This window comes from Hakea prostrata, chromosome 4, assembly GCF_041222555.1.
Source record: "Hakea prostrata isolate BN-2017 chromosome 4, UWA_Hpros_2, whole genome shotgun sequence".
NCBI lineage: Eukaryota > Viridiplantae > Streptophyta > Magnoliopsida > Proteales > Proteaceae > Hakea > Hakea prostrata.
In genome coordinates this window covers 20,985,152-21,057,240 of record NC_142603.1, presented here as the reverse complement: position 1 = coordinate 21,057,240, position 72,089 = coordinate 20,985,152, and the positions used below count along the sequence as shown (strand labels likewise).

Genomic DNA, 72,089 nt, shown 5'->3' with positions numbered 1-72,089 from the left:
ACTCTTTCAATAAACATATGCCTAAGCTTCATGTCTATTGCCAATTATCTTTTTCGTCAGCAAATCCTTACAAAGTCAATAGGAAGGGATAAAGGGACTCAACAATTCAAAGACTTGGTTAGGTGACCACTAGATAAGGGGTTAGTAGTGAAGTCTGGGACATGGAGAACAAAGTCCAGTGAAATGGAAGATGTAAATTTGACATTAGCCTTGACCAAAAATGGAAGAAAATAAGCCATTAGCAATACTAATTTTACCCGACCTGAGTGAATGGAGTAGGAATCGTAACAGTAAGATGCGATTATGGCACCATAGTTAATGGCCTAAGGAGCATTGGATGGTGAAACAGAAGAAGCTTGCAATAAAGTAGTTGAAGAAGAGTGTGAGGTGTATATAAGAATGACCAAGACATTTCACGCGGTGGAGGGTAGTAATTTCTTCATTAGAAGAGGAATTGAGGTTAGGATGAAATTTAGACGAATCAGACTCAGTAGTCACCAAGTGAGTTTTGGCTCGCCCTTTCTTTCCACCTCAAGCTCTAGTTAATCCACCACACTCAACAGGGGATGTCCATGAAGGTCCCAACATCTGTATATGGCATGTCCCAGCTTTCCACAATGGTCACACTCGAATCTTGCACAATGACCATGGGTTTGCTCCTGAGCTCTCCAACCAACTCTATGAGAACTAGAGGTGAGAGCAGATCATTCCATAAGTGGAGTATTTGTAGACACTTGTAGTCTTCTCACTCTATAAATAACTGCACACTTCATCTTAGGATGGAAGGGGGTGAGCCCAAGGATTTATACTCAGATTGGTTCAAACTATGGGTTGAGTCATCCTTGAAAAATAGTAGTCCTATACATGATTTAAAGTATTCCACGTTACAATATGATACTAGCCGATACATATCCATGTTGGATACAATCAATATGGTACATATTTTTTTGCTAAAAGATTGATTGATTGAAGAAAAGTGAAAAAGTTATAGTACACCAAACTGAAAGAGAAAAGTATAATCCTACAGCTACCCCTCCAAAGGGACCAATAGAAGGAACATAAAATTACACCCTGAATCTAGGCAACCTAGCTGCATCCCTGTTGATTTCCATTGTCATCATCCTAGAACATCTCCTCACCTGATTAGACCTTGACTTTGCCTCTTTTTTTGCCAACCAATCAGAAAGTGAATTTGCCTTACAGAAAGAATGTGAGGTTTTCCAATCAATTCCATCCAAGTACACCTGAATATTTCACCACCGTTGTAATACTTTCCGTGGAATCTCATGATCCTGAAACACCAATACTGCAGCCATAAAGTCTGCCTCAATTCACAACCTTCTGCCCTCAGCTCCCTTGGTCGCTCCAAGCCACATCTGATAGCTTCTGCATCAGCCTCCAAATTCATAGATTCCCAGATAAATCTGGAAGGCATCCCTTACCCTTGAACGTGCATTCTAAACACACCCCCTGCTCCCCCATTGTCCGGATTTCCAATCGAACACCCATCCTCATTTAACTTCTGTCAGCCAAGTTTAGGAGGATTCAAGTGAACCTCTAAAGGATTTAGCCTCCTCTTACAAATCACCTTTAAACAAGCCTTTGACAAATCAGTAAATCAGCTTGGAATATCGGCCTAGACAGGACACAACTCACCACACACTTCAACACAAATCGTCTGCACCAAACTTACAGTTACAGGACATCTTCCAACCCTCTGGAACTGTTTCATGTTCCATACCGTTCAAATTTGATGAAGAGTTACTTTTAACAGCTTCTTCCAAGTTTTCTAGAAAGTAGTGTTTAGATTTATTTCTCCACCAGCAAATCCATTCCCCCAGCAAATTGACTGCTGCTCAAGTCAACCCAAACCACTCCAAGAAAGACTTCCAAATATGCGTAGAAAACCTGCAATCAACAAACAAATGCGGCATCAGCTCCTCCTCCAAGTGGAATAAGTCACACCAAGAGGGAAAGGCCAACCCACGTTTCTTATTACGCTCATCCACCGGAATCCTATGCTTGTCGATAAGATACATATTGATATGTCTCTCTTTTTCTTAAAGGACACATTGGATTGCACCAAAATGTATTGGCTAGTACAATACAATACTTGATACGAGACGATGTCTCTTAAAATCACTTTGACTGATGATACTCAATACTAATACTTCAAACCTTGGTCCCATACACCTTTGCTTTATCTTCAAGTTTGGTCAAACAAAGATCCCTGTAGTGATCCTATTACACCTGCAGTTCAATAACAGTATTATAATAGTCGCAAATAATTTGGCCGCACTGTTTCACAGTGATCATCTGTTGGAGCATTTAGTAGGCCTTTGCTGAATCACCCACTTGATCAGAAGTTCAGGAAGCACCATCCTAAATTTCTTTTGCTGTTCTCCATTCTCATAAATCTCATACCATCTCAGTTTTCATGGAGAAAATCGAGGTCATGACAGTGGAGTTCTCACTTTCCCACTTGAGGTATCCTGGATCACTAGTAGCTGGCGACAGAACCCATTATGTTCTAGGCTTTTCCCTGCTTTGCAAAGATAGTTTCACAAAATGAGACCAGTCCAGGAAATTGGTATTTTCCAGCTTTACCAGTGCTATTCGGGAGTGGAGGCTGTCAAGTGATGTCCCACTTCAGGTATCCTGGATCACTAGTAGCTGGCGACAGAACCCATTATGTTCTAGGCTTTTCCCTGCTTTGCAAAGATAGTTTCACAAAATGAGACCAGTCCAGGAAATTGGTATTTTCCAGCTTTACCAGTGCTATTCGGTTGTTGGAGTACTAATAGCAGTACCTTCCAAAGCAGTAGATAGGTCAGAATCAGACTTGTTGAACAAAGAGCTTTATAACAAACACATGGATGGGGGAGGATACTCAACCCAGCAAACCACAGCATTGCAGGAAACAGACAAACTGCAGTTGGTTGTAGCGAATAAAACAGTTGATGGGCTACAGAGCTGTCATTTGAACTCTAATCAAACAATACTTGAGAAAAAGTTTGCAAGGCTAAATCCATAACACTATAATTACTCACAAATATTAGGCTTTCATTCAAACCTTCATTCCCTTCAAATTTGGGAGATTACCTTCAAATTCACGGAACAGATCTCGGATCACTATTCGGATCGGATATGCGACTTCCTTCTTCTCCGAGATGACTTCTCTGACATGCACTAGAGCTCTCTGATGGCTAGAAAATAAAATATTGTGTTTTAGGGCGAAAATGACATCAAATAAGGGTCCACAAACCTAAAATCTTGAATCTGCCCTTCTTACTAGTGGAGCTCCAGGTGGATCGTGTGTGGTGGTCGCCCAGGGCAACCCCACACAATCGACCCTACCCCTGAATTCTCCCCAGAGAAGATCAAAATGGTCAAAAAGAACCAGAATAGAATCGGCAAGTACCTAAAAGCAATAGAATCAAGTGGTGCTACTCCCTATGCCCCTTCAACAACAATTGTATGAGTGCTTGAATGTTGAATGGAAACCAACAACAACAACAATAAGCCTTGTCCCAACTAAATGGGGTTGGCTACGTGGATTCTTGCCCAATCAGTTCTATTTGAGGCCATACTAAATACAAGGCCTAAGTTGTGCATACCCTTTCTCACCACTTCTCTGAAGGTTACCTTAGGTATGCTCTTAGCTCTTCTAGTTCCTTCAATTGGGATTGAGATTACATTACTTCTCCGTACAGGGGCATTTATAGGTCTTTGTTGAACATGGTCGTGTTGCCTCAAACCACTTTCTTGAACCTTATCACTTATAGGAGCAACTCCCAAACCAACTCTAGTATGATCATTCCTTACCTTATCCTTCCTAGTTTTGCCACTCATCCATCGTAGCATCCTCATTTCTGCTACACTAAGTTTATCTATATGATTTTAATAGCCCAACACTCTGCACCATACATCATAGCTGGTCGAACTATGGTCCTATAAAATTTTCCTTTAAGCTTTAATGGAATACGTTGATCACACAAGACCCCGGACGCACCTCTCAACTTCATCCTCCCTATTTTAATTTTTTGGAAAACATCATCCTCTATATCACCTTTTTTATTTATGATTGAACCTAGGTACCTGGAACAATCACTCTGAGGAATCTCCTTGTTGTCAACTTTCACCACCTCATCGTCTACTTGATCATGACTAAAGTTACACTAGGCAAAATATTTAGGGATGTGCAAGAAACAACAGAAGAAGCTCTCACGCTTGTAGAAATATCATTGAGCTGGTCTTTAGCTTAAAGCTTCAACAGCAACCCCTAGACACCCTCTTGTGATTAATTTTGAAGGAAACAACTCCAATGACTGTATTGGATACATATTTCACATTCTATTTGAACCCTCCACCTTTCTAGGTTCCTTAGAGAGGTGAGAATTGAAAGTTGAATTTAAATTGACTCCCAAACCAAGAACCTTGTTCTGATATCAAATAAGAGTTTAGGATAGGGTTAAGAAGAGAAACAATGGTTAGCTGTTAAGGAATGAGGAAGAAGAGATGAAGAGAGAACTGATTGTGAGAGATTGATGTCTCACATATTTCATTCACTAATAATGATTCAAATATTACACCAGATTCCCTAGGATGGTAAATGAAGTAAAAGATAAAAATGCTACTTAATATGTCTCATAACAAGACAGTGACAGAAATACCCTTTAGGATGTAAGCTCTAGGATTTTAAAAAAACATAGGTCAAGGTGGGGGGGGGGAGATGATGGTAGCAGACTTAAATTTTGCTGAGCATATGGCTCTAGATGTACTTGGATGTGGGTGCTGAATAAAGTGGCCATTCTTCAAAAAAAAAAAACTCACCTGATTGATTTGGCTAAGCCATGTTGCAATTAATTCAAAAAGAAGCAATGAGTGTGATGGCTAGTTTATCTGTAATAAAAAGTTTTTGTAGCTTGCTTGATTCTGTCCTGGCTGTCCAAGGGGGACGAGCTGTAACCAGGTCGTATCTGAAAACGCCAAGTGTGGAATTTCAACCGTTCATGGTGTTAATCCTTAAAATGCATGCCATGTACTAAGAAAAGCATGATTAAGAAAGTTCATGCATACATTTTAAGTAAACCATTTGCATGTAGATTTGTTACTTTGTTCAAATGTAATTTCTTTTCTGCATAACTAGCCTTCTATCATTCAGCTTCAAGATGCATGTTTTGTATAACTGAAATGGTACGCAACGTATGTGAGAATATATAAGGGGTTCGTACATCATTCCTTTGTTCTTTTGTTTGTTGTTTCTGTGGGGGTTGGGGGTTGGTTGGTTCTCCTACGAATGGGAAAATCTACCCCAGTTTGTCATGTTTCAGATGACCTCTGTCTGCATATCATGAGGAAAGATAATCTTCAGCATAGCTCTTTACCAAACTTCATTATTCATGCAGGTTTCATCAAGCTTGTTCAAGGTGCATCAGCAGTGATGAGAAATGCTAGATCAAGAAATAGCTCATTCTTTTTGACGGCTTGGGTCACTACTTATCCTTGTCTTTCATCTTCAAGGAGGGATTTACAACTTTTGGTGGCTTGGGTCTTTGCCAGCAGAAGCGGCTCATTCTTTTTAAGAGTTTCAATAAGCAGCACAATGATAAGATGTGTTGTATTCTCATCCCAGCCAACCTAGTCATTGCAAGTAAAACTTGCAATAAGCTCTTCAATCTGTATTCCTCTGGAAAAAAAAAGAAGGTAATTCAATTGTACTAATATAAATTTGTTCATTGATTAAAGTGGAGGCATTTTTTCCCTTTTTTCCTGGTAAAAGTGGAGCCACCTTGCCTCTGTTTCTCCCTTAGATTAAGAATTGATTCATTGAAGAAGAGGGTGGAAGAAATACAATGAGAACTAGAGAGTTTAGGGAGAGACACAGATGATAAGAATATTTAAAGTTTATTAATGGAGGAGATGAGAATATGTGCTGTCGTCATACTTAAATTGTTTGCTACTTCGTCCGTAAATTGCAGATTTCTACTAAGGTAGTTCATATATGAAATTCTGCTCTCTGTTAACCTCTGAATTTTTTTTATGGCAGTGTTAGATTTTTTCCACATTTTCGGATCTCACAATTATACATATTTCAGAGATTCAGCAGTTTTTGGACAAGAGTGGCCTGCATGCACTCCATGGTTGGTGTCCTTGTGTATTCCTCCATGACCTTGGGGTCCCTGTGTATTCCCTTCATGAGCTCTGTCCCTTCTGAATAAATTGTTTCTTGAACTCGACTAGAGTTTGGTGATCATCTAATAGTCTGAGCAGTTTTGAAGTCTTTAAAATGGCAAAATTCAAAAATAGAGAAATTGAAGGGGAGAAACGAGAGATGGATGACTCTGATTTCTAATTTTGGAGAACAGGGAATTTTTAGGAGGGTATCTTGGTCTATGTCATAAGATATAGAATAGGGCAATAATTTGCTTTTAATAAATAAGTACTACTAAAGGTATAGTTACCTTTTCTGTTAATGAACTCATGGTCTAACGGGAAAGAGGGTGATTGTTAACTGTATATTCATGTGAAGTTTCTGTGTTTTTTTGTTTCTGAAATTTTCTTCAAAAACCCAAAATGAATACTTTTAAGTATTTTTTAAAGATATTTTTGGACATTCAGTCAAAATCTTAGCCACCACTTCTCCTCAGGCATGTACAGCTAGGGTTCCTCTCAAAAGCCTATAGTGAGTAAAATCCTAGCCACCACCATCTTTAACGTGCAAGAAGGTGACAAAGGATTCTACCATATCCATAGCAGTGTTTGTAAGTTGATTATCTGTCTTACCATAGTTGCACAAGAAGGTGACAAGGACTTGACCTAATCCGCATAAATGTTTGAAGTTGATCATAACTCTTGTAAAACTTTGGCCAACATTTTATTAATCTCAAACTCTTTTCCAGTACTTCATATAAACCCATACTCTAAAAGACTTGTAATACAGGAACTCCACAAATTCACAACCGCGAGAGTCCTAGACGACTGAAAACAATGACTCTATTATGGCCGAATTCTTTATAAAAAGCATGTAACACATCATTTCAATATAGTGGAAACATCTCAAACTCTCTTTAGGCATAAGTTGTATTACTCAACCGAACCATGTAAAACCTTGATGTTGTCTCTCTCTCCTTGCTTCTTCTCAAAATCAATGCACTTCACTAACCCTAATTCAAGTATCTAATACTATTTTCAGTTGAGGAAAATATAGCATTCTTGTTTAAAAGTTGAAATTGCCTTGGTGAATTCTTATTTCTGAGTGACTTAAACCCCACAATTTTATTTTATTTTTAGAGTTGAGGTCTATCAGAACCAACTTATATCCATTTCAATAATATCCTCAAAGAACTACTATTATAATGATTTAGACATACATAATGCTTTGATCCTAGTCCCAAAGATATTTGAATTCTTGACATCATACTATGAAGTGTTGGTTTCCCACAAATTCTGAATCTTTGATTGGCCCTGTCAGATCTTGGGCAACAAATCCCTGGACTAATAAAAAATACTTATATGGACAAGAATAAAAATGTAAACAAGAAAGTGATAAAGAAGAGAAAATTACATACGCAGCCCCTTGGATTTGTAAATTATTACCTTACACTTTGATTCCCCCAGAAAAGTGAATTCTTACCTTTCCTTTGCCCCTTGACATTTTAAAATAGCCAAATTGCCCTCTATTTTTGTCCCTTTAATGGATTATAGCAAAATTTTTTTCTTTTTTATTTTATTTTATTAATATTTCTTCCTTCTCTCTCTTCTTCTTCTTCTTCTTCTTCTTTTTTTTTTAATCCATTATATATGATTAGGTGTGTTTTTATTTTTTCTTTTCCCCCTCTTTTATAGAAGTTTTTCTTTTAAAGTTTTTTATTTATATTTTCATTTTACCTTTGGTGGATTCTTATAAAAGAGGAGAAATTAGAAGGAAAAAAAAAATTCTAATTATGTTTAATGGATTCTGATATAAGATGGCGGAAGGAAAAATAAAAAAATACATTAATCAAATTTAATAAATTCTAAAAAATAAAAATAAAAAGTTCAAAACATTAATAAATACATCCAAGTATGAATTACTACAAAAATGGAGAAAACATTAATGAAAAACAATTACAAAAATCAACATAATTGATCAGAGATGTAAAGACGAAGGATAGTTAGGCCCTTTTAAGGCAAAAATCGGAGGTAAAAGTTCACATTTTCTGACATTAGAAGTAAAACTTTTGGGAGAAAAATAAAGAGTATCTAGAGAGTTATACAGGAGAAACAAAATTTTCCTCTTTATTCTATTATAAACGTCCCTTGCCAAACATAATTACTTTTAAATAGAAAAATATATGCCCTTGTTGAATTATAAGTGAGAGAAGAATTGAATAAAATATTTAAAAATTAGTCATAGTTGCTCTCACAGTCTCACCCTCCCCTGATAATATTAATAAAAGTAGAGACCTCTTGGAAGTAGAAACTGATCTAAAGGTAAAATAAGGTGGATTTTGCTTGGGAGTAGGCCGCCTAGGCGGAAGAAGGACAACAGACCACCCCCCCGGCACGGAAAGAAACCAGCAAAAACGCACAAGTGCCTCCAAAATAGCTTGAATAAACACCCGAAATGCGCGCCCCCCGATGTTCCACAAGCTACCGCCCCACGGCGGGCTCCCAACACCAGCCACGCACCGACGGAAGAAGGCAAGTCATGTGCTCCCGCCACCCTCCCGTGTTCTTTCTTTCTTTCTTTTCTTTTTCCATCTTGGAAGTAGAAACTGGATTTTGCTTGGGAGCAGTGCCTAAGCAGTGGACGGTTAGATTAAAAGATTCTTTTAAAAGTTGAATCTTAATCGTTAAAAACCCCACATGCAAAATTCTTCCACTTAAGTGAATCTATAGCTACAGGTTAACCCAAACATATGAACCGAACCAAATCGAACCGTTTTTCCTTTTCATTCCAAATCTTTTAGTCTTCGTTAAACACCACTATCTATTGCTGGTGTGATTCGCTTGCATCCTCTGGCGTTGCGGATGATGCTAGCATTACCGGTGCTGGGTGTGAAGATGATCATAAGGTGTCGTTCGAGATGTATTTGTACACCATGAGAGGTTGATCCAGTTCAACATGGTAGCCAAGGAGGCATACGAGATTGCGATGGTTTACCTGGCAGAGGATTCTCACTTCATTGAGGACCTGATCGGTGCCATTGGTGTGAATGAGCTTGGCACACTTGATGGTGATGATAGTGCCCGTCTTTAAGGATACCCCCCCGGCCGGGGCGCCCCCCCCCGGGGGGGGGGGGGCCCCGGGGGCCCCCGGGGTTGGGGGGGGGGGGGGGGGGGGGGCCGGCCGGGGGGGGGGCCCGGCCCCCCCCCCCCCCCGCCCCCCCCCCCCCCAAAAAAGGGGGGGGGGCCCCCCCCTCTCTTCCCCCCCCCCCCCCCCCCCCGCGGGGAACCCCCCCCCCCCCATCCTGCTCATGAAAATCTCAATGGATTCAATCTCATGGGTTTTTACCAGAAAAATAAAATACGAACAAGAGTGCTGGAGAAAAAGATATTAATAGATTTTGGCCATTGTTGTCCCAAAAAGTGTTTTTCAGCCGTGACGTATCTGCAGGTTTTTATTCGCTCGTATCAATTCAAATGCAATAATTCAAACTATAAGAAGAGCAGAGCTGGCAGTTCTCACGCACGCAATGGATTTCACTTATGACTCTTATTATAAGATACCGGTCTATGATTGTCTTGAATCTACCCCATTTGCTCATTGCTGACTAAGTGTGGTCAATCAAACATGTTCCACAGTCCATATCTGTTCCTGCTCATGAAAATTCAATGAATTCAATTCATGGGTTTTTACCAGAAAAATAAAATACGAACAAGAGTGCTGGAGCAAAAGAAATTAATAGATAGTGGCCACTGTGTCACAGTCAGCCGTGACGTATCTGCATTTTATTCCTCGTATCAATTCAAATGCAATAATTCAAACTATGATGGCACAAAATTTCATCTGGGTTTATGGAAAATGCAGGAATTTCTTGTATAATATACCCTTTGAATTCCCATTTGTTTTGAGCTTTATGCAACATATCCTTCATTACACATGCAAGGACTCCATTTACCTAATTGCAGTAACACATCAGACAACTAGCGTTGGCTTCTTCTTTACAGCTCCGAAATGGAGGCTCATATGTTTCCTCCAAATCTTGTTCTGAAACCCACGGAATTGATTCAAATAAAAATTCAGGATAGACAAAGAAAATACTAAGAATAGGAGAACTTACCACAGACTTTTCAATCACAGTTTCAGATAAAAATAGGGTTATTTGTTTTCAGTCACACTTAGCAAGATCAACAGATGGGTTCCCATGAGAATCCCGTCGCAGAAGCATCTATTCACTCCAGAAGTCGAAGCGTTGGCTTTGCATGCGGAATTGGAAGTTTGACCGCAATTTGCCTAAGATTGACAAACAGGCTCCGGTGGTGAAATCGGTGGTGATGCAAGTGTTTCCAGCGAAATTGGCTGGGCGAAGACGAAGGGGATTGTAATGAAAAGGAAAACAGATTCAGTTCGGTTCATATGTTTGGGTTACACTGAAAATTAGCTATAGATTCATTTAAATGGATGAATTTTGTATGTTTCGTATTTAACGGTCAAAATTCAACTATTTAAATAATCCTTTAATCTAACCGTCCGCTGCTGCTTGGAGCAGTGCCACGTAGGCACTGCTCTGTACTTTGTAAATTTTGAAATGGTAGGGGATTTGATAAAGGTGAGAGAGGGTGGCTTCCAAATTGCACACGAAGTGCACCAATTAAGGTATACAAGGAGCAACCTTCTTCCCATTGCACTTAGAAGTTAGAACCAGTCCGAGGTTTGCATTTCCTACCCTCGGTTGAAGTTCTATTGATGAGAAATTGAGAACTAAGATGGGTGCATGCCATTCTCAAAAAAGAGAAAGAAACAAATTAAGAGAAAATCGAGCAGACACTAGAGGGATGCTGATTGCATGGAACAAATTAACTCTAAGACCAAAAGTCAGCGAGGCCAAAGCAAACTTGGGGGACTGGAAAGGAACACCCACTTCAGAGGAAGGGGGAAGCCCCAAAGGCAGGCGGTTGCGGGAGATAGGAAATGCAGCAATGAAGCCTGGAAAAAACCAAATAAGAAGGATGAAGACGATGCAAATACTTCTGTTCATGCTAACAATTGTTGTAATGGGATTTTTGTTCAATGCATGCGAAAGCAAGCTGCCAAACCCATGAAGGAGAGAGAGTCTAGGGAAAATAAAATGTAAGAGAGAAAACGATTGCAAGTAAAATCGCAAATAAATTAGCCATCAAAACAATCATAACATTAAATATGGAAGCAAAAAGAAGGGACAAAAGGGCAATAGAAAGATAGAGAAAGAGCACTAGAGGGAAAGGAATATCAGCATTTAAGATAGCCAGCTCATGAGTATTACGTGTGCATGAAACACCCTTGAAAGCCAAGGCCTCAAGCTCTGTGATTTGGTGCTTCTAGCAACCATAAGGAGTAGCCTCTCTTTTAGTCTCTAAATGTTATGCAAATCAACGGCAACCTCTACTGGATCATACCATAACGCAGAAAAGTTGTGGCCTCTAGCTTTCGTAGCTCAGTTGGTTAGAGCACCCGTTTAGTAAGCGGGAGGTCTTGAGTTCAACTCTCAACGAAAGCATGTAAGTTCTCTTCCTTTTTTTTTGTGTGCTGCGGATAAAAGACAAATGATAAATCTAGTTGCTGCCAAGGTTCGACATGTCGGCCCGTGTCGGACCCTGGCAACACGGCGACTCTGGCAACATGTCGCCAAAAGTCGGGCGACTTTTGGTTGAGGTTCGATGATCAAGAATTTGAGGCCCATAAACACATTGGGAACATTATTTTTGGCCTAAAACATCACTTAATCTAAAGTTTTTGATTGACACATGTTTGGCTATATGCGGGCAAAACTGGAAGTTTGGAAAATCCATATAAACTAATGTAAACAATGCAAAGAGAACACAATGCGTAACAAGTGAATAGATGTACTAAAGTTTACAATTCATTATACAATTATGTTGAGTATGGTTCATGCCTCACATTTTGTTGTCGACAGACACGGGGTCCCGGCCCCCGGTGAGCGGGCGGGGGTCCGGGGAAGCCGCCTCGACGGGGGCACCGCCCCCGGAGCCTGTAGAGTTCCTACATCATTTTGGCAAAAATTGAACGAAAAATAGGTGAAAACCCGAATAAATCTTTATTAAATATGTGAATTGGGCGATATATCGCCGAAATGTCGACTTTTCAGTGATATATCGCCAAAATGTCGACATTTCGGAGATATTTCGTTGACTTTTTGCAGAATTCGTGTCGCTCGGGGGAGTCGTGTCGCCCCCCAACGACTTGGCGATATATCGCTCTGTGTCGGCGATATATCACCGACACATTGTACCATGGTTGCTGCCCAATTTTCTTGATAGGTTTCAAATGGGTCCCTTGGTTATCAAATCTCTAAATTCTGTTTTAAGAGATAGTGAAGTGTCAGATACTTGAGATGACAAATCTCCCATGCATCAAAATCCCAGGTGCCAAAACCCTCCTCTGACCACCATAGCTCTAACCTAAGCAAAAGTTGTTTTCCAATGGAAGAAAACATCAACCAATCCCACATACGTGAGGAGATAGAAGATTACATATTAAATAGTGTAATGTAATGGGAGTATGGGAAGTGGGAGCTAACCTTGGCCACAAGAAAAAATTTAGCATTAAATCACCCAACTCATTATGCTAGGAGAGTGGTAGATGGAAGCGTGAACTACATCCAACAACCCCTCCTCAACCCCATAAAGAATTTCTTTAGTTCACAAGTTTTGAGATAGATAAACAATTTATAGGGAATAGGAAGGGATCGCAACAGAAACATTCTTGATGCTTCTTCATATGCTTGCTTATGGATTCTAGAAGGGCTGTTGAGTATGGGTTATAGGATACATGCAAACCATCCAAAGTAATGGTAATATGGATTTTTCCTTTTCATCTGTTCTAAGGTTGAATTTTTGGTTCTTTTGGGTCTACTCATGAAGTTTGAAGGATGGGTGTTAATGATTTTGTATTAGGGAAGATAGAAATAGTAAAGGAAATCAGAGAAAACGAAAAGGTTGGAGGAAGAAATACTAGTTGTGTTCACTGTTGATGTTCTTGATTACCATAGCATTCTGGTTGCTTTGAATTTTGCTTTGTTTTGTGCTATGGATAATCCAAATGGGTATGATGTAAGTTGTTTGGAAAAAGAGAAAGCCCAACATCACAGTCATCAGCTTCTTTGAATTTTCTTGTGTACTGATGTTTTGGTATGTTTTCCTTGTCTTGGACCTGTATGGACATGATGTATTGATGGATTTGGAGGTAAGAGGAACAATCAATGTGGCAAAGGCATGTGCATAGACAGAGACCATATATAGAGAAGATTGACTTCTTTTTATTTTATAGAATAGAGTTTTATTAATTTAAAAGAATCCACTATTACAACCTAAACATATTAGTTCAAACAGTAAAGGCTGGTGGAGGTGAAGGGGGGGGGGGGAAGGTGATAGTTAGGAAGGCATCTTGCGAAAGGGCACTTTCCTTCGCCAGCACATCAGTTACCATATTAGCCTCAAGATAAATATGTTTGAATGTGAGAGAGGCAAATAGGGTCTTGTTCTAGAATGTTCGAAATGATAGGGAATATCTTCCACATTGCTTCATGTGGATGGTGTTGCAATATGTAGAATAGGGTTTGATTGTCTATTTCTACTTGAAGGTATGAGAAGTGAAAATCACGGGCCCACAACAAGGCTTGTCGCAGTGCCAGGGCTTCTATGGTGAGAATGTCATGAGAGTCAGTTCCTCGACTAAAGCAAAAGAGCATATTGCCCCTATGATCCCGAGAAATGCCTCCAAAACCAACAGCTCTGTGGTCCTTAAACAAGGAACCATCCACATTTAATTTGATGCAAGGGGGAATTGGTGGTTCCCATTTAATATAGGATGGAGTGGACAATGTGGCAGGATAGTTTGTGACCCTTGACTAAAAAATTGGAGACCTTTCCAAATTTGAAAAGATACCTATGCTATTGAAGGACGCTATTGAGTGTCAAAAAGACTTGTGGCATTTTCCACAAAAGCCAAAATGCTGTGAGAGTGGTAATGGGCCATTCTATCTATGGGTCATCATGCCATTGGTTGAGTAAACATATGACTTTGTCCACCAGATTACCCTGCTGTTCCAAGATAGGAAAGTGTAAAGCTTCCCAGACGGCATGAGCAAGAGGACATGTGATAAACATGTGGTCTGGGGTTGCGTGTTCTTCTCCACAATGGAGACAACAAGTGGGACATGTGTAGCCTCTCTGTTCCAGTAAAGAAGCAATAGGCAATTTTTGATGTTGGACTTTCCAAAGGAAATGTTGTACACGAGGTAGCAGCAGTACCTTCCAAAAGCGTCTCCAAATGTTCATCTAGGAGATAGAGGAAACGGAAGAGGTAATAGTCAACTTGCATGCGGATCTAACTGAGAAAGTCCCTGAAGTGGTCCAGTGCTAGATCTGTCCGTCTACGTGCTGTGTAACTGATAAGGGAATCTCCAAGATTCTTTGGACGACTTCCGGAGTCCACCATTGATGTAACAATGTTTTGTTCCATGAGTGAGAGCGTATATCAATGAATTGAGATACCTTCTTAAGGGTAGATTAAGAGAAAGGAAAGCATCCCAAGTCTGGAGTAGCTTGAGGGATCCATGGATCGATCTAGGGTTGATTAGTTAACCATCTTGCACTTGCCGCAATAGTCCATTTTTCAGCAAATCTCTCCCCATTAAGATGGATCGCCATCTCCAAGAGTCTGTGGGTGATGGGGCCACATTGAGGAAAGAGGAATGATGACAATACTTCTTTAGCATTAATCGATCTCCAGAGAGAATGAGGATTCTGAAGTAATTCCCATGCCTTGCGAGACAGAAGATTGAGGTTAAAAGCTAGGAGGTTGCGAAAATTCAGCCCTCCTGCAGATTTCAGGGTACAGATTGTGTGCCAATCAATGGTGTATACTTGTTGTTTGTTACCTTCACATTGTTTTCTCCGATGACTGAATGAAAGAGGCTTGTATGATCACTATTTTTAGATTATGCTTAATTCTAAAGAATTTTATCAAATCCCCTACCATTTCAAAATTCCGAAGTACCTTCTTTTACCATTAGATCAGTTTCTACTTCCAAGAGGAAAAAAGGAAAACAGAAAGAAAGAAGTAGGGAGGGTGAGAGTAAGCATGCCAATTCGGTATGGCACGATACTGTACTAAATTTCAAAACCTCATATTGAAATCATACCGTACCGAATTTATACGGTACGGTATGAAAACTGTATTTTTGAAAACGGTTCAGTACGGTTTCGATATAAAAATGGTACGGGAAAAACAACATGGTTCGGTATACAGAACAATATAATTTCAGTATGAAAAATCGATTCTTCTAATCTTCAAACTGTAGCCGCAACTCCATTGATCTATGCCTTCTTGCCTCTAGGTTTTGAGGAGACAACAATAAAGCGAGATCTACTGAGGTTCAAGGAAGAAATAGAAGAAGTCGGCAATTGTTTGGAAGCTGGTTACTAGGTTTTCGTCATGCGGTTCCGGAGGCGGAGAGACGCTGGCGGTCCTTCGATGTGTGTCTCTCCACTTCCTTCTCCCTTCTCCTCTCTCTCTTCCTCTCTCTCTTCTCTCACCTCTTCTCCTCGACCGGTGTCTTTGGTGGCGGAGAAGCGCTAGTGGTCCTCCACCACCCTCTCCTCCTTCTCTCACTCTTTTCCTTCTTCTCCTCCCCTCCTCATCTCCTCTCTGGGTAGTTCTCTGGTCGTGCTCTCTTATCTGAGCACCTTTCTCCTCCCTCTGGTCTGTTTTTGCAAAGGTTACGTTGATCATTAGACTTTCGATGAATGATATACAAAACTGTAATTATCCATTTGTAAGTGTAATAAATATTAATTGATCTGTAACAACTACAATTAATTGATCATATTACTTCAAATACACTCGAATTCATTATAATGTTCATCTTCTTATTATTACTAATTGTAACTACATGATTGGTTTGTCACAAAATTTTCATTGGACCAATTTGTCCTATTTATCACCTACAAAACCACTTACATACTTTTAATATTAAATTAATTCCATTGTGCAGCAGAGCATTTGGTCTAGTGGTATGATTCTTGCTTTGGGTGCAAGAGGTCCCGAGTTCGATTCTCGGAATGCCCCATCATCTGCCATAATTTTATTTTATTTATTTGTTGTACTGTTTATTTGTATTACATTTGTAGCACATCTTCATTGTTGAAATTTATTAGGAAAAAAAAAAAAATTCAATTTTAAGGGGTTGTATGGTAACTATTTCAGCACACTTAATTTTGTATAATAATTCGGTCTAAAAAATGTGTGATGAAACAGCCTATTGGTACACATATTGCTTGCTGGCATGGACACAAATTTGATCATTGCAAGAAATTGGAATGAAAACTTCGTCGTACAAATCCGTAATCAACTTTACGTGCCCATTTTGCTTAGGAGGAATTGCAGCAAGAGGTATATGGGCATGATGAGTTGAAAGGACATCTCCAGTACTAGCTTGAGAAGGAGCCAATTTGCAAAATTTGCAATCTGAGTGTTTATGGCCCATGCGGATACAATAGGAACACATGAGAGTAGGGCGTAACTCATAAGCAAATTTGACTTGTATAACCTCATAGTAGAATGCGATTTAAACAGAACTGAAGAAGTTAGATCTTGGTTAATTGGTAGTAGAACGTGAGCAGCTGGAACGAATGGGGAAGATCAATCACCCTTGGGACATTCAATAATATATCCCACCTTGTTGAAGATCAAATTGAGCACATCATGATCATGAAAACGCCAGTGTAGTTGGAGAATTTAAACCCACATAATCACATAGCGAAAAGGAAGGATGGTAGCTAGTATGCTATGATCCCAAGGTTGAGAAATGATTAGATGTCCCTTGTAATTTCATGGTTGAGCAAAGAGTATAAGATTATGAGTTTTTCTCATTCCTGCATTTGATGGTGAAGCGATCGGTAGCACCTTCCACTAAGTGAAATCCATCAACTTCAAACATCTCGGAGTTGAAGGCTTTGGATAGAAAATGGGTTAAATCATACATTGTAACCACAATTCCATCAACCATCCAGCCTAAGAGAGTGAATTTGATGTTGTTCTTGATATCTTCAAGTTTACCACTTGAGAGGGACATGAAGTTACGATCAAATGGACACCATCATCAAGTATAATAACAACGAAAGAATTTTTCTCTTTGAATTGATTGAGGTGTAGAGTGATGATACCATTCCTTTACTGCAAGTCAAAAGAGAGGTTGAGAGCAGGTCTTCTTCTTTGTTGGAGAAAGGCTCTTAGTTGGAGAAAGATCAAGAGCTTGCTAGTAGGTCATCTTCTTCGTTGGAGAAAGTTCAATTGTTGTAGACTTGTCTTGTAGGGAAGAATGAAGGAAGTGTTTATCACACACAAAGAAATTTGATGGCAACAGCTAAGGTTAGAAATGGGGTTTGTCATGAAGAAGAGATGAGTTTTATACTTTTATTATTTTAAAGTCAAATGACTCGATTACCCTTGAGTCACGTTTTTCCCCAAGTTTTCTCAAGTGTGCCTTCCGCATTTTTTTTCAAAATTGTGTCCATGCCAGCAAGCAATATGTGTACCATACAACAATCCCTTAAAATTGAATTATTATACAAAATTAAGTGTGCTGAAATAGTTACCATACAACAACCCCTTAAAATTGATTTTTTTTTTTTAATAAATTTCAACAATGAAGATGTGCTACAAATGTAATACAAATGTAATACAAATACAACAAATAACAACAAATAAATAAAATAAAATTATGGCAGATGATGGGGCATTCCGAGAATCGAACTCGGGACCTCTTGCACCCAAAGCAAGAATCATACCACTAGACCAAATGCCCTACTGCTCAATGGAATTAATTTAATATTAAAAGTATGTAAGTGGTTTTGTAGGTGATAAATAGGCCAAATTGGTCCAATGAAAAATTTGTGACAAACCAATCATGTAGTTACAGTTAGTAATAATAATAAGATGAAAATTATAATTAATTTGAGTGTATTTGAAGTAATATGATCAATTAATTGTAGTTGTTACAGATCAATTAATGTTTATTACACTTACAAATGGATAATTACAGTTTTGAATATCATTCATCGAAAGTCTAATGATCAACGTAACCTTTGCAAAAACAAACTAGAGGGAGGAGAAAGGTGCTCAGATAAGAGAGCACGACCGGAGAACTACCGAAATAGAGAGGAGATGAGGAGGGGAGGAGAAGAAGGAGAAGAGTGAGAGAAGGAGGAGAGGGTGGTGGAGGACCACTAGCGCTTCTCCGCCACCAAAGACACCGGTCGAGGAGAAGAGGTGAGAGAAGAGAGAGAGAGGAAGAGAGAGAGGAGAAGGGAGAAGGAAGCAGAGAGACACACATCGAAGGACCGCCAGCGTCTCTCCGCCTCCAAAACCGCAGGACAAAAACCTCGTAACCAGCTTCCAAACAATTGCCGACTTCTTCTATTTCTTCCTTGAACCTCAGTAGATCTGGCTTTATTGTTGTCTCCTCAAAACCTAGAGGCATGAAGGCATAGATCAATGGAGTTGCGGCTACAGTTTGAAAATTAGAAGAATCGATTTTTTCATATTGAAATTATATTGTTCTGTATACCGAACCATGCTGTTTTTTCCATACCAGTTTTATATCGAAACCGTACTGAACCGTTTTCAAAAAATACAGTTTTCATACCGTACCGTATAAATTCGGTATGCTATGATTTCAATATGAGGTTTTGAAATTCGGTACAAGATCGTGCCATACCAAATTGGCATCCTTACTCTCACCCTCCCTATTTCTTTCTTTTTGTCTTCCTTTTTTCCTCTTGGAAGTAGAAACTGATCTAATGCTAAAAGAAGGTACTTCGGAATTTTGAAATGGTAAAGGATTTGATAAAATTCTTTAGAATTAAGCATAAGCTAAAAATAGTGAACATACAAGCCTCTTTCACTCTCGTCTTTGCTCACCAACCTAAGTTTTAAGCTACTCATACAAATCTCTTACTGCATTAGATTTGGAGCATGATGGGTTAGAGATGTGTGATTATGGGCCAACTCCGAAATATTGAAGAGATAAAGAAGACAAATTTGATCTACGGCTGAGATTATAAATTATCAATCAAATCTACAAAGATATTATTGAGAGAGTCCAAATGGAGAAAAGAGTCATTGCATACTTCAATATCTTATTTCCTATCTGGGATTTAATTAAAGAAAGAAAAAGAGGAAAAAGAATTATATTTAGAGAAGGAAGAGGCAAAAATCCCGTTTTTGAATGTCTCTATCCAGTTTCGATCAAGCCCTTCATCGAACGGTCATCCGATGTCCGATCGTGCTGAATTTTGGAAGAGAGCTTCACGACTACGTAAAACTCAAATCCAACGGTGGAATTATGCATCTGATCTCTATAAGTTGGCGCGATTACTACGTCAAAACCCTAATTGGCTGAGTCAGATAGGAACCCTGAGTTTTATTCAAATTCAGCCGTGCCTCATATCTCATGTAAACTCTATAAAAGGAGAGCATACTCCATCAAAGGAGAACATGTTTTAGAGCTTAGTAGAAGCATTCTTTCTTCTCTCTTGAGTTTATTTAGGTTTTCTCTAGTTTTCTTTGCTTGTATTTGTGAGATTTAAATTTCTAGATTGAATGTTTAGGTTTAATTTTTTTATGTAATGCAATTCAATTTCAAGTTTCAAGTTTTTAGATTCATTTTTCTCTGGGTCTAGCAATTGCAGATTTAGATCATTCTAGATCTAGATCTAGTTGTTAGGGTTGGTTGAGACTCGAATCGTTTGTTCAATTCGCAAGTAAGTAACATTCTTTATTAATCTTCTCTCCTCCCTCCATTCCCACTTCTATCTACTCCTTCATATTCTTAATTTAGGATTTACTTTTAGCATTTATTTATTGTTCTCCCTTCCCCTGTATCCTTGATCAAAGATGCCTACAGTCATGCCTCTCTTTGGTTAGTGTTTCTATTTTACTTTCTGCAATTTACTTTTTGTTATTTACTTTCTGCAATTTACTTTCAGCATTTATTTATGTTTTCCCTTCCCCTGGATCCTTGATTAGAGATGCCTACAGTCGTGTCTCTCTTTGGTTACGGCTTCCTTTTCCCTTTATTACTTTGTTATTTACTTTTTGCACTATTTTTTTTCTCTCTTTAATATCCATTCCCCCGATCAGTGGATTGTAAGCTACGGCAAACCACGGTCAAAGTCATTATTATTATATTCCCCTTCCCTTGATCCAAAGCTGACACTCGGATCACTTCCCTTTTCCTTTTATTTTTATTGTTCGCATTTTTTTTCCTGTCTTTTATTTATGCATTGATTGTGTTTAATTTATTTTTCGTTTCAATTCGATTGCATTAGATGTATAGATTAGGATCGTTTAGTTTAGTTAATTAATTAACAAAAATTGAATCATTCCACTCTCGCATTACTAATTAAGAAGTTGAATTCTAAGTGGCATATCTCCTTGAGATCGACCCATTACCTACACGATACCGTGCGCTTGCGGTTACTTTTAAATTTCACAAACAAAAGTGTTACTCAAAATAAGATTCCAATTGAAGTATTCAAATCTAGAAAACCTACCATTTTTCACCTTTGTCATTGAAGCACTTTTCAAAACCATTATACTGCCCCACATCAGGAGGGGAACATTATAATTCTTTGAGCCAAAACATAATTGTGTTTAGAGTCTTACCAGGATCAACTTTTATAATTCCAAAGGAGGACTCATTTCTTGACTTCCAAATGTAATAAAAAGTAACAAACATGACAGATAAAATCTAGGAAATCAACTGTCTTTCGCATTAGAAATGGGAGTAGAAACTAATGAAATCCAATCCCCTATAACAAGAAGGGTTCCTTCAAACCCAAAAAGAAAAGAAAAAGTTAAGCTCTTTCTAGGTGGATAATCTAGCACCAAACCTTGGGGGAGCGTAGACACCAATGATCCACAGAATGCCAAATATAGGGTCCCTAATCTTAATGCCAATCTTTACCAAAAAAAAAAAAATCTTAATGCCAATAAAGTGCTTCATAACCACCGAATCCAACACAATCATGTTTGGACTACCTATATAATACCCACAAGTAGGCCTTTAGAACCACCACATGCACGGGGTCCAACCAAGAGTTAGAAAATGTTTTAGAGGACCAACAAGCTTGATCGATGCAATATCCTCACACTTAATTTCACCCAAAAAGAGAACATCAACATGGAATGGTTTAACATGCTTACAAATGCATTTGAGAGTGAGGAGAGAATGGATTCCCCTCACATTCCATGCAGAAGACGTAGGGCAGAAATAAAATAAAAGCAGAAAAAGATAAGTTATGAAACAAAACTGCAGAGATATAGATGAGAGACATGAACTGTAGATCGAGAAAGTCAAAGAAGAAGAATGGAAAGACCAAATAGAGAAATTCCAGAAGCATATGTAGCTGGGTTGGGTTGGACAGACCAATTTATGCAAGCCTTGAACTGAAGATCCTATCTGAGATGGCAGATTGCTAGCCTGAGCAACGAAACTAAGAACATACTCCACAGATTGATTGGAAAGCCATGCCAACGCAGAAGAAAGGGGAGGAGGATATCTGGTTCTGGAGACTTCGATTAAAATGAGCTTAACAACACAAGTTTCAAGAGAGAGAATTTCGGGGGGTAAATTAAGCAAGAGCCCCCTCCAAAGTGCAAGCAGGGAAATTCTTTGCAGCACACAGGGCTGGGTGAGACAAAACGGCCGGGTTTCCATCCATCTTGACCTTCAACCGCCAGTACCAAACTCAAACCGACATACTGGTTCATCACTTTGTTCGCAGACTCAAAAGAAGAACACCAAGGGCACAATCATGATATTTAAAACTAGGTTTAGGAGGGCCTTATTCCGTTGAGACGAAGGAGTCGTTAGAGGAGACTCTTCACTTGCTCAAAAACCCTAAGAGGTTGAAGGAGAATTAATCTCCCTGCACTGCTTCACCACGATCCAAGACAAATAACTTTTGTCTCAATCCTCCGTTGAGTCAAACTGAGTAAAGAAGGAGCCCCTATTAAAACTGACGATATTTCTTTCTCCCACGCTGTTCCAACATGCCCAAAGCATTGCGCAAAAGAATCTTTTGACGGCTATTGCACACGAAGTGCAACAATTAAGGTATATAAGGAGCCACCTTCTTCCCATTGCACTTAGAAACCAGTCCCAGGTTTGCATTTCCTAGCCACGGTTGAAGGTCTCTTGATGAGAACTTAGATGGGTGCATGCCATTCTCAAAAAAGAGAAAGAAACAAATTAAGAGTGTTAATTGTATAATCAAGGAAAAAGATGTGAGATTTAGGAGAATGCCCAACTTGCTAAGAAGAAAATGATATTGTTCTTGACTCAAAGCTTTAGTAAAAATATCTGCCACTTGATGCTTAGAAGAAACATAAATTGTTTGAATTTGCCGAGCCTGAAGTTTTTCACGAATCACATGACAATTGATCTCAATATGCTTTGTTCGCTCATGGAAGACTGGATTTGCAACAATGTGTATAGCCGCTTTATTGTCACAAAATAGATCCATAGGTTCTGGATGCAAAACTCCTAAATCCTTAAATAAATAGCGTAGCCTAGTCAATTCACAAGTTGTCGTGGCCATGGATCTGTATTCCGCTTTAGCAGAAGATCGGGAAACAGTTGATTGCTTTTTACTCTTCCAAGAGATAGGACTTGATCCAATGAAAACACAATAGCAAGTAGTAGAACAACGAGAAGTGGCACAACTTGCCCAATCTGAGTCACAATAGGCATTGATGTGTAAGTCGCTAGCAGAAGATAACAAAATGCCTTTCCCTGGACAAGATTTTAAATAGCGTAAAATCCGAAATGCAGCATCCAAGTGAGGTTTTCTAGGTTTCTCCATAAATTGACTGAGAACTTGCACAACATAGACAATATCAGGTCTAGTGACGTGAAATAAATCAATCTTCCAACAAGTCTTCTATATTCTGTTGGAGTAGCAAGAAGTTCGCCTTCTTCACTGTTCAATTTTAAGTATAGCTCCATAGGACAATTGATGGGTTTGGATCCAAGTAGACCTGCATCATTAAGCATCTCCAAGGTATATTTCCTTTGAGAAAGGAAGATACCTTTAGTTGATCGAGCAACCTCAATGCCAAGAAAGAATTTGAGAGTGCCTAATTCTTTGATATGAAAGTGACTATGAAGAAACAATTTCAAAGCATTGATGACAACTTGATCGTTGCCAGTAATAATTATATCATTCACATAAACCAAAACAATAGTGATGCTAGACCCACTGGAAGATACAAACAAAGAATAATCAGCTAATGATTGTTTGAATCCATCAAATTGTAGAGCAGAAGTGAACTTGGAGAACCAATTGCGAGAAGCTTGTTTTAAACCATATATGGACTTGTGAAGACGACAAACCATATTATTCTCCCCCTTTCGAGAAAAACCAGGTGGCAAAGACATGTAAACTTCCTCATCTAGATCACCCTGAAGAAAAGCATTGTTAACATCCATTTGAAAAAGAGGCCAACCTTTAATTGAAGCTATAGCAAGGAGGCATCGCACAGTGACTAATTTCGCAACAGGGGAAAATGTTTCTTGGTAGTCAACACCTTCAATTTGAGTAAAGCCTTTGGCAATCAAGCGAGCTTTGTAGCGTTCAATAGAACCATCTGCTCGATATTTAATTTTGTATACCCATTTACACTGGATAGCGACCTTGCTAGGGGGAAGAGGTTGTAAGCTCCAAGTATGGTTTAGCTCAAAAGCCTTAATCTCATCAGCCATTGCAACACACCATTTTGGATTGTAGGAAGCCTCAACAAAGGAACGAGGCTCAGAATCAGTAGAAATACTAGAAAGGAAAGCACGGTGAGTAGGGAAAAAAGCCGAATACGAGAGGTAATTATTGAGAGGATAAGGGCAAGAAGGAAGAGAAGCAACATTGCACTTATAGTCGTGGAGGTGAGGAGGAGGGTGAGTAGGACGAGTACTACGACCAAGAGAGACGCTAGAATCATGAGATTGTGATTCTAGTAAAGAGGGGGTGGGGTAGGAGGAGGAGAGGATACTGGATCATCAATTGCAGGGCAATGAAGGACAAGTGGAGAAGAGGAGTGGGGAGGAGGAACGGATTGAGGGAAGGTTGCATGCTGGTATGGAAATATCGTCTCATGAAATATGACATCCCTACTAGTGAATATCTTACGAGTGACAGGGTTATAAATATGATATGCCTTTTGCCCATATGGATATCCAACAAAAATGCCTGGAATAGCATGTGAAGAAAACTTAGATTGATAAGGAGTTAAATTCTTAGCATAACATAAACAACCAAAAACAAGAAGATGAGAATACTTAGGTGAAACACCGGTCACAAGCTCATTTGGGGTTTTTCCTCTTAACAAGGGGGTAGGGAGACGATTGATGAGATAAACTGCAGTCTGAACACATTCCCCCCAAAATGCTAAAGGTTGATGTGCTTGAAAACGTAAAGCTCGAGCAACCTCAAGGATATGACGATGTTTGCGTTCAACAACTCCATTTTGTTGAGGAGTAGCAACACAACTACATTCATGAATTATGCCCAACTCATTAAAGTAAGAAGAGAGAGAGAAATTCAAGACCATTATCACTACGAATTTTTTTGACAAGGTAATTAAATTGTGTTTTTACCATGGCAATGAAATTTTTAAGCAGACATTGAGTTTCAGACTTGTGACGCATAAGAAATTGTGAGGAAAAAGAGAAGGATGCCCTAATCGCCAATGCCACATGTCAAAATTTTGTGAAGATTGTGAAACAAAGGAAGCAAAATGACCATGAGCACGATAAAAGTAGAGACCAACATGCTTTTCACCAATCCCAATCACCCGTTTCATAGTGAGGTCTTGAAAAACACAAAAATCAGGAAAGAAAATAACAGCACAATATAGAGATTTAGTGAGTTGAGTGATAGACAATAAATTATAATGAAAATCAGGAACATAAAGCACATCATAAAGGTGAATAGAAGAAGATAAGTGAGCAGTCCCTTTGTGAGTCATTGGGACATATGTACCATTAGGTAGATGAATAGGTCTAGAATGAGCATAAGGTGAAACATTATTTAAAAGATGCAAAGAGTGTGTTAAATGATTGGTAGCACCTGTATCAATGATCCAATGAGATGAAGAAATGGAGGAACAACAAATAGACTCACCAGACAAATTGGCAGAAGGTTGAGGGCTTCCAGTATTGACAAATTGCATAAACTGTTGGTATTGTTTGGCTATGAGAGATGGGCTAGATCCAGGAGCCACTGTAGAAGTTGCAACACTAGATGAAGAGGAATTTGAATTTGGCACTTTAGGAGGAAAACTGTGAAGTTTATAACAACGAACCTTCATGTGCCCTTCACGTCCACAATGATCACATTTAGGTCTTGATCGATGAGTGCCAGAAGAATGACTCGCACAGCTAGAATTATTGCGAGTAGCTGTAAGTGCATTAGCATCAGGATGAGTAGGTACAGAATGAGTAATCCGCAATTCTCGTTGATGCTCTTCTTGAATAACCATAGAGAATACTTTATGGAAGAGATGGATCGAGAACCTACTCTGATACCATGTTAATTGTATAATCAAGGAAAAAGATGTGAGATTTAGGAAGAACAAAAGGAGATAACGTGGTTCGGCCAGAGGCCTACGTCCACAGGAGAAAGGAGGCTGCTTTAGTTTTCATTAAATCTAGGGTTTTACAATGATCCATAATTTATAGGTTTATTTCTACCGTCTTACCCTCTCTACCTGGATACGGGTTATGACCCGACCGAATACAATTTAACAAAGAGAAAGCCCAGCAGGCACTAGAGGGATGCTGATTGTATGGAACAAATTAACTCTAAGACCAAAAGCCAGCGAGGCCAAAGCAAGCTTGGGGGACTGGAAAGGAACACCCACTTCAGAGGAAGGGGGAAGCACCAAAGGCAGGTGGTTGCGAGAGATAGAAAATGCAGTAACGAAGCGTAGAGAAAACCAGATAAGAAGGACGAAGACGATGCAAATACTTCTGTTCACGCTAACAATTGTTGAAATGGGATTTTTGTTCAAAGCATGCAGAAAGAAGTTGCCAAACCCATGAAGGAGAGAGAGTCTAGGGAAAATAAAATGTAAGAGAGAAAACGATTGCAAGTAGAGTCGCAAATAAATTAGCCATCAAAACAATCATAACATTAAATAAGGAAGCAAAAAGAAGGGACAAACGGGCAATAGAAAGACAGAGAAAGAGCACTAGAGGGAAAGGAATATCAGCATTTAAGATAGCCAGCTCCTAGAGTATTACGTGTGCATGAAGCACCCTCGAAAGCCAAGGCCTCAAGCTCTGTGATTTGGTGCTTCTAGCAACCATACGGAGTAGCCTCTTCTTTTAGTCTCTGAACGTTATGCAAATCAACGGCAACCTCTACTAGATCAATATATCATAACACCGAAAAGTCATAACGTCTAGCTTTCGTAGCTCAGTTGGTTAGAGCACCCGTTTAGTAAGCGGGAGGTCTTGAGTTCAACTCTCAACGAAAGCATATAAGTGTTTTTTTTTTTTTTTGTATTTATTTATTTATTTTTGGCGGATAAAAGACAATGATAAATCTAGTTGCTGCACAATTTTCTTGATAGGTTTCAAATGGGTCCCTTGATTATCAAATCTCTAAATTCTGTTTTAAGAGATAGTGAAATGTGTTAGACACTTGAGATAACGAATCTCCCATGCATCAACATCCCAGGTGCCAAAACCCTCCTCTGACCACCATAGCTCTAACCTAACCAAAAGTTGTTTTCCAATGGAAGAAAACTTCAAGCAATCCCACATACATGGGGAGATAGAAGATTACATATTAAATAGTGTAATGCAATGGGAGTATGGGAAGTGAGAGCTAACCTTGGCCACAAGGAATAATTTAGCATTAAATCACCCAACTCATCATGTTAAGAGAGTGGTAGATGGAAGCCTGAACTACATCCAACAACCCCTCCTCAACCCCATAAAGAATTTCTTAGTTCACAAGTTTTGAGATAGATAAACAATTTATAGGGAAAGGAAGGGGCAGAAGCATTCTTGATGCTTCTTCATATGCTGCTTTATGGATTGTAAAAGTGCTGTTGAGTATGGGTATAGGAACATGCAAGCCATCCAAAGTAATGGTAATATAGATTTTGCCTTTGATCTTTTCTAAGGTTGAATTTTGGTTCTTTGGGTCTACCATGAAGTTTGAAGGATGGGTGTTAATGATTTTGTATTAGGGAAGAGAAATAGTAAAGGAAATTAGAGAAACGAAAGGTTGGAGGAAGAAAGACGGTTGTGTCATTGTTGATGTTCTTGATTACCATAGCATGCAGTTGCTTTAAATCGCTTTGTCGCGCTATGGATAATCCAAATGGGTATGATGTAAGTTGTTTGGAAAAAGAGAAAGCCCAACATCACAGTCATCAACTTCTTTGAATTTTCTTGTGTACTGATGTTTTGGTATGTTTTCCTTGTCTTGGACTTGTATGGACAGGATGTAATGATGGATTTGGAAGTAAGAGGAACAATCAATGTGGCAAGAGGCAGTGCATAGAGAAAGACCATAGAGAAGTTGTATTCTTTTTATTTAATAGAATAGAGTTTATTTATTTAAAGGGAGAAACCCCTATTACAGCTTAAACCTATTTGTTTAGATAGTAAAGGCTAGTGGAGGGGGGGGGGGGGGGAGGTGATAGTTAGGAAGGCATCTTGTGAAAGGGCACTTTCATTCGCCAGGACATCAGCTACCATATTAGCCTCGCGATAAATATGTTTGAACGTGAGAGAGGCAATAGAGTCTTAAGTTCTAGAATGTTCGAGATGATAGGGAATATCTTCCACGATGGTTCATGTGGATGGTGTTGCAATACGTAAAATAGGGTCTGAATTTTTGTTTCTACTTGAAGGTCTGACAAGTGAAAATCATGAGCCCACAACAAGGCTTGATGTAGTGCCAGGGCTTCTATGGTGAGAATATCATGAGAGTCAGTTCCTCAACCAAAGCAAAAGAGCATATTGCCCCTATGATCCCAAGCAATGCCTCCAAAATCAGCAGCTCTCTGGTCCTTAAACAAGCAACCATCCACATTTAATTTGATGCAAGGGGAATTGGTGTTTCCCACTTAATATAGGATGGAGTGGACAATGTGGCTGGATAGTTTGTGACCCTTGACTATAAAGTTGGAGACCTTTCCCAATTTGAAAAGAAACCTGTGCTATTGAAGGACGCTATTGAGTGTCAAAAAGACTTGTGTACATTTTCCACAAAAGCCAAAACGCTGTGAGAGTGGCAATGGACCGTTTTGTCAATGGGTCATCATGCCATTGATTGAGTAAACATATGACTTTGTCCACCAGATTACCCTGTTGTTCCAAGATAAGGAAGTGTAAAGCTTCCTAGATGGCATGAGCAAGAGGACATGTGATAAATATGTGGTCTGGGGTTGCGTGTTCTTCTCCACAATGGAGACAACAAGTGGGACATGTGCAGCCTCTCTGTTCCAGTAAAGAAGCAATAGACAATTTTCAATGTTGGACTTTCCAAAGGAAATGTTGTACACGAGGTAGCACAGACCTTCCAAAAGTGTCTCCAAATGCATCCGGGAGATAGAGGAAACGGAAGAGGTAAAGCCAACCTGCATGTGGACTAACTAAGAAAGTCCGAAGGGCAGGAGCCGCAACACGGAACCGAAAGGGAACTCCAAGATTCGACGACGGAGTCCACAAGATGAACAAGGCCAGAGGAGAGCGAACCAATGAAGAGATACCATAAGGGCAGAAAAGAGAAAGGAAAGCATCCCAAGCGGAGAGCGAGGGACCAGGACAACCAGGGGGATAGTAACACTCCCACGCCGCAATAGTCCACAGCAAACCCCCCAAAGAGGACGCCACCCAAGAGCGGGGGAGGGGCCACAGAGGAAAGAGGAAGAGACAAAACAAAGACCCCAAGAGAAGAGGACGAAGAACCCATGCCAGAGAAGAAGAGGAGGTAAAAGCAGGAGGTGCAAAAAGCCATCCCAAAGGGCCAAAAGGATTTTACCAACGAAGAAGCAATGTTCTAAGACGAAAGACGAGGGCAAACAAAAAGGACAAAAGGGAGGGGAGAGTGCAAGGGAGCGAATGAGGCCGGGACGCCAAATATTTGGTTTCCAACCAAGTCTACATTGCGAAGGGCATGTCGCAATGTTTCTTATTTAGTTTCCTAGAAAATAGTGGAATTCCCAAATATATATCTGTCGCTGACGTAGGAGAGATATGAAAATGTAATGATAAATCATGCTTCATAGTTGCCGATGTGCTTGGGCTATAATGGGTTCGAGTTTTGCTCCCATTTAATTCTTGTCCAGAAATGTCACAATATTGTTTGATGACTTGTGAAAAAGTTCTAGCTTCTTGTCTAGTAGCTTGCCCAAATAAGATGAGATCATCTGCAAACGCTAAGTTTGAGAGCCTTTCACCTCCCCTGGAGAATTGGATACCCTTCAATTTTTTATTTTGAATTGTTAATTCTAGATGAGATGTTAGCAATTTTGAACAAAGAACAAAGAGATAGGGTGACAATGGATCCCCTTGCCATAAACCTTTGGAAGGAGTAACAAAAGTGGCTGGCGAACCATTGATCAAAGGTACATAGGTGACCGTTGTGACACAAAACATGATCCAGTCAATCCATCTATCCAGAAAACTATACGCTTGAAGAGAATGTTTGAGGAAGTTCCATTCTAACATGTCATAAGCTTTACTCATGTCCAACTTTATTGCCATTATGCCTTTCTTCCGCCATTTGTGGCTATGGATTTTGTGCATGATTTCATGAGCAATCAGAATGTTGTCTTGAATGTGTCTGCCCTTGACAAAACAATTTTGTTGAAAATATATCAACTTAGGCAAAATATGTTTGAGCGTGGAGACCAATATTTTTTATATGATCTTGTAGCTCATATTACATAGGCTGATAGGCCGGAAGTCACCAACTTGAGTTGGAGAATCAATTTTAGGAATCAAGGTGATGAAGGTAGAATTATGTGATCTGGTAAAAGTACCTGTATCCAAGAATTTGTGGATCATAGCTTGGACTTCAAGGCTTATTGCTTCCCAACCTTGGTGGTAGAAAATTTATGGATAACCATCAAGACCAGGGGAATTGAGACCATTGACTCCATAAACAATCTCTTTTATATCTTCATTAGTGATTGGGCGAAGAAGCCATTGCCTGTCAGCTTCAGTGACTATTTTTTATGGGAATAAAGTAATCGTCCTGATGCCTCGGTGATGCCGAGGTATACAACTGTTTAAAATGCGAGACAAAAGCATTTTCTATATCATGGTGATTAGTACAACATATACCATTTTGAGTAATAGATTTGATCTTATTCCTGGCCCTTCGAGTCACTATGCTTTGATGGAAGAAGTGAGTATTTCAATCCCCTTGAAGCTTCCATTTAGTGCAGGACTTTTGATGCCATTTATCTGCCTGTTGCTTCAACACCAAACGCAGATTTGTGAGTGGAAGTTGTTCAAGGATAGCAATTATTTTTTTGGTCGCATCTTTCTTGGTGTCCAAATTAAGAACGGTGTGTTTGTTCTAAGACATCAGTTTAGCAGTAAGACATTGAAGCTTTTTTGCTAACATGTACGAGGGAGACCTCGAACTGGGATATTCCGCCCATGGCTTAAGAGATTTGCATAGGTATCTTCATGAGTCTAGAAGCGCTCAAATCGAAATGGTCTGGGCATCCATGCACTTGATTTCTCAATAGATAACAGGAGAGCTTTGTGATCTGAGTGAGTCACAACTATATGGGATACCTGTGTGTCCTAAAAATAGAATAGCCACTCTATATTGCAAATGAATCAATCCAACAAACCTTCAATTCTTCTTTGGCCTTTTTTCTCATTGGTCCAGGTGAACTTATTTCCAAGCACTGGTAGACAAAGCATATTGTGCTCATTCATGAAATGCTGCAAAGGTAGTAGAAGGGAATCAGGAATGGGACGACCTCCTTGCCGATCAGTAGTTGCCAGATAAGAATTCTAATCACCACCAATGATCTATGGTTGATCAATAAACGAGACAAGGTTATTGAGAGTTCGCCACTGATAATGTTGAATAGAAGGAACCAAACTCATATACACAAATGAAAAACACCACAGATTAGGAGAATTACCACATAAAAGATGCATACACCAGGACAAAGACCGCACAACATCAACTATTGTATTAACCTTCCAATAGAAAACAAGACCACTTGCTTGACCTTCAAGTGGGACCGAAACAAAATTAGAAAAACCCAATTTTTAACCTAACAAACTAACATTTAAAATAGCAGACTTAACTTTGGAAAGGAAGACAAAGTTGGGTCTATGACTACAAATGAGGACCTCTAACTCCTTCTATATAGAGAATTGACCCATTCCTCTACAAGGTGAGAGATAGAGCTCTCATTTCTCCCCTGATGGCCTTTCCAAGCTAGCCATCATTGCCTCAGTGCATAATAGATTAGAGCCATACTAATTGACTCTCATTTTCTTTCTTGAATATGATTCTTGATTTTTGTGGTCTCCCTCCAAAATTTCTTGCAGCACCAGCTTGGGTTTACACGGTAACTTATTAGAGTCTTCAGTAACTATCAACTTGCTTGTATTGTTTCTAGACGAAGTGGCTGGGAAAGTTGAGGCCCATATGTTCTAAAGGTCGAGCTCCACATTAGTAGATAATGTGGTATGGGTGAAATCCACTGGAGTTGTAGGAGGAGCAGGGAGTGTACACTATCACATACTCCAGTGATGGAGTGGGAGATGCTGTGTAAATTCCAACAATGGATGGGGAGGATTAAGGTGGTGAATAATAAAGTGCATATCCACAACGTGAATGCCAGTAGAGATAGTAGTTGTTGTTGATCTTGCGAGCTGAATGATGGCTACAGCTGGGGATTGCGATCCTTCAATGTGAGGAGGGATGCAGATTTCATAAACAAAGGCAAGTTTGAGGAAGCTCCGTTTGATTGCATCCTCTCTAGACTTCGGGACGGGACCTTCATAAAGTGAAAGATCATTGCAGAAATTTCGAATGAAAACTTCGTCATACAAATCCGTAATCAACTTTACTTGCCCATTTTGCTTAGGAGGAATTGCGGCAAGAGGTATATGGGCATGATGAGTTGAAAGGACATCTCCAGTACTAGCTTGAGAAGGAGCCAATTTGCAAAATTTGCAATCTGAGTGTTTATGGCCCATGCGGATACAATAGGAACACATGAGAGTAGGGCGTAACTCATAAGCAAATTTGACTTGTATAACCTCATAGTAGAATGCGATTTAAACAGAACTGAAGAAGTTAGATCTTGGTTAATTGGTAGTAGAACGTGAGCAGCTGGAACGAATGGGGAAGATCAATCACCCTTGGGACATTCAATAATATATCCCACCTTGTTGAAGATCAAATTGAGCACATCATGATCATGAAAACGCCAGTGTAGTTGGAGAATTTAAACCCACATAATCACATAGCGAAAAGGAAGGATGGTAGCTAGTATGCTATGATCCCAAGGATGAAAAATGATTAGATGTCCTTTGTAATTCCACGGTTGAGCAAAGAGTATAAGATTATGAGTTTTTGTCATTCCTACATTTGATGGTGAAGCGATTGGTAGCACCTTCCACTAAGTGAAATCCATGAACATCAAACATCTCGGAGTGGAAGGCTTTGGACAGAAAATGGGTTAAATCATACATTGTAACCACAATTCCATCAACCATCCAGCCTAAGAGAGTGAATTTGATTTTGTTCTTGATATCTTCAAGTTTACCACTTGAGAGGGACATGAAGTTACGATCAAATGGACACCATCATCAAGTATAATAACAATGAAAGAAATTTTCTCTTTGAATTGATTGAGGTGTAGAGTGATGATATCATTCCTTTACAACAAGTCAAAAGAGAGGTTGAGAGCATGTCTTCTTCTTTGTTGGAGAAAGATCAAGAGCCAGCCAGTAGGTCATCTTCTTCGTTGGAGAAAGTTCAATTGTTGTAACCCCGAGGGGTGGCTCAGTTGGCATAGCCCAACGCTTCCACATAGGAGGTCAGAGTTTGAATCCCCTCGGGGCCAGGGGTGAAGCCCCGCCTATATTAATTATATAAAAAGTGCCTTGATGATGTAGTCGTGGTGCGCGCAAGCTGGCCCGGATGAACCTCATTCCAAAAAAAAGAAAAAAGTACAATTGTTGTAGGGAAGAATGAAGGAAGTTTTTATCGCACACAAAGAAATTTGACGGCAACAGCTAAGGTTAGAAATTGGGTTTGTCATGAAGAAGAGATGAGTTTTATACTTTTATTATTTTTGAGTCAAATTACTCGATTACCCTTGAGTCATGTTTTTCCCCAAGTTTTCTCAAGTGTGCCTTCCGCATTTTTTCAAAATTGTGTCCATGTCAGCAAGCAATATGTGTACCAATAGGCTGTTTCATCACACATTTTTTAGACCGAATTATTATACAAAATTAAGTGTGCTGAAATAGTTACCATACAACCCCTTAAAATTGAATTTTTTTTAATATAAATTTCAACTATGAAAGATGTGCTACAAATGTAATACAAATAAACAGTACAACAAATAAATAAAATTATTCCAGATGATGGGGCATTCCGAGAATCGAACTCGGGACCTCTTGCACCCAAAGCAAGAATCATACCACTAGACCAAATGCCCTAGTGCACAATGGAATTAATTTAATATAAAAAGTATAAGTGGTTTTGTAGGTGATAAATAGGACAAATTGGTCCAATGAAAGATTTGTCACAAACCAATATGTAGTTACAGCTAGTAATAATAAGAAGATGAACATTACAATTATTTGAGTGTAATTGAAGTGATATGATCAATTAATAGTAGTTGTTATAGATCAGTTAATATTATCCATTAATTGAAGTAATATGATCAATTAATAGTAGTTGTTATAGACCATTATCACTACGAATTTTTTTGACAAGGTAATTAAATTGTGTTTTTACCATGGCAATGAAATTTTTAAGCAGACATTGAGTTTCAGACTTGTGACGCATAAGAAATTGTGAGGAAAATGAGAAGGATGCCCTAATTGTCAATGCCACATGTCAAAATTTTGTGAAGGTTGTGAAACAAAAGAAGCAAAATGACCATGAGCACGATAAAAGTAGAGACCAACATGCTTTTCACCAATCCCAATCACCCGTTTCATGGTGAGGTCCTAAAAAACACAAAAATCAAGAAAGAAAATAACAACACAATGTAGAGATTTAGTGAGTTGACTGATAGACAATAAATTATAATGAAAATTAGGAACATAAAGCACATCATAAAGGTGAATAGAAGAAGATAAGTGAGCAGTCCCTTTGTGAGTCACTGGGATAGATGTACCATTAAGTAGACGAATAAGTCTAGAATGTGAAAAACATAAAACATTATTTAAAAGATGCAAAGAGTGTGTTATATGATTGGTAGCACCTGTATCAATGATCCAATGAGATGAAGAAATGAAGGAACAACAAATAGACTCACCAGACAAATTGGCAGAAGGTTGAGGGCTTCCAGTATTGACAAATTGCATAAATTGCTGGTATTGTTCGGCTGTGAGAGATGGGCTAGAGCTAGGAGCCACTGTAGAAGTTGCAACACTAGATAATGAGGAATTTGAATTTGGCACTTTAGGAAGAAAACCGTGAAGTTTATAACAACGAATCTTCAAGTGCCCTTCACGTCCACAATGATCACATTTAGGTCTTGATCGATGAGTGCCAGAAGAATGACTCGCACGGCTAGAATTATTGCGAGTAGTTGTAAGGGCAGCAGCATCAGGGTGAGTAGGTCAGAATGAGTAATCCGCAATTCTCGTTGATGCTCTTCTTGAATAACCATAGAGAATACTTTATGGAAGAGATGGATCGAGAACCTGCTCTGATACCATGTTAATAGTATAATCAAGGAAAAATATGTGAGATTTAGGAAGAACAAAAGGAGATAACGTGGTTCGGCCAGAGGCCTACGTCCACGGGAGAAAGGAGGCTGCTTTAGTTTTCATTAAATCTAGGGTTTTACAATGATCCACAATTTATAGGTTTATTTCTACCGTCTTACCCTCTCTACCTTGGTACGGGTTATGACCCGACCTAATACAATTAACAAAAAGAAAACCCAGCAGGCACTGGAGGGATGCTGATTGCATGGAACAAATTAACTCTAAGACCAAAAGCCAGCGAGGCCAAAGCAAGCTTGGGGGACTGGAAAGGAACACCCACTTCAGAGGAAGGGGGAAGCACCAAAGGCAGGTGGTTGCGGGAAATAGGAAATGAAGCAATGAAGCCTAGAAAAAACCAGATAAGAAGGACGAAGACGATGCAAATACTTCTGTACACGCTAACAATTGTTGAAATGGGATTTTTGTTCAATGCATGCAGAAAGCAGCTGCCAAACCCATGAAGGAGAGAGAGTCTAGGGAAAATAAAATGTAAGAGAGAAAACGATTGCAAGTAGAATCGCAAATAAATTAGCCATCAAAAAAATCATAAGATTAAATAAGGAAGCAAAAAGAAGGGACAAAAGAGCAATAGAAAGACAGAAAAAGAGCACTAGAGGGAAAGGAATGTCAGCATTTAAGATAGCCAGCTCATGAGTATTACATGTGCATGAAGCACCCTCGAAAGCCAAGGCCTCAAGCTCTATGATTTGGTGCTTCTACCAACCATACGGAGTAGCCTGTCTTTTAGTCTCTAAAGGTTATGCAAATCAACGGCAACCTATACTGATCAATACCATAACACAGAAAAGTTGTGACATCTAGCTTTTGTAGCTCAGTTGGTTAGAGCACCCGTTTAGTAAGCGGGAGGTCTTGAGTTCAACTCTCAACGAAAGCATGAGAGTTCCTTCTTCTTCTTCTTTTCTTTTTTTTTTTTTTTTGAGGATAAAAGACAAATGATAAATCTAGTTGCTGCCCAATTTTCTTGATAGGTTTCAAATGGGTCCCTTCATTATCAAATCTCTAAATTCAGTTTTAAGAGATAGTGAAGTGTGTCATATACTTGATATAACGAATCTCCCATGCATCAACATCCCAGGTGCCAAAACCCTCCTCTGACCACCATAGCTCTAACCTAAGCAAGAGTTGTCTTCCAATGGATGAAAACTTCAACCAATCCCACATACATGGGGAGATAGAAGATTACATATTAAATAGTGTAATGTAATGGGAGTATGGGAAGTGGGAGCTAACCTTGGCCACAAGGAATAATTTAGCATTAAATCACCCAACTCATCATGTTAAGAGAGTGGTAGATGGAAGCGTGAACTACATCCAACAACCCCTACTCAACCCCATAAAGAATTTCTTTAGTTCACAAGTTTTGAGATAGATAAACAATTTATAGGGAATAGGAAGGGAATGCAACAGAAGCATTCTTGATGCTTCTTCATATGCTTGGTTTATGGATTCTACAAGGGCTGTTGAGTATGGGTTATAGGATACATGCAAGCCATCCACAGTAATGGTAATATAGATTTTGCCTTTGATCTGTTCTAAGGTTGAATTTTTGGTTCTTTTGGGTCTACTCATGAAGTTTGAAGGATGGGTGTTAATGATTTTGTATTAGGGAAGACAGAAATAGTAAAGGAAATCAGAGAAAACGAAAAGGTTGGAGGAAGAAAGACTGGTTGTGTTCACTGTTGATGTTCTTGATTACCATAGCATTCTGGTTGCTTTAAATTCTGTTTTGTTCTGCGCTATGGATAATCCAAATGGGTATGATGTAAGTTGTTTGGAAAAAGAGAAAGCCCAACATCACAGTCATCAGCTTCTTTGAATTTTCTTGTGTATTGATGTTTTGGTATGTTTTCCTTGTCTTGGACTTGTATGGAAAGGATGTAATGATGGATTTGGAGGTAAGAGGAACAATCAATGTGGCAGAGGCATGTGCATAGAGAAAGACCATAGAGAAGTTGTATTCTTTTTATTTAATAGAAAATGGTTTATTTTTTTAAAGGGAGAATCCCCTATTACAGCCTAAACCTATTTGTTTAGACAGTAAAGGCTAGTGGAGGTGAGGGGGGGGGGAAGGTAATAGTTAGGAAGGCATCTTGTGAAAGGGCACTTTCCTTCGCCAACACATCAGCAGAAGAAGCTTCACATTGTTTTCTCTAATGATTGAAAGACAACCAGTGTCAAATAGAAACAGGACATAAAGTGCGAGGGGAGAGTTGCGAGGGTAGACTGAATGAGTACTGCTTTTCCTGGGGACGCCAAATATTTTTATTTCCAACCTTGCAGTCTACCGTTGACCCTGTAAAGGAGCATGTCGCAATGTTTCTTATTTAGTTTCCTGGAAAAGAGTGGAATTCCCAAATATATATCTATCGCTGACGTAGGAGAGATATGAAAATGTAATGATAAATCACACTTCATAGTTGCCGATGTGCTTGGGCTATAATGGGTTCGAGTTTTGCTCCCATTTAATTCTTGTCCAGAAATGTCACAATATTGTTTGATGACTTGTGCAAAAGTTCTAGCTTCTTGTCTAGTAGCTTGGCCAAATAAGATGAGATCATCTGCAAACGCTAAGTGTGAGAGCCTTTCACCTCCCCTGGAGAATTGGATACCCTTCAATTTTTTTATTTTGAATTGTTAATTCTAGATGAGATGTTAGCAATTTTGAACAAAGAACAAAGAGATAGGGTGACAATGGATCCCCTTGCCTTAAACCTCTGGAAGGAGTAACAAAAGTGGCTAGTGAACCATTGATAAAAGGTACATAGGTGACCGTTGTGACACAAAACATGATCCAGTCAATCCATCTATTCAGAAATCTGTATGCTTGAAGAGAATGTTTGAGGAAGTTCCATTCTAACCTGTCATAAGCTTTATTGCCATTATGCCTTTCTTCTGCCATTTGTGGCTATGGATTTTGTGCATGATTTCATGAGCAATCAGAATGTTGTCTTGAATGTGTTCTTTCCCTTGACCAAACCATTTTGTTGAAAAGATATCAACTTAGGCAAAATATGTTTGAGCCTAGAGACCAATATTTTATATGATCTTGTAGCTCATATTGCATAGGCTGATAGGCCGATAGGCCGGAAGTCACCAACTTGAGTTGGAGAATCAATTTTTGGAATCAAGGTGATGAAGGTAGAATTATGTGATCTGGAAAAAGTACCTGCATCCAAGAATTGGTGGACCATAGCTTGGACTTCAGGGCTTATTGCCTCCCAACCTTGTTGGTAGAAAATTTATGGATAACCATCAAGACCAGGGGATTGAGACCATTGACTCCATAAACAATCTCTTTTATATCTTCATTAGTGATTGGGCGAAGAAGCCATTGCCTATCAGCTTCAGTGACTCTATTTTTTATGGGAATAAAGTAATCGTCCTGATGCCTTGATGATGCCGAGGTATACAACTGTTTAAAATGCGAGACAAAAGCATTTTCTATATCATGGTGATTAGTACAAGATATACCATTTTGAGGAATAGATTTGGTCTTATTCCTGGCCCTTCGAGTCACTGTGCTTTGATGGAAGAAGCGAGTATTTTGATCCCCTTGAAGCCTCCATTTAGTGCAGGACTTTTGATGCCATTTATCTGCCTGTTGCTTCAACACCAAACGTAGATTTGTGAGTGGAAGTTGTTCAAGGATAGCAATTATATTTTTGGTCGCATCTTTCTTGGTGTCCAAATTATGAACGGTGTGTTTGTTCCAAGACATCAGTTTAGCAGTAAGACATTGAAGCTTTTTTGCTAACATGTACGAGGGAGACCTCGAACTGGGATATTCCGCCCATGGCTTAAGAGATTTGCATAGGTGTATCTTCATGAGTCTAGAAGTGCTCAAATCGAAATGATCTGGGCATCCATGAACTTGATTTCTTAATAGATAACAGGAGAGCTTTATGAACTGAGTGAGTCACAACTATATGGGATACTTGTGTGTCCTTAAAATAGGATAGCTACTCTATATTGCAAATGAATCAATCCAACAAACCTTCAATTCTTCTTTGGCCTTTTTGCTCATTGATCCAGGTGAACTTATTTCCAAGCACTGGTAGACAAAGCATATTGTACTCATTTATGAAATGCAGCAAAGGTAGTAGAAGGGAATCAGGAATGGGACAACCTCCTTGCCGAGTAGTAGTTGTCAGATAAGAATTCTAATCACCACCAATGATCTATGGTTGATCAATAAACGAGACAAGGTTATTGAGAGTTCGCCACTGATAATGTTGAATAGAAGGAACCAAACTCATACACACAAATGAAAAATACCATAGATTAGGAGAATCACCACATAAAAGATGCATACACCAGGACAAAGACCACACAACATCAACTATTGTATTAACCTTCCAATAGGAAACAAGACCACATGCTTGACTGATAACTCTATGAAATAGAGTTAAGATTTATAACTTTTATACTTGAGATGGCTTGATTTAGGAGTATTTTGTCTTTGTTTTAGTGATAGTATTCATTAGGTGTTGTCTTATTTAGTCTTAACATGTTGCATTTTGTTTAGTTCATTTTTGTCACCATTGCATGAATTTCCCTTCTTTTTATGGATGAATTTGACTGTTTCTCTTTCTCTTGAACATGTAGGTGAAGATTCATAATAGAAGAACATGTCCTCTAACTTTGTTGTAGAGTTGTTGCTGCATTGCTACAACAACGGAGCAGAATATTCTCAGATCCAATTCAAATGGAATTGACCAAAAAGGGCTAACTTAAGTGGACTAAATTCTTGTAAATACATGATGGTTTTCAGCCCTTGATCTCAGGAGGAAAGTTCTAATCCTATGGCCAGAATCTAACCTAATGATTGAAGACATTTATGGAAGAAAGAGAAGAGAGGCAAGGAGGACAAGAGGGGAGATTCGACCAAGGTGTGGAAGAGAGACTTGGCTGAGAGGAAGGAGGTAGAGAACGAATGCTGGAGCTCTTGTGGAAGCAAGGAGCTGCTGGAGTTGCTGATTTGCTGAAGAAGAAAGCTGGAGCTCATGTGGAAGCATTGAAGCCTTAGTTCATTCTTGTTTTTATAACTCTATCTTCTTATTTTCTAGTCTCATGTCAACTATACTTGGTTTTATGCATTTGAATTCTGTTATGGGCTAAATCTTAGCTGTGTTGGGATGATAGTAGTACCTAAACCTGAATTTTGATATGTAACTAATCATGTGTTCTTTAGTTTTATTGCAATCCACTTTATTGTTAATGAATTCAGCATGTTATATTGACTAATTTCAGTTCTTGAATGATCTTTCTTGAATGAATGTTATGATTTCATTAATTGGAAAATTAATGAAGTCTAGGTGTTTGTTGAATTGTGTGAGTTAGCATCATCTTTAATTAGGTTGTGTTAATTAGTAGGTTGGGTAGGAATACCCAATTACCTCACATTACCATTGATTGGATTGGGTTTAAATTGCATTCTTAATTCAATTCTTCATAGGAATATGCTGATGTTGATTTAGGATGCTAGCTTATGTGTATTGGAAAATACCATATTGCCATTCATTCCAAGTTCTTGATTTATCTTGGGGTTGTAGTATTGCTTTAGTATTTGTGTTTTAAAATTCAGGGAAGGGAAACTTGATTCCTAACACACTTGTCACTCATTAAGTTTCTTCCATTGCTCAAATCTACATTTTAGTTCCTTAGTTTTCTTTACCTGTCATTTGGTTAATTAGTTAGACAAACACCAATCAACCTTGTTAATTTCATTTAAATCAATTTTATTTTTACATTGAAAGTTAATGATATAATTCTCCGTGGGATCGATACTTTACTTATCATTTATTACTTGATTGCGATACGTATACTTGCGTGATATCTTGAGATACAAGCAACATTGACCAGGGAACAAAACTTGGAGGGAAGTTGGGTCTATGATAACAAGTGAGGACGTAAGTATATAGAAGGAATCTCTGCTGAGAGATAGAGCTCTCATTTCTCCCGATGGCCTTTCCAGAGCACATGCTGAGAAAAGATTGAGCATACAAGACATCTGAATAGAGCGAAGGGCAAAATTTTGCAGAGTGAGGAGAGATAGGGCCATTAGAGGCTATGCTGTCCCAAGGTGCAGAGCGAACCAAGAAGGAGGCCAGAGTTCAGGCAGGCACATGAGATAAGGGATGCAAATGCGAGAAGGAGAGAGGGGAGCCAGAAGATCATCCATCAGACTCCAGGAAGAGGACTAGAAGGAGAAGAAGAAGGAGATGAAGCTATTCCCACGGCGGGCCCCACAACGGCGGAAGATAGAGGAAGCTGATGAGACCGAAAAGAAGCAAGGAAAGAAGGGCGGAGGGGAGGAGGGAAAGAAAGGAGGGAAAGCCCACCATAGATTCAGGACAAATGGAGACCACAGGTAAGGGACAAACCGACCAAGGGAGCACCCCAAGGGGCAAGGAAGACAAGAAGAGAGAGGGAGAAGGCCACAACAACAAAGAGAGAGGGAAAAAGAAGGGAGAGAGAGAGAAACAACCACAAGGATCCCAACTAGTGTGAAAAGACAAAAAATAAGGACAAGGGGGGGAGAGGCCACAACGAACAGCACAGATGGTAAAGAAGCCAAAACCCAAGCAACACCATAATCGGTGGAGGCAGACCCAACACCGGAATGCTCAAGGACGAAGAAGCCCACTCCACCCGCTCGACCTCATCCTCTCCAAGGCCAAGCAAGGAACACAACCAGGAACCCCCACAAAGAGCAGAAGGAGATAGGAAGGAAGAGCAAGATTCAAAGCAAGCACCATGAGAAAGGAGAACAAGGGAGGCAGGCAGTAAAGCCAAGGACAGCCAGGGAAACAGAGGCAAAGAAGAGGGGGGAACCGAGGAGGGAGAGTGGGGGGAGGAAAAAACCACAGAGCAGGAAAGAAAGAAAAGGGAGAGAAGAGGAAAGGATGTAGAGGCAAGACAAAGGAGGGGGAGAGATTGAGCGATTCGAGTGAAACCAAAGCCCAAACAAAGAAGAGCACCTAGTTAGAGAACCCCTCAAACACCAACAGCCAGGCCAAACACCCAGGAAACAAAGGAGAAGAAGATAGCCCTGGACGGGAGAAGAGCAAGAGGAAAGAAGGATAGAAAGCTAAAAGGGGAGGAGAACGACATGAAGAATAGAGGAGGAGCCAAAGGAAGGGCAAAGAAGAAACAAAAGGCCGGGAACTAGAGGGCAGGGATCAGAAGGGGAGACCAGAGAGAAAATCCAACAACCCAAGAGGCAAAAAGAAGGGAGGTACAGATAAGAAGGGAAGAAGGGGAAAAAAAAAAAAAAAAAAAAGAAGATAGAAAGAACAGAAGAGGGGAGGGGGAACAAAAGAGAGGATGGGGGCAAAACAAAACAAAGAAAGGAGTAAACAACACCCCAGAGCAGCGAGGGAAGACAAAGGACGCAGGCAAACACAAAGAACAAAGAAACCCCCCCAACCAACCACAAAAACACAAGACCCCCCGAAACCAAAAAACCCAAACCACCAACCAACCCAAAACCACAACGAAAAACCCCCCCCCCCCACCCCCCCGAAGCCCACCACAAAACCCAACCCCCCACCACCCAAAGCACAAGGAGACGGAAAGCAACCAGACCCAAAAAGAGAGACACCAAACGCAAGGGAGAGCCCCCCGAGAGGAACCCCAAAAAAGAACAGAGAGAGAGCAAGAACAAAGAACAAAGAGAAGGGGACAAGGACCGAAACCGAAGGAGAACAAAGGGCAGAACCAGAAAAGGAGAAGGGACCAGACACAAAACAGACCAACACACCGAAACGAGCGAAGAGAAGGAGGAAGCAACGCAGCAACAAAGCCCGCAGAGGGCAGACAGAGCAACGAGGCGAAGGCCCCAACAAAACCAGGAAAAGAACAACAGCAAAAAGGGCCAGAGACCAAAAGACAGCCAAGCAGGGAAAGGGAAGCACCCGAGGGAGAACAAGAACAAGGGACGAAGGAGAAGGAAGAGAAGCAGCACCAAGAAGGGGACCACGACCGCAGCCCCCAACCGGAGAAAAAGGAAACCACAGCCCCAGGGGGAGGCCAGACCAAAACAACAACCCAGGATGCAAAAGCCACGGGGCCCAGGGAAAAAGACGCGGCAGAGCGGAAAACGAAAAGCGAGACAAGCACAACAGGGAAGACAAGAAACCAGAGAAAGAGACAAGCAGGCCCGAGCACGGAGAGAAAAGGAGCAGACCCCTGAAGCCAGGAAAGAGCCAACCCCCGCCACACCAAAGAGAGGAGGAGGCCAAGGAACGAAACAGACCCGGCAAAAGAACGGGGGCCAAGACAAGGAAAAAAAAAGCAAACAAAAAAAGAGAGAGAGACCCGAAGGGAAATCCGCCCAGGACTAAGAGAATGCAACCAGGGACCATGAGTCAGAAGGCCCAAACGAAAGACCGGCACCAGAACGATCCAAAGATAACAGGAGAGCTATCGAGGAGTCACAACATAGGGAACCGGGCCAAAAAGGAAGCTACAACAAATGCAAAGAATCAACCAACAAACCCAAAACTTGGCCTGCTCAGACAGAACACCAAGCACGGGAGACAAAGCAATGACCAAGAAAGCAACAAAGGTAAGAAGGGAATCGAATGGGACAAACTCCAGACCAGATAGTAGTGGGGACAAGAATTCTAACACAACACCAAGACAGGGATCAAAAACGAGACAAGGTATGAGAGTCGCACCCGAAAAGGAAAGAAGGAACCAAACCAACACACAAAGAAAAATACCAAGAAGGAGAATCACCACATAAAAGATGCATACACCAGACAAAGACCACACAACACAACAGAACCCCAATAGGAAACAAGACCACAGCGGGTGTGATAACTCTATGAAATAGAGTTAAGATTTATAACATACTGAGATGGCTGATTTAGGAGTATGTCTTTGTAGTGATAGTATCATTAGGTGTTGTCTATTTAGTCTAACATGTTACATTTTGTTTAGTTCAGTCACCATGCATGAACCCCTATGGATGAATGACGCTTCTCCTCTGAACATGTAGGTGAAGATTCATAATAGAAGAACATGTCCTCTAACTTGTTGTAGAGTTGGCCGCAGCTACAACAACGGAGCAGAATATTCTCAGATCCAATCAAATGGAATTGACCAAAAAGGGCTAACAAGTGGACTAAATTCTTGTAAATACATGATGGTTTTCAGCCCTTGATCTCGGAGGAAAGTTCTAATCCTATGGCCAAATCTAACCTAATGATTGAAGACAATGGAAGAAAGAGAAGAGAGGCAAGGAGGACAAGAGGGGAGATTCGACCAAGGTGTGGAAGAGAGACTTGGCGAGAGGAAGGAGGTAGAGAACGAACCGGAGCTCGGGAAGCAAGGAGACCGGAGTTGCGATTTGTCAAGAAGAAAGCCGGAGCCAGTGGAAGCATGAAGCCAGTCATTCTGTTTATAACTCATCTTCTTATTCTAGTCTCATGTCAACTATACTTGGTTTTATGCATTGAATCGTATGGGCTAAATCTAGCGTGTTGGGATGATAGTAGTACCTAAACCTGAATTTTGATATGTAACTAATCATGTGTTCTTTAGTTTTATTGCAATCCACTTTATTGTTAATGAATCAGCATGTTATATTGACTAATTTCAGTTCTGAATGATCTTTCTTGAATGAATGTTATGATTTCATTAATTGGAAAATTAATGAAGTCTAGGTGTTTGTTGAATGTGTGAGTTAGCATCATCTTTAATAGGTTGTGTTAATTAGTAGGTTGGGTAGGAATACCCAATTACCTCACATTACCATTGATTGGATTGGGTTTAAATTGCATCTAATTCAACTCATAGGAATATGCTGATGTTGATTTAGGATGCTAGCTTATGTGTATTGGAAAATACCATATTGCCATTCATTCCAAGTTCTTGATTTATCTTGGGGTTGTAGTATTGCTTTAGTATTTGTGTTTTAAAATTCAGGGGAACGGAAACTTGATTCCTAACACACTTGTCACTCATTAAGTTTCTTCCATTGCTCAAATCTACATTTTAGTTCCTTAGTTTTCTTTACCTGTCATTTGGTTAATTAGTTAGACAAACACCAATCAACCTTGTTAATTTCATTTAAATCAATTTTATTTTTACATTGAAAGTTAATGATATAATTCTCCGTGGGATCGATACTTTACTTATCATTTATTACTTGATTGCGATACGTATACTTGCGTGATATCTTGAGATACAAGCAACATTGACCTTCAAGGGGGACAGAAACAAACTTAGAAAAACCCATTTTTTAACCTAATAGACTAACATTTAAACTAGCAGACTTAACTTTGGAAAGGAAGACAAAGTTGGGTCTATGATTACAAATGAGGACCTCTAACTCCTTCTATATAGAAGATCGACCCATTCCTCTACAATTGAGAGATAGAGCTCTCATTTCTCCCCTGATGGCCTTTCCAAGCTAGCCATCATTGCCTCAGTGCATAATAGATTAGAGCCATACTAATCGACTCTCATTTTCTTTCTTGAATATGATTCTTGATTTTTGTGGTCTCCCTCCAAAATTTCTTGCAGCACTAGCTTGCGTTTACACGGTAACTTATTAGAGTCTTCAGTAACTATCAACATGCCTGTATTGTTTCTAGACGAAGTGGCTGGGAAAGTTGAGGTCCATATGTTCTAAAGGTCGAGCTCCACATTAGTAGATAATGTGGTATGGGTGAAATCCACTGGAGTTGTAGGAGGAGCAAGGGGAGTGTACACTATTACATACTCCATTGATGGAGTGGGAGATGCTGTGTAAATTCCAACAATGAATGGGGAGGATTAAGGTGGTGAATAATAAAGTGCATATCCACATCGTGAATGCCAGTAGAGATAATAGTTGTTGTTGATCTTGCGGGCTGAATGATGGCTACAGCTGGGGATTGCGATCCTTCAATGTGAGGAGGGATGCAGACTTCATAAACAAAGGCAAGTTTGTTGAAGCTCCGTTTGATTGCATCCTCTCTAGATTTCGGGACGGGACCTTCATAAAGTGAAAGATCATTGCAGAAATTTCGAATGAAAACTTCATCATACAAATCCGTAATCAACTTTACTTGCCCATTTTGCCTAGGAGGAATTGCGGCAAGAGGTATATGGGCATGATGAGTTGAAAGGACATCTCTAGTACTAGCTTGAGAAGGAGCCAATTTGCAAAATTTGCAATCTGAGTGTTTATGGCCCATGCGGATACAATAGGAACACATGAGAGTAGGGCGTAACTCATAAGCAAATTTAACCTGTATAACCTCATTTGGTGCAATTTCAAACGGAATTGAAGAAGTTAGATCTTGGTTAATCGGTAGTAGAACGCAAGCAGCTGGAACGAATGGGGGAAGATCCATCAACGTTGGGACATTCAATAATATATCCCACCTTGTTGAAGATCAAATTGAGCACATCATGATCATGAAAACACCAGTGTAGTTTGAGAATCTGAACCCACATAATCACATAGCGAAAAGGAAGGATGGTAGCTAGTCTGCTATGATCCCAAGGTTGAAAAATGATTAGATATCCCTTGTAATTCCACGGTTAAGCAAAGAGTATAAGATTATGAGTTTTTCTCATTCCTGCATTTGATGGTGAAGCGATCGGTAGCACCTTCCACTAAGTGAAATCCATCAACTTCAAACATCTTGGAGTTGAAGGATTTGGATAGAAAATGGGTTAAATCATACATTGTAACCACAATTCCATCAACCATCCAGCCTAAGAGAGTGAATTTGATGTTGTTCTTGATATCTTCAAGTTTACCACTTGAGAGGGACATGAAGTTACGATCAAATGGACACCATCATCAAGTATAATAGCAACAAAAGAATTTTTCTCTTTGAATTGATTGAGGTGTAGAGTGATGATATCATTCCTTTACAGCAAGTCAAAAGAGAGGTTGAGAGCATGTCTTCTTCTTTGTTGGAGAAAGATCAAGAGCCAGCCAGTAGGTCATCTTCTTCGTTGGAGAAAGTTCAATTGTTGTAACCCCGAGGGGTGGTTCAGTTGGCATAGCCCAACGCTTCCACATAGGAGGTAAGAGTTTGAATCCCCTCGGGGCTAGGGGCGAAGCCGCGCCTATATTAATATATAAAAAAACTCGTTGAGGATGTAGTCGTGGTGCGCGCAAGCTGGACCGGATGAACCTCATTCCAAAAAAAAAAAGAAAAAAAGTTCAATTGTTGTAGGGAAGAATGAAGGAAGTTTTTATCGCACACAAAGAAATTTGATGACAATAGCTAAGGTTAGTGATGCATCCAAAATCTGCCCACCCCTTAGATCTCCTTAGAATGACTTGCAAAACAAAAGCGTCAGATGTGGCCCGACCGCTGGGGTCGGGAGTCCACCTCCGAAGGCTAAGTCAATCGATGAACTTAATCACAAACAGCTCCGCTAGAAGCGCAGAGCTAAGGAATGAATAACTGGAATACGATTTAGATCATAAGCATCTGAGTGTTTACGTCCAAATGTGTGTGTATGGATCTGGATCCCTCCTCCTTCTCACCTTGTAGGTAAGTGATGTTTATATAGAGTGTACCTTCGAATCTTCTTCGTTGGATGTATTTGAGCCTTCTTTGGATAGTCGTTGGATTCTAACAGTGAGATCCGTTGAGCGATAGACTTCTACTAGTTTGAACTAGTAGAGGACTCCTGAGATAACCTCACGGTTATCTGATGATTATCCTTTCAACAGTGATAAGTGACAGCCGTCAAGTTGTGTCTGCCATCATTAGGGTAATTAACCTAATCCATAAGTTGGATTAGGGCGTGCTTGTTGCTGATTTAGTTTTCTTCCTCAGCAAGCTACCTCCTGGACCCGGCTCGCTCGGAAGTGAGTCGATTCCTTTCGTCCCGACCGGAGTCGAAGGTCAAACCAAGTATGAACCAAGTTCGATCATATTTTCTCCACATCACGAGCCCCCCAGCCAAGCGTTCGGTCGATCCCGAGGGCTTGGTTTTTAACTGGGTTCTTCGTCAAGCAATAGTCTTTGCATATCCCACTAGATGTCATATCACATTTAATGCGGTTGTCACTTTTTCCTCGAGCGTTGTGAGGGCAATGCCACGCGTCCTTTCGTAGTCGAACGATCGTGGCTCACGTAACCCAAGCGACAGTTTCTAAATGCCTGTTTTGGATTCGTGAGTTCAAACTTTAAAATCGTTTTCAAATCTCGATCGTCGATGCTTGACCCTCCATAATCAATGAAAATAGAACTTTTCCAATGATTTCTTTAATATTTCCTCATCCTATATCCAAAAGCTTGTCTTGGAAATAAAATATAAATGATATATATTATCACTTATCACTTAACTCCTTATATCTTGACGAGGGATGACCTTTGGGATATCATGAAGAGGCGTTCGGGAGAGATGTTTCAGCTTCCAGCTTTTACATATTCTCAACGGCTCCTTCATTTATTACGAAGTCCAAACGTTTCCCTGCCTTTGTGTACCACTCACTTCTCCCAACGAGTTGGAAATATAAATATCATTTAAGTGGTGGCGCGACGGTTGGAGGTATTCTCGTACCAGGTGCATGTTTCCACGTGGCTTTCCTCTGACCGTCGATCTTACTTTTTGAAGAACTCGAAGCGTTTCTTCGATCCGGTCCTTTGGTTGCCTTTTCTCAACCCTTGCCTCACTCCCTGAGGCTATTTAAGTTCCTCAAGGGTACTTCTCATTTATCTTGCTATCTGCAAGTTAGATTTGCAAAACAAAACGACATTCCGTCTTCCTCTTCTGCGTTCGTACTCTTCCGTATTCCAACAATATTTTCGATCAGCATCTGAACAAGTAAGCTTTTACTTTGCCCATGTCAGGAATCTCTTCTCCTTCCCCCTGAGTGAACTTCACAGTAGTAATACTTGGGGTTCACTTAATGGATATTTGAGAATTAGGGTTTTCCCTTTGTTTGAGTGTTATTGGATTTTTGTACTGATATTGCCTTTTCTGTACTTGCAGTGCCTCCAAGAATCAATTTGAGCTTTATTAGGGCGAATTCCTACAAGAAGACTATCCCAGTACCGACGCATGTTGCTGCCAGTGAGGTGATTGCATCTGGTGAATCTTCTAAACGTGAGGAGACTGATGTTTCTCCTACGCTCCCTCTGCCTGAAGAGATCATTCGATCTTCCCAGGAAGATCTTGATCCTTTCGTCGCTGCTTGTGCTGTTGATGTCACTGTTGGAGAAACCATTCGGGATTCTTTGAAGGAGGCCCTTCAGACATCTGAGGCAACTATGTTGGCATCTGACGAAAGCGTGGTCCCAGCAGGTGCTGCTTCTATTTCCAACTCTAGTGCTTGTTTGGCATCCTCTTCCTCTCCTTCTTTGGAGCCGGAGGATTTTGCCATTGGGAAGCGTCGTTGGTTGGTGGATGATGCAGCTCATCCTTCTCTTGATGTAGCTCATCCTTCTCCTCCCCTGAGGAAGTCTGAATTAGTGTCAAACGAGTTTGATAAAGCGCTGGAGTAGTGCACTGCTGCTCAAATGCTTACCCAGAGCAGAGTTCTTTCCAAACTTCCAGACGATGACTTTATGAAGTCACTGGTGATGTAAGTTTTTCTTCATTATCTTTTGATGCTGAAGATTATTCTTTTACTCCTGTCTAACTCGGAAGTTGTTCGCAGGAGTCTCACTAGCAACTTCCACAACCAAGTGGAAGCAGCCTCTAGACTCAGTAAACCGAGTAATGAAGTTTCCAGGCTTCGGGAAGACTCCAAAGCTAAGGACGTTGAAATTGCTCGCCTTAGGAAGTTAGCTTGGGAGGTTGCAGGAGAGAAGAACTCTGTGATTGAGCAACTCCGTTCAGACTTGGATGATGCCAGGGAGAAGATCCAGCGGCTGGAACGAGAAGTAGGAAAGTCAGGGGCGAAAGGATCTGAAGCGTTACCCCAAAGGCAAGCTAACATTCCCTTGCCCGAATCCCTTCCAATTGACAGTTTGTAGAGCTTGCATCTTCAAGTATTTGCACAGTAAGCCCTTTGTTGACATGCTGAATGGTTATAACTTGCAGGAAAGATCCTCATTTCGATACGACTCCCTACAACGTTGTTTGTCATCCTGAAGTGTTTGCCAAGCTGGGTCTTCCTTCTCCTAACTGGACCAAGGATAAGATTGATCCTCTGCCCCCGGATCCGGATATCATGCATTATCTCGATGATTCCCCTCCTTATGCTCCTCTCCAAGGATTCAGTTATGAAGAACTTGGCCTGAGTACAGGTTTCATCAAAGATCAGACTTCTTCTGGTCAAGTTGGATAAAGAGTATGGAATTGCAGAGGATTTTGATAACATGTTTTTTCTCGACTCTGTTCTTCTTCTTCCTGAATTTGTGTTGCTTCTTGACTCTGTATGACTTCTGGCAAAGCTCTTTCAATCTTGTAACTTCTTGATGATGTCTTTCTCATTTTGACCGAGTGAAGATTGTACCCCAACACTTGTTTATATGTTGGTTGTAAAGGTTGGCCTCTTCTGGTCGTTTAATAAAGAATTGAACTTCATCTTTGAACTTTGCTAGTCATTTGAGTCATTGTTGCAGTAGATCTTATAATGCCTTTACTTAGAGATTTCCGGAGAAATTCAATAAGTCTGAGAAGGAATTCACTCGGGTTTTAAACCAATGCCTTTACTTAGAGATATTCCGGATTCAATAAGTCTAGTAAGGAACTTACTCGGGTGTTAAACCGATGCCTTGTGGAAGGAACTCACTCGGATTTTCATCCGATGCCTTGTGGCTGGATCTGTTCTTGAGTGTGGTGTATGATGCCCCCCAATCAAAAGATAGTTGTTGAAAACCAAAAATTGCATTGATTGAGTTGAAATTTCTTACATCACGAACAAAATTGATAATCCTCAAGGATAATATTTTTTCAGATGTCTGGCATTCCACGAGCGATCCAACTCTTTTTGGGTTGTTATGTTCTTCAGCTTGTAAGCTCCCGAACCGATTGGTTTTATAACCATATATGGTCCTTCCCAAGAAGGGTCCAATTTTCTTTGATGGCATGGATCTAAAGCTAAGGTATTTCTCAATACCAAATCTCCTGCTAAGTACCGACGATTCTTTACTCGGGTATTATAATGTGATGCTATCCTTCATTGATAATGTTGAGTTCGTGCTATTGCTTTTGCTCGAACTTCATCCAACAAATCAAGACTATCAAGCAGTCCTTGCTCGTTCGCTTTTTCTTCGAACTCTCTGTCCCACAATGTTCCCGCCATTACTTCCACTGGTACCAATGCTTTGGATCCATAAGCCAATCTGTATGGAGTTTCTCCTGTGGGTGTTCGAATTGTAGTTCGGTAGGCCCACAGTACATTATGCAGTTCTTCGACCCATAAGGCTTTATTGGCCTCAAGTCTTCTCTTTATTCCCTCAAGTAGCGTTCGGTTAGTAACCTCTACTTGTCCATTGCTGTGGGGGTATGCCACTGATGACATACGATGCTCGATCATGTAAGTTCCACAAAACTGCTCGAATTGTGGACAGTCAAATTGGGAACCATGATCAGTAACGATTATCTTCGGCATCCCAAAGCGATATATGATTGACTCAAGTATAAACTTCTCCACCTTTCTTTCAGTGATTGTTGCTAGGGCGCTGGCCTCAACCCATTTAGTGAAATAGTCAATTGCTACTATCAGATATTCTCTTTCGCCTGACGCCTTGGTGAATTTACCCATGATATCGATTCCCCACATCGCAAAAGGGATGGGATCTAGAATTGATGTCATGGTTTCTGCTGGGCGTTTGGATACTGTAGCATGGACTTGACAATTGCTACACCGGTGAACATATTCCATAGTAGCTTGTTGGATCTTAGGCCAATATAACCCAAGTCTCAGGATTTTGTGGGCCAGGGCTTGTCCACCCATGTGAGCTCCACAAATCCCTTCATGTACTTCAGCCAGAGCCGACTCCGCTCCTTCGGGACCTAAACATCTCGGTCCAGAATAAGATCTTCTGTACAACCTTCCGTTTTCCATAATGAACCTCGCAGATCGTACTCTAACTAATCTCGCCTCTTTTTGATCCTCCGGTAATTTATCATCTCTTAGATATTCCACTATTGGATCCATCCAGCAACGCTCTGCTGCAATGTAAGAAATTTATTTCTCGTGATAACTTGGAAATGTTATCTCTTCAATGTAGACCGAAGGGTCTAAATTTTTCTCTTTGGCATTGGCTAATCGGGATAGCTCATCTGCCACTGTGTTTTCTGTCCTTGGAATCTGACATACCTTCAAATTCCTGAATTCTTTTTGCAATGCTTGCACAATCGCTCGATATTTTTGCAAGCGAGGTTCTTTAATACCATACTCACCCTGAGCTTGATTGACAATAAGCTGAGAGTCACTATAAATAGTTACATCTGCTACTACCAATGCTTTTGACAATCTGAGTCCAGCTATCAAGGCTTCATATTCTGCTTCATATTCTGCTTCATTATTGCTAGCTTCGAATGCAAATCTCAATGCATATCGAATGATAAATCCTGCTGGACTCTTCAAAAGAATTCCAGCCCCTGCTTCGTCTTTATTACTCGAACTGTCCTCATATACTTCCCAAATGGTTGGTATAATGGGCTCTTCAACAATGTTCTCCATTGGTGCAGTAGTTTCTACTACAAAATCGGCCAGTGCCTGAGCTTTGATTGTCGTTCTAGGCTTAAAGCTTACTTGGAACTCACTGAGTTCAACTGACCAGGCTACCATCCTTCCAAACAAATCAGGTTTACGAAGAACTTTACTAAAAGGGAAAGTTGTAAATACCTCTATCGAGTGAGCCTGAAAGTATGGCCGTAGCTTCCTAGCTGCTATCATGAGAGCTAGAGCCTGCTTCTCGATCTGAGAATACCGCGTCTCCGCATCAAGTAAAACGTGGCTAACATAATAAATTGGCCATTGCCTTTTATTCTTCTCCCAAACGAGTACTGCACTGACTGCTGAAAGGGATGCTGCTAAATATAGCTGTAAAACTTCTCCCCTTTCGGGTCAGGATAAAAGCGGTGGTTTTCCCAGTGTTTCTTTTAATTCCTCAAAAGCTCTCTAGCACTCTTCAGTCCAATTCGCTTCCTTGCTTCCCCTCAAATCTTTAAGTGCCTTAAAAAATGGTAGACACTTTTCTCCAAATTTTGAGATGAAACGGTTTAGAGCAGCTATTCTCCCAATCAAGCACTGCACATCCCGAACAGTTTTTGGGGCTTCCATATCAATTAAAGCTTGTATTTTGGCTGGATTAGCCTCAATACCTCTTTGTGACACCATGAAGCCCAAGAACTTGCCTGAAGATACTCCAAAGGTGCATTTCTCCGGATTCAACTTCATTTGATATTTTTCGCAGATTGTGAATACTTCTGTTAAATCTGCGATATGCTTTGCCCTTGCAATGCTTTTTACTAGCATATCGTCAACATAAGCCTCAACATTTTTCACGATTAGGTCTTTGAATATGTGACAGCCCTCTAATATGTAGCTCCTGCATTTTTCAGGCCAAACGGCATGACTTTATAATAAAAGCTTTCACGATCAATCATGAAAGCCGTAAATTTTTCATCCTCCTTATTCTTGAGGATCTGATTATACCCCGAGTAGGTATCCATGAAACTCAAGGTTTCATATCCTGCAGTTGCATCTATCAAGAGGTCAATCCTAGGCAACGGATAGCAATCTTTAAGACAAGCCTTATTGAGGTCAGTGTAATCTGTACACATCCTCCACTTCCCATTCGCCTTCTTGACCATTACCACGTCGGCTAACCAAGTTGGGCATTCAATTGGTTCTATGAAACCAAAACTCTTCAAGTTTTTCAACTTCACCCCGAATGGCTTCCTACTTTTCTATGGAGAAATTTCTCCCTTTTTGGATGATTGGTTTCACCTTTGGATCTATCCAGAGTTTATGCTCTGCAACATTTCGATCGATTCCTAGCATGTCCTCAGCAGACCATGCGAATACATCACTATTTTGTTGAAGAAAAGACTTTAACTCTCCTTTGAACTCTTCCAGCTGCTCAGATCCGATGTAAGTAATCCTTTCTATATTATCAGTAAACAACTGGATTTGCTCTAGCTTTTCTACTGCTCGGCCTTTGCATTTCTGCTTCTTCCCGATCATCCCATACTTCTATTGGTAGCAGTCATCTTCCTTGGGCCCTCCTTGTCCTTCAAATAGGCAACATAGCATTGCCGAGAGATCCTTTGGTCAGATGAAACTTGACCGATTCCCATCTCAGTCGGGAATTTTATCTTCAGGTGCTTCGTAGAAACAATAGCACCTAGCTTGGACAAAGATGGCCGCCCGAGGATAACATTGTAAGCTGGAAGTTCCCGAACCACCAAAAAATTTATTCAGACGGTAGCTTCCTTGGGAAAACTCCCAATTGATAGGTCCAACTGGACAGATCCCTTCACTATTGCAGACGATCCTGCAAAGCCATATAAATGTGTGGATGATGGCTCCATCAAGTCCTTATCCACCTTAAGCTTTTGATACACCTCATAAGATATTAGGTCCGCAGCAGACCCTGTATCAACTAAAACTCTATGTACTTCTCGGCGCGCGATCTCTACCTTGATGACTATGGCATCATCATGAGGTAAACAAATGACTCTCTCATCTTCTTTGCCAAAGGTGATAGAATCTTCACCATTCGGCCTCTTATGCTTCTGCGTTTCTCCGGTTCCAACAAATTTAGATTTTGTTTTCAACCTTCGGAGTGATTCGGGTTTTGGGCCTCCGAATATTGTAAGGATCGGTGACCGAGTAGCATCAATCACCTCCTTACCTTTTTTAGACCTCGGAGCCTCCTTCGGTTGTTCTGGACTATCCAAATGATCCCTTTTGGGGCCAGTCTCACGTGGCTCCTCTCTTCTCTTATTAACAAAATTGGACAAATGTCCCTGAGATATTAATCTCTCAATATCTGCCTTCAAATGTTGACAATCATTGGTATAATGACCGTAATCCTTGTGGAAACGACAATATTTTTCTCGATCCTGTTGTTCTCCAGGCTTTAAAGGAATCTTTGGAGGCCACTTCAAAATATTTCGCTTCTTAATGATATTCAAAATATCAGCCCAAGGAGTATTTAATGGAGTATACTCACTTTTATAGGGAGATCTCTGCCGCCATGCCTGAGGCTTTCCAACTTGATCACGAACATTCTGGGTTTGGCTTCGCCTGTTCTCAGGAGCCTTTTGTTCTTTGGAGGAGGCTTTATTGTCCCCCTGGCGTGCATCTAAGATTTCCGTGACTTCAGCTTGCTTTTGGCATCTCTGTACAGACTCAGCATAAGTTGTAGGCATATCTTGAAGTAATAACTCCAAGAGTCTTCGGTTAGTGAGTCCAGTGAACAAAACAGTTTTAGCTACATGCTCATCTAGATTCTCTATCTCCATTGTAACTCTATTGAATCTCTTTAGATATTCTCTGATCGATTCGCTATTTCCTTGTCTAATAGTAAACAAGGTTTCCTCTGCCTTCTTAATCTGGATTCCACTCTGGAATCGCCCAATGAATTTGCGCGTCAACTCATCAAAATTCACGATCCTTCCTGATGGGAGGTTCGAGAACCATTTCTGTGCTGCTCTGGTTAAAGATGAACCAAAAACCCTGCAGAGAATTTCATCAGAATTACCTGCAACTGCCATAGTCTGCTAATAATAACCGATGTGGGCCGTAGGATCTCTAGAGCCATCGAATGTGGAAAAAGTTGGCAAACGGAAATTATGAGAAAACTGGTATCCCGCAATTGGCTCGGCAAATGGAGTCTTTCGAATAACTGAATAGATATCATCAGTTATTCTTCCTCTAGCCAGTTGTCCCAGCTTTTGATTAATATTGGCCAATTCTTGACCAATATGTGTTGAATGATCTTCTGCAACACGATCACGACCCCGAACAAAACGATCATCACGGACTACTCGATCATCACGAACATTCCGATCGTCACGAAAAGCCCTCTCATCACGAACAACTCGCTCATCACGAACAGCTCACTCATCACGAACAGCTTGCTCGTCACGAACAGCTCGTCTAACAGTTGGTGAGTGAGTTCTCACTCTTGTAACCAACCTTGTATTCTAATCGGTTGTACTTCCTTGCGGTCCGTCAAACCGATCGTCCCGCCTAGGTAGATCGTCGACTCTCCTAGGCACTCGGTCACCTTCACGAAAGTTCTGACCGATATTCTGATCTTCAATTAATCTTTCATCCCGTGGCAATACACGCCTTCCTGTGTCGCGATGATCAGGTTCTTGTGGTAATACCACTCGTTTGGTTAGCACACCGTGTGCTTGACTTATGTCCAAAAGTTGGACTTTCAATTGATCCAATTGATTTTGGAGTGTCTCTGGAGGATTGTGTCCCCCTTGACCGCCATCTACTTCGAGAGGTGGTAAACTTTCCTGAGGACTATCTGAATTATTTACTCCAGGGATTTGGACACCAGTATCACGTTGTGCAGCGGCTGCTGCTGATCTAGTCACCATAGCTTTCTGAATCGAATTCCCACAGACGGTGCCAAATGATGCGTCCAAAATCTGCTCAGCCCTTAGATCTCCTTAGAATGACCTGCAAACCAAAAGCGTTAGATGTGGCCTGACCGCTGGGGTCGGGAGTCCACCTCCGAAGGATAAGTCAGTCAATGAACTTAATCACAAACAACTCTGCTAGAAGCGCAAAGCTAAGGAATGAATAACTGGAATACAATTTAGATCATAAGCATCTGAGTGTTTACGTCCAAATGTGTTTGTATGGATCTGGATCCCTCCTCCTTCTCACCTTGTAGGTAAGTGATGTTTATATAGAGTGTACCTTCGAATCTTCTTCTTTGGATGTATTTGAGCCTTCTTCGGATAGTCGTTGGATTCTAACAGTTAGATCCGTTGAGTGATAGACTTCTACTAGTTTGAACTAGTAGAGGACTCGCTGAGATAACCTCACGGTTATCTGATGATTATCCTTTCAACAGTGATAAGTGACAGCCGTCAAGTTGTGTTTGCCATCATTAGGGTAATTAACCTAATACATAAGTTGGATTGGGGCGTGCTTGTTGCTGATTTAGTTTTCTTCCTCAGCAAGCTACCTCCTGGACCCGGCTCGCTCGGAAGCAAGTCGATTCCTTTCGTCCCGACCGGAGTCGAAGGTCAAACCAAGTATGAACCAAGTTCGATCATATTTTCTCCACATCAATTAGAAATGGGGTTTGTCACGAAGAAGAGATGAGTTTTATACTTTTATTATTTTTGAGTCAAATTACTCGATTACCCTTGAGTCATGTTTTTCCCCAAGTTTTCTCAAGTGTGCCTTCCACATTTTTTCAAAATTGTGTCCATGCCAGCAAGCAATATGTGTACCAATAGGCTGTTTCATCACACATTTTTTAGACCGAATTATTATACAAAATTAAGTGTGCTGAAATAGTTACCATACAACCCCTTAAAATTGATTTTTTTTTTTAAATATAAATTTCAACTATGAAAGGTGTGCTACAAATGTAATACAAATAAACAGTACAACAAATAAATAAAATTATTGCAAATGATGGGGCATTCCGAGAATCGAACTCGGGACCTCTTGCACCCAAAGCAAGAATCATACCACTAGACCAAATGCCCTGATGCACAATGGAATTAATTTAATATGAGAAGTATTTAAGTGGTTTTGTAGGTGATAAATAGGACAAATTGGTCCAATGAAAGATTTGTCACAAACCAATATGTAGTTACATCTAGTAATAATAAGAAGATGAACATTACAATTATTTGAGTGTAATTGAAGTAATATGATCAATTAATAGTAGTTGTTATAGACCAGTTAATATTATCCATTAAATATTTATTCTACTTACATTGAGTGGGTGATAGGATTATTGCAATCAAGCTTGTAATGGAGAAAGAGTTCGTAAATATAATTTGTGCATATGCACCTCAAGTAGGACTAGATGAAAGTCTAAAGCTAGAATTTTGGGAAAATATGGATGGATTAATGCAAGGAATTCGTCAAGGAAAAAAGATTATCATAGGAGGTGATTTAAATGGACATATTGGAAAAGATCAAAGAGGATATGAGAGTGTTCATGGAGGATATGGTTTTGGAGAAAGGAATGAGGAGGGGATTTCAATTTTGGATTTTGCTACTGCTTTTGTTCTATCTATTATAAATACTTACTTCAAAAAGAGAGATGAACATTTAATTACTTTCAAAAGTGGACAACATAGAAGCCAAATAGATTTCTTCCTAACTAGAAGGACTGATAGATTGTTGTGCAGGGATTGCAAGGTGATACCGGAGGAAAGCTTAATTGCACAACATAGACTTGTGGTCTTGGATATGTGCTTAGTCCCAAGAACACATAAAAGGTCCAAGGTAAACTATCCCAGAATAAGATGGTGGAATTTGAAAGGAGAGTACTCTAAATCCTTCGTTAATGAAGTAGTCAAACAAGGAAAATGTGATTTTAAAGGGGATACCAATGCAATGTGGAATGAGATGGCTATGTGTATTAAGAAGGTGGCTAAAGATGTTCTAGGTGAATCAAAAGGAAAGATCCATTCTTATAGAGAGACGTGGTGGTGGGATAGTGAGGTTCAAGTTGCCATTAGGAATAAAAAAGCTAGTTTTAAGACATGGCAAAGAACTAAGGATGTTGAGGATCTTCAAAGGTATAGGTTGGATAGAAATGAAGCTAAGAAAATTCGGGAAAAGCAAGGGAAAGGAAGTATGAAGAGTTATACAATAAGTTGGGCACAAAGGAAGAGGAAAAATCTATTTATAAGATAGCTAAGATGAGGGATAGGAAGAGTAGAGATCTTGACCATGTTAGATGTATTAAAAATGGAGATGCTAAAGTTTAGTTTGTGAGGAGGATATTAAGAAAAGATGGGAAACCTATTTCTCTAGTTTACTAAATGAGCATTTTTCAAGCACTTATGTTTCGGACGATTACACTTTTCACCAAGGCACCAGTGTCTGAACTTATATACGTAGAATTTCGATGTCCGAAGTAAAAGAAGCTTTAAGGAGGATGAAACTCGGCAAGACACAAGGTCCTGATGAAATCCCAATTGAAGTATGGAAGAGCTTAGGAACCCATGGACTAGTTTGGTTGACTAAGTTGTTTAATAAGATTATGAGCACAGGGAAAAAGCCAGATGAATGGAGGAGAAGTGTTGTGATTCCAATCTACAAAAATAAAGGAGATATTCAAAGTTGTAATAACTATAGAGGCATTAAATTGATGAGCCATACGATGAAATTATGGGAGAGAATAATTGAAACCCGTTTGAGACACTTAACTACAGTTACGGAGAACCAATTTGGGTTTATGCCGGGAAGATCTACAACGGAGGCTATTTACTTAATTAGGAGACTTATGGAAAAGTATAGAGAATGTAGGAAAGACCTTCATATGGTATTTATTGACCTAGAAAAAGCTTATGATAGAGTCCCTAGAGCGTTAATTGTGCAAGTACTAGAGAAAAGAAGTGTTGCAAGTAAATATGTAGATATAGTTAAGGATATGTATGATGGTTCGGTGACTAGTGTTAGAACAGTGGGCGGACAAAGTAATGAATTCCCGATAATAGTTGGGCTACATCAAGGGTCAACTTTAAGCCCATATCTATTTGCACTGGTAATGGATGAATTAACCAAAGACATTCAAGATGAGGTCCCCTAGTGTATGCTTTTTGCGGATGATATTGTGTTGATTGATGAGACCCAAGTGGGGATTGATACCAAATTAGAATCATGGAGAGTAGCTTTGGAATCAAAAGGCTTTAAACTTAGTAGATCGAAGACATAATATCTAGTTTGTAACTTTAGTCATGATCGGGCAGATGATGAAGTGATGATACTTGATGATAAAGAGATTCCTCAGAGTGATTGTTTTAGGTACCTAGGTTCAATCATAAGTAAAAGAGGTGATTTAGAGGATGAGGTTTCCCAAAGAATTAAAATAGGGTGGATGAAGTGGAGAGGTGCGTCCGGGGTCTTATGTGATCGGCGTATTCCATTAAAGCTTAAAGGAAAATTTTATAGGACCGTTGTTCGACCAGCTATGATGTACGGTGCAGAGTGTTGGGCTGTTAAAAAGAATCATATAGATAAACTCAATGTAGCAGAAATGAGGATGCTAAGATGGATGAGTGGCAAAACTAGGATGGATAAGATAAGAAACGATCATGTTAGAGTTGGTCTAAGAGTTGCTCCCATAAGTGATAAGCTTAGAGAAAGTCGTTTGAGGTGGCACGACCACGTTCAACGGAGACCTATAAATGCTCCTGTTCGGAGAAATGATATAATCCATATTGAAGGAACTAGAAGAGCTAGGGGTAGACCTAAGATAACCTTAGGAGAAGTGGTGAGAAAGGATATGTATAGCTTAGGCCTTGTATCTAGCATGGCCTCAAACAGAATTGATTGGAGGGCAAGAATCCATGTAGCTGACCCCATTTAGTTGGGACAAGGCTTATTGTTGTTGTTGTTGAATGTCATTCATCAAAAGTCTAATGATCAACGTAACCTCTGCAAAAATAGATCAGAGGGAGGAGAAAGGTGCTCAGATAAGAGAGCATGACCAGAGAACTGCCGAAACAGAGAGGAGATGAGGAGGGGAGGAGAAGAAGGAGAAGAGTGAGAGGAGGAGGAGAGGGTGGTGGAGGACCACTACCGCTTCTCCGCCACCAAAGACACCTGTCGAGGAGAAGAGCTGAGAGAAGAGAGCAAGGAAGAGAGAGAGGAGAAAGGAGAAGTAGGCGAGAGACACACATCGAAGGACTGCCAGCGTCTTTCTGCCTCCAGAACTGCTAGACAAAAACCTCAGTAGATCTGGCTTTATTGTTGTCTCCTCAAACCCAGAGGTGAGAAGGCATAGATCGATGGAGTTGCAGCTACAATTTGAAGATTAGAAGAATCGATTTTTTCATACTGAAATTATACTGTACTGTATACCAACCATGTTGTTTTTATATCGAAACCGTACTGAACCGTTTTCAAAAATACAATTTTCATACCGTACCGTATAAATTCGGTACGGTATAGTTTCAATATGAGGTTTTGAAATTCGATACAGTACTGTGCCATACTGAATTGGCACCCTTACTCTCACCCTCCCTACTTCTTTCTTTCTTTCTTCCTTTTTTCCTCTTGGAAGTAGAAATTGATCTAAAGCTAAAAGAAGGTACTTCGGAAATTTTGAAATGGTAGGGGATTTGATAAAATTCTTTAGAATTAAGCATAATCTAAAAATAGTGAACATACAAAGTGATCATACAAGCTTCTTTCACTCTCGTCTTTGCTCACCAACCTAAGTTTTAAGCTACTCATACAAATCTCTTACTGCATTAGATCTGGATTCTTTGCTTGCAGCCTGCCTTGTTTCTATTAATCATCTTTGCAAGATTTCTATTAGATCCATTAAAAATGTCAACCTTCACCAAGTAAGGATATATAAATTCACCATAAATTCTCTGGTTACCAATAATAAAAAGAAAAAGGAAAAAAAAGAAAACTGTGGAAAGTATTTCATTCCTCACGAGCAACAAACACTGGAACTTGAGTACTGAGATCCAAGGATCCAAGAGGTGAATAAAACCTGATATGGCATCAACAAGGTGAAGGCTAAGCAATTTATCACAATTTAACCTCACTTCCTGATACAAAATCAATCAAATCAACAACTACTTTCTATCCATTAATTATTCCATCAAGCACTGCTTCCAGGCAAGATAAAAATCTCTTGGCGCTATCAGACTGGTGAAGACATTCTCCCTTTCTTGCTAACGTTGTGTCCCATGTCCAGTCTCCTTGGTGTTGCTCTCTATTAGCGTATAGTATATTAGCATTCTTTTCTCATATTGTAAAGTTTTAATTACATTCTATAAATACAAGATTATAATCTCATATTGAGATTATGCATTCTCATAACATGGTATCATTCCCGAAGGTTCGCTCCTGAGATTTTATTTCCTTTTTCTCACCTACACTCTTTTTTCTCTCCTCCTTTCTTGATTTTTCTACGGTTCTTGCTTTTTGCTCTATCAATGGCTTCCGATTCAGTTACTTCTGCTCCATCTATGGAATCGCCTTCTGCTCACTATTATTCTTCTTCACTGGGAATCTCGAACATTCATCACTTTCTCACGATTCGCTTAACCTCTGAAAATTATCTTGTTTGGCAAAGTCAGTTCCTTCCTTTGCTTCGAAGTTCTGGATTGATGGGGCTCATCAATGGTACCAAACTCATGCCTCCTCCATTCTTACATCCTGAATCAGCTTCACCTACTGCAAATCCCGAATTTCTTGCCTGGCAGTATCAAGATCAAACACTTCTAAGCTGGATTCTCTCCAGTCTCATGGAGTCTGTTCATTCTCAAGTTGTTGGTCTTCGCACCTCTGCTGAGGTTTGGGCTGCGCTATCCTCTGCCTTTGCTTCGTCTTCTCAAGCACGGATTATGCAGTTACGTATGCAACTCCATCAAGTGAAGAAGGGTTCTGACTCCATGGCCGATTACTTACTCAAAATCAAAAAGCTTGCTGATGCCCTAGCTCTTGCATCCCAACCAGTACCTGATTCGGATATGGTGTTGTATATTCTTGGAGGATTAAGCTCTGAATATCAGTTGCTCTCTGCGTCCTACTACCGTTAAGGTATTACTCGAAATAAGATTCCAATTGAAGTATTCAAATCTAGAAAACCTCCCAATTTTTACCTTTGTCATTGAAGCACTTTTCAAAACCATTATACTGCCCCACACCAGGAGGGGAACATTATAATTCTTTGAGCCAAAACATAATTGTGTTTAGAGTCTTACCAGGATCAACTTTTCTAATTCCGAAGGAGGACTCATTTCTTGACTTCCAAATGTAATAAAAAGTAACAAACATGACCGATAAAATCCAGGAAATCAATTGTCTTTCCCATTAGAAATGGGAGTAGAAACTAATGAAATCCAATCCCCTATAACAAGAAGGGTTCCTTCAAACCCAAAAAGAAAGAGTTAAGCTCTTTCTAGGTGGATAATCTAGCACTAGACCTTGGGGGAGCGTAGACACAAATGATCTATAGAATGCCAAATATAGGGTCCCTAATCTTAATGCCAATAAAGTGCTTCATAACCACCAAATCCAACACAATCAGGTTTGGACTATCTATATAATACCCACAAGTAGGCCTTTAGAACCACCACATGCACTGGGGTCCAACCAAGAGTTAGAAAATGTTTTAGAGGACCAACAAGCTTGATCGATGCAATATCCTCACACTTAATTTCACCCAAAAAGAGAACATCAACATGGAATGGTTTAACATGCTTACAAATGCATTTGAGAGTGAGGAGAGAATGGATTCCCCTCACATTCCATGCAAGAACATTCATGATTCACAACAAATAGATCGAAGACACAGGGCAAAAATAAAATAAAATAAAATAGAAGCAGAAAATATTAAGACACAACCTCAATAGTTGAAAATGGTTGAATAATTTCATATGAGAGAACCTCAAATATATAGATAGCATACATCCCATGCTGGTAGGTAATTATGAACAATAAAGGAAAGATATAAAAGATGGAAATACAATACAAGGAAATGTTTGTATGGAAATATAATACATGAAAATGTTTGTATAACAAATATAATACATGGAAATGTTTGTATGGAAATACAATGTATGGAAGAATTTGAATTGAAGGAATGAGATAGTATGGAAAGAATTCGAATTGAAGGAATGATGAATGGAAGAGCAAATAATATGGAAATAATTCAAATGAGATGAGGGAATAATATAGAAATAATTCAAATGAGATGAGGGAATAATATGGAAAGAATTCAAATGAGAAACAATTAGGAAAAGGATGAAAAATCATCCTTAGCACGCCTAATACTCCCCCTCAAGTTGGAGAGTGAATGTCAAGAACTCCCAACTTGCCTCTATGACTGAGAAACAAATCTTTTCCAAGGGCCTTGGTGAAAATGTCAGCAATTTGGGCAATACTAGTGGTGGAGGTCGGTTGGATAAGACCATGGCGAACCTGATCGTGAACCACATGACAATCAATCTCGATGTGCTTGGTGGGCTCGTGAAAGACTGGATTCGCAGAAATATGTATAGCAGCTTGATTGTCACAAAATAAAGGTATTGGTTGAGGGACCATGACACCAAGATCTTGGAGCAATGTAACTAACCACATGAGTTCACAAGTGGTGACGGCCATGGCACAATATTCAGCCTCAATAGATGAGCGGGACACAGTTGCTTGTTTTTTAGATTTCCAAGATAAAGGGCTGGAACCAAGAAACACACAATATCCAGTGGTAGATCGTCGAGTCATAGGGCAACTTGCCCAATTTGAATCACAATAAGCACGGAGTGATAACTCACTATCAGCAGATAAAAGAATCCCTTGTCCTGGAGTGCCATGGAGGTAACGTAGTAAACGATTAACAGCATCCATATGAGGTTTACGAGGCTCATGCATGAATTGACTAAGAACATTCACAGTGTGAACAATATCTGGACGAGTAATTGTGAGATAAATAAGTCGGCTCAATAACCGACGGTATGGTGTTGGATCAGCTAAGGGCTCACCATCAGAAGCAGTTAACTTGAGGTGTTGTTCCATTGGAAATTGAGTAGGATTAGCACCTGTGAAACCAACATCAGTTAAGATGTCCAATGTGTATTTTCGTTGGTTAATGAAAATACCTTTCTTGGAACGGGCCACCTCAAGACCAAGGAAATATTTAAGTGATCCAAGATCTTTAATCCAGAAATTTTGCTGAAGAAGTGATTTTAAGTTGGAAATCACAGATGTGTCAGACCTAGCAATTAAAATATCATCAACATAAACAAGCACAAAGGTAGATGAAGACTCTGTAAGTAGAGAAAATAGAGAGTAATCTGCCTTAGATTGTGTATATCCAAGATCAATAAGGGCACCAAAAAGCTTGGAAAACCAATTACGGGATGTTTGCTTAAGCCCATATAGTGATTTGTGCAAGCGACAAACCAATTTCTCCCCCTTTCGATGATAACCAGGCGGAAGAGTCATATATACCTCTTCATCAAGATCGCCATGGAGAAAGGCGTTGTTGACGTCCAATTGATGCAAGGACCATCCTTTGATAGTAGAAATGGCAAGAAGTGTTCGGACAATAACCAACTTGACAACTGGGTCAAATGTCTTATGGAAATCAACCCCTTCAATTTGAGTATAACCCTTTGCCACCAAACGCGCTTTATAGCGTTCAATTGACCCATCTGAATGCCGTTTGATTTTGTAAACCCATTTGCAACCTATGAGTTTCTTGTGTGGGGGCAAAGGTACAAGAGACCAAGTCTTGTTAAGGTCAAGAGTTGCAATTTCACTATCCATTGCCTCCTTCCAATTAGGTGAAACAATAGCCTTGGCAAAGCTTGTAGGTTCAATTGTAGCATTGAGGGCCTTGAGATACCTGAAATGGGGTGAGGATAATCTATGATTGGACAAAAAACAATTAGTAGGAGTGAGAGTACCTGTGCTGGAAGGAGAAGCTTGGGCATCCATGGCATAACAATGATAATCTTTAAGATGGGGTGGTGGTCGATGAACCCGAGATGGACGGGAGATGGTGGTGGATGGAAAGGTGGGTGAAGAAGGTTCATCCAACGGTTGGGGAGAGGGTGTGGTTGATAAGGGTAGATTCGACAAGATGGGTAAACTATCAATATCTGAAGCAACAATGGGTAAAACAGGCAATAATGAAGATGACAAATTTGAAAAAGGAAAGGAATCTTCAACAAATGTGACATCATGACTAATGAAAACCTTATGTGTTTGTAAATCATAAATCTTATACCCTTTTTGTGCATATGGATACCCAATAAAAACACCTGGAGATGCTCGGGGATCGAATTTATGACGAATGAATGAATGATTATGACTATAACAAAGGGATCCAAAAGTTCGAAGATGGGAATATGAAGGAATCTTGCCAAATAAAACTTGAAGTGGTGACTTACCATGTAGCAGTGGGGTGGGTAAATGATTAATTGGGTAAGCGGCTGTCAAAACACAATGACCCCAAAATTATGAGGTAGACTGGCTTGAAAAGATAGAGCACGAGCCACATTAAGAAGGTGGCGGTGTTTACGTTCAACAACCCCATTTTGTTGGGGTGTATTAACACAACTATGTTGGTGAACAATACCATGGGTTGAAAAAATTCATTTGAATGGGAATTAAAAAACTCACGACCATTATCAGTTCGGAGTTGTTTAATTTGGTATCCAAATTGGGTTTGGATCATAGCAAAAAAATTCCCTTAAACGGGACCAAGCATCAGATTTATGATTTAACAAAAACACCTAGGTGCATCATGAAAAATCTTCCACAATAGTTAAAAAATATTTTGCACCACAAATTGAGGGAACAAAGTAAGGTCCCTATATGTCACAATGTATCAATTCAAAACAAGAAGTGGTAGAAATTGTACTAGATGGAAAAGGAAGTCGAGTTTGCTTAGCCAAAGGACAAATAGACCAAACACAATTTTTATGAAAAGAAATAGTCGGATCCAAATGTGCAGGATAACTAGAAATTTTTAAAGATGGATGGCCCAAACGAGAATGCCAAAGATCAGTTGTGGGAAAAACAACACAAGCAACAGGATGATCCAACTCCAAATAATAAAGTCCATTGTACGCCTTACCCAACCCAATCCTCTCCTTCGTGCGTAGGTCCTGTATCACACAATGATCAGGGTAAAAAGTTAGGAAACAATGAAGTTGTTAGGTAAGCTGGGTAACAGATAACAAATTAAAACCAAATGAAGGAACATGTAAGACGTTTGTGAGAGGTAAAGTGGGTATGGGGCTGCAATTCCCAATATGTGTAACGGGAGCAAAACCACCATTGGGAAGACGAATGGATTGGGTGTGGGGAACAAGACTATCCAAATGAAATAAAGATAATCTAAAACCATATGAAGACTGGCGCCAGAATCAATAACCCATAGAGAAGATACTTTACCTACAACATTTGCCAAGGGTGTAATGTTACAAGATTCCAATAAAGATAGGAGTTTATGGTACTGATCTGTGGTGAAAATGGTGCAACAATAGAAGGGACCACAGTTGCAGCAAGAGAGTGAACCATTGGAGATGGCGGTGCGGTGGATTTCGTAGCACGTTTGGGAGGATACCCATGTTTTTTAAAACAACGGGATTCCAAATGACCATCCAAGCCACAAAAGTCACAATGATAGTGTTTCTTGGTACCATTTTGGGAACTATATCGAGGAGATGTGGCAGCCAAGGCAGAGTGCGTGAGAGCGGGAGCAATGGCCTCATGAATTGTGCGATTACGCTCCTCTTGAAGTAAGAGAGAATAAGCACGATTCACCATCAGCAAAGGGTCCATCAAAAGTAATTGGCTACGAAGTGAGCCGTAGGAATCATTAAGTCCCATAAAAAATTCAAGAAGCTGATCACTATGAATAAGATCAGAATGCTTCTTTAGAAGACCACATGTGCAAGGTGGTAGATCATTATACGAAGAAAGCTCATCCCAGAGCCCTTTGAGAACCGTATAATAAGAAGCCAATGAAGACGTGCCTTGTTGATGGGTGGAAATGGCATGATGAATTTAAAAAATGCGAGGTGCATTTTGTTGAGAATAACAAGCCTCAAGGTCGTCCCAAACCTCATGAGCAGTAGAGGCATAAAGGACACTATGAGCAATATCAGGAACAAGAGCATTGACAAGCCATGAAAGAACCATACTGTTATAGCGGATCCATTGAGGAAGCAAAACTGAATCAGAAACAGGTTTTGAAAGAGAGCCATCAATAAATTGAAGTCTTTTTTCGCTTCAAGAGCCATATGCATAGCACGTCGCCAAGTCGGATAGTTATCACCCTTCAATGGTTGGGTGACCAAAATGGCATCCAGATTGTCCGAGTGATGAAGGAAAAATGGAGAAGAGGAATCCAAATCAACAGACTTAGTATTGGTAGCCATTGAAGAGGAGGTAGAAAAAGAGGAAGAAGAAGACGTGGTGAATAAGGATGTAGAATCGTGTTTAGGCTGATACCATATTAAGACACAACCTTAATAGTTTAAAATGGTTGAATAATTTCATATGAGAGAACCTCAAATATATAGACAGCATACATCCCATGCTGGTAGGTAATTATGAACAATAAAGGAAAGATATAAAAGATGAAAATACAATACAAGGAAATGTTTGTATGGAAATATAATAACATGGAAATGTTTGTATAGCAAATATAATACATGGAAATGTTTGTATGGAAATACAATGTATGGAAAGAATTCGAATTGAAGGAATGATGAATGGAAGGAATTCAAATGGAAAGAATTCAAATGAGAACAGAAAATAATATGGAAATAATTCAAATGAGATGAGGGAATAATATGGAAAGAATTCAAATGAGAAACAATTAGGGAAAGGATGAAAAATCATCCTTAGCACACCTAAAGATATGTTATGAAACAAAACTGCAGAATCGATTCTAAAGAGATATAGATGAGAGACATGAACTGTAGATCGAGAAAGTCAAAGAAGAAGAATGTAAAGACCAAATAGAGAAATTCAGAAGCATATATAGCTAGGTTGGGTTGGACAGACCAATTTATGCAAGCCTTGAGCTGAAGATCCTATCTGAGATGGCAGATTGCTAGCCTGAGCAACGAAACTAAGAACAGACTCCACAGATTGATTAGAAAGCCATGCCAACGCAGAAGAAAGGGGAGGAGGATATCTGGTTCTGGAGACTTCGATTAAAATGAGCTTAACAACACAAGTTTCAAGAGAGAGAATTTCGGGGGGTAAATTAAGCAGGAGCCCCCTCCAAAGTGCAAGTAGGGAAATTCTTTGCAGCACACAGGGCTGGGTGAGACAAAATGGTCGGGTATCCATCTTGACCTTCAACCACCAGTACCAAACTCAAACCGTAATACTAGTTCACCACTTGGTTCGCAGACTCAAAAGAAGAACACCAAGGGCACAATCATGATATTTAAAACTAGGTTTAGGAGAGCCTTATTCCGTTGAGACGAAGGGGTCGTTAGAGGAGACTCTTCACTTGCTCTAAAACCCTAAGAGGTTGAAGGAGAATTAATCTCCCTGCACTCATTACCACGATCCAAGACTAATAACTTTTGTCTCAATCCTCCATTGAGTCAAACTGAGTAAAGAAAGAGCCCCTATTAAAACAGACGGTATTTCTTTCTCCTACGTTGTTCCAACATGCCCAAAACATTGTGCAAAAGAATCTTTTTACAGCTTAGGAAAGCCAACACCAAAACCTTAAAAGGAAGCAAACAAAGGCTGCAACGTTCATTCCAATCGAATGTTATCTAACAGAAGCTAGCTAGGTGACCAGGGAGAGAGGGTGGCTTCCAAATTGCACACGAACTGCAACAATTAAGGTATATAAGGAGCAACCTTCTTCCCATTGCACTTAGAACCAGTCCCAGGGTAGCATTTCCTACCCACGGTTGAAGGTCTCTTGATGAGAACTAAGATGGGTGCATGTCATTCTCAAAGAGAAAGAAGCAAATTAAGAGAAAACCCAGCAGGCACTAGACGGATGTTGATTGCATGGAACAAATTAACTCTAAGACCAAAAGCCAGTGAGGCCAAAGCAAGCTTGGGGGACTGGAAAGGAACACCCATTTCAGAGGAAGGGGGAAGCACCAAAGGCAGGCGGTTGCGGGAGATAGGAAATGCAGCAATGAAGCCTGGAAAAAACCAGATAAGAAGGACCAAGATGATGCAAATACTTCTGTTCACGCTAACAATTGTTATAATGGGATTTTTGTTCAATGCATGCAGAAACCAGCTGCCTAACCCATGAAGGAGAGAGAGTCTAGGGAAAATAAAATGTAAGAGAAAAAACGATTGCAAGTAGAATCGCAAATAAATTAGCCATAAAAAAAATCATAAGATTAAATAAGGAAGCAAAAAGAAGGGACAAAATGTTGGGTTTAGTGATGAAAATCACTTTATCTTTTGTTTGAATTCAAATTTTGAATTTGGTGGGTCCCACTTAGTGTTTAACATGGGTAGGTGTTTGGTATCATTAAGAGGGCCTTGGGAGAGGTAAATGGAGTGAGAAAAAGAGAGTTTCTAGTGACTTCTAAAGTGGGTTTTGTCTAAAAACGGGATTGGGTTTGAGTTAGTCTTCTTCTTCTTGTGGTTTTGCAAGAAAAGGGTTTTCTTCACTCTTGTATTCTCTTTATTGCAACTCCATTGAAGCTTGAGATTGGATTGAAGTGTTTTCTTCAAGAGCTTAAGGTGGAAGGGTATTTTCAAGGAAGTTTGAGTGGTGGTGTGACCGGTTGAGGTAACATTGCATCACACTCAAATCTTGTACTATTTTTTAAGATTAAAATAGTGAAATCCCTCCCCGTGGATGTAGCTAATCTCGAATATTTCGGGTTAGTGAACCACGTAAAATTCTTGTGTGTTGTTTGCATTTCCCTTTTCATTCTTGTGGTGGTTTGTTGTTTATTTGCTTTGTGATTGTCTTTCAACTTATTTGCACAAGATCCTTGGTTTATGTTGTTCATTTGGGTGATATGTTTAATCATCCGGTTCCTTGGATTGGGTCTTGGCTTCTACATAAAAGAGCAATAGAAAGACAGAGAAAGAGCACTAGAGGGAAAGGAATATCAGCATTTAAGTCTTTAAGATAGCCAGCTCTTGCGTATTACGTGTGCATAAAGCACCCTCGAAAGCCAAGGCCTCAACCTTTGTGATTTGGTGCTTTTACCAACCATACGGAGTAGCCTGTCTTTTAGTCTCTAAAGGTTATGCAAAACAACGGCAACCCCTAATGATCAATACCATAACACAGAAAAGTTGTGACATCTAGCTTTCGTAGCTCAGTTGGTTAGAGCACCCGTTTAGTAAGCGGGAGGTCTTGAGTTCAACTCTCAACGAAAGCATGAGAGTTCCTTCTTCTTCTTCTTCTTTTTTTTTTTGAGGATAAAAGACAAATGATAAATCTAGTTGCTGCCCAATTTTCTTGATAGGTTTCAAATGGATGGGTCCCTTGATTATCAAATCTCTAAATTCTGTTTTAAGAGATAGTGAAGTGTGTCATATACTTGAGATAACGAATCTCCCATGCATCAACATCCCAGGTGCCAAAACCCTCCTCTGACCACCATAGCCCTAACCTAAGCAAAAGTTGTTTTCCAATGGAAGAAACTTCAACCAATCCCACATACGTGGGGAGATAGAAGATTACATATTAAATAGCGTAATGTAATGGGGAGTATGGGAAGTGGGAGCTAACCTTGGCCACAAGAAATAATTTCGCATTAAGTCACCCAACTCATCATGCTAGAGAGTGGTAGATGGAAGCGTGAACTACATCCAACAACCCCTCCTCAACCACATAAAGAATTTCTTTAGTTCACAAGTTTTGAGATAGATAAACAATTTATAGGGAATAGGAAGGGAACGCAACAATGCTTCTTCATATGCTTGCTTATGGATTCTAAAAGGGCTGTTGAGTACAGGTTATAGGATACATGCAAGCCATCCAAAGTAATGGTAATATAGATTTTTCCTTTTCCTCTGTTCTAAGGTTGAATTTTGTATTCTTTTGGGTCTACTCATTAAGTTTGAAGGATGGGTGTTAACGATTTTGTATTAGGGAAGACAAAATAGTAAAGGAAATCAGAGAAAATGAATAGGTTGGAGGAAGAGAGACTGGTTGTGTTCACTGTTGATGTTCTTGATTACCATAGCTTTTTGGTTGCTTTGAATTCTGCTTTGTTCTGCGCTATGGATAATCCAAATGGGTATTATGTAAGTTGTTTGGAAAA

The 72,089-nt window shown here is 39.9% G+C and overlaps 1 protein-coding gene and 8 non-coding genes across 9 annotated transcripts in view; 6 read left to right on the top strand and 3 right to left on the bottom strand.

Annotated features, from left to right (window-relative positions):
- Nucleotides 1-6,133, top strand: part of LOC149018456 (HAD-superfamily hydrolase, subfamily IG, 5'-nucleotidase) — a 28,778-nt gene extending 22,645 nt beyond the window's left edge. Inside the window, exon 14 of the mRNA XM_089152696.1 lies at nt 5,409-6,133. Coding sequence (XP_089008822.1) covers nt 5,409-5,444 — 36 coding nt within the window. The 3' untranslated portion in view covers nt 5,445-6,133. The remainder of the gene's footprint in view (nt 1-5,408) is intronic.
- Nucleotides 6,134-11,610: 5,477 nt separating this feature from the next.
- On the top strand, nt 11,611-11,684 carry TRNAT-AGU (transfer RNA threonine (anticodon AGU)). The gene has a single exon. It is a non-coding gene; the product is annotated as a tRNA-Thr (tRNA).
- Nucleotides 11,685-16,204: 4,520 nt separating this feature from the next.
- Nucleotides 16,205-16,280, top strand: TRNAP-UGG (transfer RNA proline (anticodon UGG)). Its single transcript has one exon. It is a non-coding gene; the product is annotated as a tRNA-Pro (tRNA).
- A 1,662-nt stretch (nt 16,281-17,942) lies between these two features.
- TRNAP-UGG (transfer RNA proline (anticodon UGG)) lies at nt 17,943-18,014 on the bottom strand. Its single transcript has one exon. It is a non-coding gene; the product is annotated as a tRNA-Pro (tRNA).
- Nucleotides 18,015-26,674: 8,660 nt separating this feature from the next.
- Nucleotides 26,675-26,748, top strand: TRNAT-AGU (transfer RNA threonine (anticodon AGU)). The gene has a single exon. It is a non-coding gene; the product is annotated as a tRNA-Thr (tRNA).
- Nucleotides 26,749-33,865: 7,117 nt separating this feature from the next.
- On the bottom strand, nt 33,866-33,937 carry TRNAP-UGG (transfer RNA proline (anticodon UGG)). Its single transcript has one exon. It is a non-coding gene; the product is annotated as a tRNA-Pro (tRNA).
- Nucleotides 33,938-36,043: 2,106 nt separating this feature from the next.
- On the top strand, nt 36,044-36,117 carry TRNAT-AGU (transfer RNA threonine (anticodon AGU)). Its single transcript has one exon. It is a non-coding gene; the product is annotated as a tRNA-Thr (tRNA).
- Nucleotides 36,118-57,788: 21,671 nt separating this feature from the next.
- On the bottom strand, nt 57,789-57,860 carry TRNAP-UGG (transfer RNA proline (anticodon UGG)). The gene has a single exon. It is a non-coding gene; the product is annotated as a tRNA-Pro (tRNA).
- A 13,267-nt stretch (nt 57,861-71,127) lies between these two features.
- On the top strand, nt 71,128-71,201 carry TRNAT-AGU (transfer RNA threonine (anticodon AGU)). The gene has a single exon. It is a non-coding gene; the product is annotated as a tRNA-Thr (tRNA).
- The last annotated feature ends 888 nt before the right edge of the window (nt 71,202-72,089 follow it).